This window comes from Homarus americanus, unplaced genomic scaffold, assembly GCF_018991925.1.
Source record: "Homarus americanus isolate GMGI-L3 unplaced genomic scaffold, GMGI_Hamer_2.0 scaffold55640, whole genome shotgun sequence".
NCBI classification, from domain to species: Eukaryota; Metazoa; Arthropoda; class Malacostraca; order Decapoda; family Nephropidae; genus Homarus; species Homarus americanus.
Genome location: NW_024713650.1, coordinates 3,075,626 through 3,147,714, shown reverse-complemented (window position 1 = coordinate 3,147,714; position 72,089 = coordinate 3,075,626). Strand labels below are relative to the sequence as shown.

The 72,089-nt window shown below is 39.2% G+C and overlaps 2 protein-coding genes across 4 annotated transcripts; one reads left to right on the top strand and one right to left on the bottom strand.

Moving 5' to 3' along the window:
* Positions 1-13,550: 13,550 nt before the first annotated feature.
* LOC121873585 (14 kDa phosphohistidine phosphatase-like) lies at positions 13,551-17,486 on the bottom strand. Its single transcript, XM_042377226.1, has 3 exons — positions 17,331-17,486; positions 14,810-14,956; positions 13,551-14,147 (listed from the first exon to the last, which is right to left on the bottom strand). The coding sequence occupies exons 1-3, from the start codon at positions 17,393-17,395 to the stop codon at positions 13,904-13,906; spliced, it is 456 nt and encodes a 151-aa protein (XP_042233160.1). The 5' UTR covers positions 17,396-17,486; the 3' UTR covers positions 13,551-13,903.
* Positions 17,487-27,192: 9,706 nt separating this feature from the next.
* On the top strand, positions 27,193-40,280 carry LOC121873559 (centrosomal protein of 41 kDa-like). Of its 3 annotated transcripts, none has more exons than XM_042377215.1 (4): positions 27,193-27,266; positions 34,107-34,307; positions 34,514-34,705; positions 38,707-40,280. In XM_042377215.1, exons 2-4 carry the CDS (start codon positions 34,110-34,112, stop codon positions 39,262-39,264), a joined length of 948 nt encoding a protein of 315 aa, XP_042233149.1. In that variant the 5' UTR covers positions 27,193-27,266; positions 34,107-34,109; the 3' UTR covers positions 39,265-40,280. The 3 variants fall into 3 exon arrangements, with proteins under 3 accessions (XP_042233149.1, XP_042233152.1, XP_042233141.1); XM_042377218.1 differs by lacking the exon at positions 27,193-27,266 and adding an exon at positions 27,332-27,484; XM_042377207.1 differs by lacking the exon at positions 27,193-27,266 and adding an exon at positions 27,332-27,563.
* Positions 40,281-72,089: the final 31,809 nt, after the last annotated feature.

Genomic DNA, 72,089 nt, shown 5'->3' with positions numbered 1-72,089 from the left:
ATTAATATTTAAGAGAAATACAGTCGCCAGGTTAATGTCCATTCAAATAATGGACTCAAATCCCCCCCCCTCACCCCAGCTCACTAGCTCCTACCTCTCTGAGAAATGTTTGGGTGAAAACACTAGATTTTAACTTTTAGTAATAAATAATACCTCAGACTAAAGTTAGGATAATATAATTGACATTTCTGGATTCCTTGCAGGTCAGGGAATATTTTGAATGTAAACTTCATATATTTTGCACAAAAGATAAAATATTTGCTTTGTGTAAACCAAATTATTACATTAGATCTCAAATTTGTATGTCTAATGCAAAATCCATGATGTTTATATTCAAAATGATCATCATATTGTAAGAATTCCAGCAATGTAAATTATATTCTGGCCGGGTAATTTGTATGAATTTTATGAGCTAAATAAAAAATAAAAATAAAAAAAAATTATATTTCACCGCGTATATGAGTAGATGCACCGCGGAAAGTGAAAGTCCGGTTCTGGCAAGGTACCACGTAAATGAGAAATCACGGAAAGTGAAACCGTGTAAAGCGGGGTAATACTGTACATAGAAAATCTAAAATGGGTGCCTCTTTTTCTTCTCAGCACCACAAAACTCACTTTTATACTTGCCAGCCATTTTAAAGGGAAATACAAACAAAAAATTTGTCAGTACACAGAGCAATCACTAACGTCAGGACTCGCAAATACGTAATTTGAAAAAAATTTGGTACAACGGGTGGTCGTATGTCGAGGAGTAGCCGTATCTCTATATTACTGTGCAGTACAGGTACCCATCTATCTGTGATGTCCCTATTTACAGTACAGGGTATTTGGCATTAACAACACTGATACATTAGACCACTCCCCTATTTGCAATGAAAACAAACCCGCATTAACGATATTCATCATTCCCCCGACTCAGAATATGGAACGTATCACTCGCTTCATTTGTCGGTTGGGGCATTATCTACCCAAACGCTGCAATGTGACTGCCGTTGTTTCTTCATGTGTGTGAGAGGACGTCAATAAAGTTCACATTGCAATAATATCTCCGTTAGCCAGAACTGAAATTGGCTTGGAAATTTTCTGGAAAAAATCTCTCAATTCCGGGTCTGTGAACGAGTTTCCAAGGCTGAAAATCGGGTACATTTTCCGAGAAAATTCCAAATAATTTCGTCAAGATTTTTTTCCGGGTCTGGGAGCAAATTCCAAGGATGAAATAATGCGCAATTTCTGGAAAATTCTGAAAATTTTTCGGGATTTTTTATTTTTCCGGGTTTGACACAGTTATCTTATTACCTGGAAATCTCTAATTCCCAAAAGAGCTCTGCACCAATTATTCCAGGTAATGGGGATATCATATGTACTCTGTTTTAGTGACTGAAGTGCTTTTGCTCTTGTTCCCCAACCCGACAGTGGGTGACCTGACATTGCATCAGAAGGTCAGTAATTTGAGATCACTAATCCCCCTCCCCACCTCCACCTGACATTGTATCAGGTCAGGTCAGCCACTAATCCCCTCCACACCTCCATCACAACATTTCTAACATTTGTTCATAAAAGAATTGAGTTCCCATCCTTATTATTGTGTTTTTGTGACTGTGAAGTCAGCAATGTGACTTTGAAAATGTCTGGTAAGCATCTTGATCGCCATCTTCTAAGGCCAGGATGAAGGCTACACCTCCAGTCCCCACTCTTCAGACTCCCCAGAGTCTGAGTGGGACTCGGGTTGATGTCTCCATTAAGAGGCCCCTTAGCCTCGACGGGGACATGCGATGACCAGACTTGCTCTTAATGAAGTGGTGAGTGTTGTTGAATTGTTTTATACAGACAGTACTGAAGAAAAAAAGTCCAACAATATGTAGGATTTTATTTTTCGGTTAGACATGTGGGTATCTAACTGGCCAGGAACCTATCCCATTGAACTCCTTGTTGTAATGATCCTGATTTACGATATTTCGACCTGCGTTGATGTTTTCGGGGATCTTAACCCCATTGTAAATAGGGGGATACAGTACCTGTATTTTCTTTAATTATAAGGCACACTAGCACATTGAAATATATTTTCTCTAAATTCTGTGGTTACTTAACACATAACAATGGCATTAGTGTTAGATGGTTTTGAACACTTTATACATCATATTCAGGTATACACAGAATTAGTATAAAACATTGGATGATGCAGACGATGTACAGTATATGTGAAACAATTGACATATAATGAAAAATTCTTCCTATATATGTTAATGACATATGTGAAATGACATACTGTATACCGTAACAACATACAGTATAGTGAAGACCTCCTGTACTCCCTTCATTGTTTTTCTATCAGCAATATTGTATCAGATGATTTCTTGAAATCCGTGAATGCCACAAACAAATTCTTGCCCTTTTCCCAAATAACTTTTCACCCAAATACGTGCTTCAGCCACACATCCTCTTTCCCTTATATATTCTGTCTTTGCAACATTTATCAATAATGTTTTCAGTGCCTATGCCATGTGTTTTCCTTGATATACCTGGCACCTATTTCATTATTTTTTTCCCTCTGCTGCTCGTAGCAAGAGACGTGCATCCATCAACTTAACAATTTACACTTAGGTTACACCGCATCCTCAAAGAATGTACAATGTGTATCCCTTATTAATCATTTCATTCTTCAATCTATAGAAACACGGTCTAACTGTGTTTCATGCTCTCCAGTGACGCACCTCTCTTATACTTACAGAATTCCTTGTTTTTTATTTTTATTTTTCAATACTTACTCCCCATTATCAGTACTCTCTCGGCACACAAATTTGCCTAAAATCTCGGCAACATTCCCGTCAGCTCAACTCATCCAAGCACAACCATCACCCTTCATGTTGAAACGCAGTCATTTTCTTCTCAAAACCACTCTCGTTCATCTTCCTCTCACTCAATGGTTCATACACATTCACAGTTACCCATCTCTTGAACTCCTTTTTCCTGGGACTGGCCTCATATCCCCTCGTACTACCCTAACACTTCATCTTTCATCAGCACCAGTACAGTCTTTTACTCGTAGCCTTTTGGATACACCTGACTTTATGCCCGTCACTTGTCCCCAGCTGATTTCTCATTTGCTCTAACTTTGTTCTACTCAGAGTCCAGAATCCTTTCATTGGTCTATACTTCAGTTGACTTTTTATCCAGAATATCAACTTTAGTAATTTGTAATGGCATGGTTACAGGGTCAACTCTCCATGTTTTATGAATGGAGCTGTGGTGTCAAGTTATGTTCACGTGTACTGGTATATTTGTTAAGTCCTCATCAAACCCCAAGCCAAAAAATGTTGAGCTGGTAGTAATGTATTCCAACATCCAGTCATTTTGTCTTGGGAGTAACATTTGTCAACCATTGGGATTTGGTCAAAAGTCGGCTTTATTACAGTTACAAACCAAGAATAATAATTTTTTTCAGTACTGATGACTTGATTTGTACGTTTATTTTTAATTCTTCTACTCTTAGCATTTTCCAGACATATTTCATTACACTCTCCAAAGGGAAAAGCTTTTAGTCACTTGTGTTTCCTAAGATCATCTTGCATATCACATTTATTCTATGACTTTTGAATATGGAGGTACATAGTATACCAGGTACAGAAAGATTACTGCCAACAAGACAGTGTGTCAAAAACAACTCCCAGTTCCTTATCATGAAATGCAGCCTCACATGGAGTCAAAGACCAAAAGTACTGTTTGCTCATCATCCATTGGTTTTACCCACTGTCTTGTACAGTACTGTATTTTAAGTTTTGTATTGGACAGAATATACAACACAGTATTTACATTTCCATAACATGCTGGTCGTCTACTAGCCGGTCCTATATGTTCTTCAGTGAACCTAGAAATGTTGAGTACTACTGTATAAGGTTTTATGCTGGAAATGCAATGTAATAGTCATGAGGACTTAGAAACTGCCAGATGCTAATTTGCATATACAGTATTGAGCATTTTGCATAATTGACCTAATTAGCATAATAATTAGGCCAAATCACTAAATCATAATATCTTTCTTAGTAAGCTACCTAGAGAATTTGTTTTGGTGTCTAGACCCATGTTTTCAACCCCAAGGAATCTATCTAACATAGTTCCATGATCATACCATGCTTCCGACTGCCTGAAATTTAATATTGCCGAGGTGCATATTGAGTTATGCCGTAAAGTCGCCATAACTCAACAACTGTTGAGGATAGAGACTTCGTTTTGACCTATGTTTTCGACTCGAAAGGTCCCATCTCATATTTTGAAACCATCATCACTCTTCTGAACACATTAAAATCCAATATGGCCACTGCACATAATGTGGCAGCTATACTCATTGATGATTGACAGGGCACAGCTCATGCTGGAAGAGAGCTGACAATATGAAGTTTCATTTCTGTCCAACGACCAGGAGACGGGCGAATGTGGCTTCCAGATCAAGCACTGTTTCGTCTTTCACTTTCACACCCTGCTTCAGTACCTGCATGGTCATTACCTTCTTTTTGATCGGACTGTGGAAGCCATCAGGGAGAGATGCAGCAAAAGTGTTCTCCATTTTCTGACCGATCTCAACCGCAGCCTGTACGTCGACTTCTTTTGCAGATGCCACAGCGGTAGCTCCTTCAGAGTGGCGACAAAGATGTCCTCCATCGAGAAGATCTTTCTTGGCATCCTGCGGTAGGTGCTGCATTTCCCGCAGGTGCCAGCTGATGTACCGTGCATAATGATGCCCAGCCGCAAAGAAATAAGGCAGCATCCGCTCCAGGCAGTGCTGCTGTAGTAACCGGTCACCCTCTCGCTCGGCCCTCAGGAAATGGTGTACAAGTATGGTTGGTGTGATAGAGCAGTCGACCCAAAGCTTGCCTGTGAGATGTTCCCTTGCCTTCTCGAGGTGTGCAACGATATCTTCATGACTTTTCTCTCCGTTCTGCAGGAAATCATGAAGAAGTGCAGCGACAACCATACGAAAGGCTCGCGTTGCCTTTGGCCACGCCTTCCCATTGAAGATATTGGTTATATCACCTTATGCAGCACCGACGAGCTCCTCAACACCAGTACCTTTCATGTTGTATCTGATGGTGCCAATGAAAGACATCAAGGTATGCATCATTCCTGGTCTCAGAACCACACTTTTCCATCTTACAGGATCGCTCCACTTGATGAGACAGGCAATGATGTAGACGTAGAGCATGCCAAGACTCTGAGTGTCCGATCAAGGTAGGCCATGGTAGTCAAGACAGTGTCAGGATGAGATGGAGGGGAGTCAATGAGAGGACCAAAGACACAGAGTGTCTTGGGCTTGTGCAAACCAAGCTGAGCCTGATTCTTGAGAGCATGAAACCCAGACCATTCTACTGGTTTCTCCGAGTGAAGTTGGAAGAAGTACGTTGCAAAATTGCGCTGAGCATTGGTCCAGCTGACTGAAAGTAGTTGACTGTCAGTCTGAGACTGGGGAACCTCTGGGAGATTTGGTGGTTACAACTTCTTAGGTCCGGTGAAATGCTCAATCTGAATTGCTCTTTGAGTTAGGCGTAATTTGGCCGCTTCCGTCTTCTTCAGACGAGGGACCTTCAAGTTTATCACACCGGGTGTAGTACTGCCGGGGTTTATGATGCTCGCCGGATGCTGCGTGAACTCTGTTGCCATAGTGTGAGTGGTGCGATGCCCATTTGGAGTGAAGACAACCAAGTCAAAGTTGTCACTATTGGACCAATGCAGCGACCAAGACCCAGAGCTCTGTTTTGAGATACACACTTAGCAGCTGACTTACGGAATCGTAAGACCTCATCATACGAAGCAACAATACCATGACCGTTTAATGTGCTGACGGGATCTGAGCTTCCGAACTTATGGTGCAGTTTTACTGTGAGTCCTAAACGTGTTTGATTGGTACTTTTGCTGATATGCTGCTGGATACACTGAGATAAAGTGAGTGACGCTTTGGAAGTCTCGCCGGTAGACACTAGACTAGACACAACTCTTAAGAGAGTTGCACTTGTTTCTTGAATCATTTTCTCATGCCGAAAGATATTCAACTGGTAATCCCGAGGCAAGGGAGTGTTTCTGACTTCTGCCTTGACCCTTCTGACCAAGCGGTCAACATCATCATCATCATCTGGATCAAGGGACTGCTTCACCAGTCTCAGAGATTTACCAACAAGTATTTGAAAGCCAACAATGGAAGAACAACCTTCTAAATGCAGAACAACTATTTCTTCACCAAAATATTTAGTCACGTTTACAAGCATCTGCTTTCTCGTTAGATGACCACCATTTTCAATGTAAACACAATACAGTTCAGGTACAGTCCACGTAATGCACAAGTTACTTTTCATATGATTTCAAAGCTTCATTAACACATGGTTTAGAAGATTCAGACTTGGTGGAGTCAATGGGTACCATTCTGAATTTATTGTAACTGAGTGTGATACTGAGCATCTACTGCTGGTAGGTCGGTTGGAGCACCGTTGACTCTAACCTCAACAATTCTGGACCACTCATCTTGGCGTGTATCACATAAGTCAAGTGTCACTTGCTTAAAAGTTGGCTGGCCAGGTCTTTTTTCCATCTCTCACTGATTGACAGGTACCCATCTTCGGGGATTTTGGGGATCTTTTGGCACACAGATCTCACCACAAAACAGACGATCTCTTTTGAATACAAATTCACACACTTTTGAACGACTAACTCTTTCAGGAGGTTCATCACCATGTGGCAAACCTCAAGATTTTCTCTTCCTGCTCCCGGATACATTCCTTGACACCGAGATGTACGAACTATAACATGATTTGTGACATGACACTGCAGCGTTATCACTGTCTGATGCAAGTATAGACTCAAGTTGTACATGGATTGCAATGTCGCTCTCTTGACTCCTGCGTTTGTAATAATAAAATAGTAATAAACGGTTTATTAACCCTTTGACCGCACCGTCCGATTTCAAGGTTGTTCCCGGAAAGTGTCATTAAGTCACGAAAAAATGAAAGTGCTGTTTTGAGCTTTTTTATTGCTTTTCTATAATGAAAAAAACTTGGTCTTTCCATATATGGCATTTATATTCCTTAGAAATGTTGTTCTCTAGTGGAAAATCATGTTTTTATGGAAAAAAGGAAAAAAAAATATATATATCTCAGGTTTTCTTCAGGTAAAGTGGTTTGAGGAACTCAGATGTTGCCAAAATTGCCTCCAGAATGATAGATCATGACCCAAAACTATGGTAATAATTAATGTAAAGTGCTACACTCCTCTCTGACGTTTTGATTTCTTGAGAGAGTACCCATCCAAAATGCCTACAATAACCTCCCTTCTATATTCCTTTTGGGCGAGTTTTTTGGTTGGATTCTGTATGTTATAACTAATATATAAGTTACTGCAAAATCTTAATTTATTTCGCAATTCACAGAAAATGGGAAGCGATAAGAACAGTGAAAAGTTGTCTTATTTCGCAATTTTTGTCTATATACAGGCTATTTCGTTACAAAATAACTACTCAAATATATATAACACGGTCTTTATTCATATTTTAACACTGGACTATACCAAAAATGCCTGGGTTATGCTGAAACAGCGGTAAATGATAATGGAAAGTGACCGACAAACAGCGAAAATTTTTCTTATCACAAACATCGCAATGTTTGTCTATATACTGGCTATTTCATTATAAAATAATTATTCTCAAATATATATAACACGGTCTTTATTCATATTTTAACACTGGACTATGCCAAAAATGCCTGGGTTATGCAGAAACAATATTATAGCAAATCTTTATGCAGCCAAACAGACGGAAAAACCGATCATATTATGAGATATAACCACCACTATTTGCTTATCTATATCAGTCTTTTATATATATTCTCATGCTTGAAACACTTACACTGCCTATCACCATCATAACAGATTAAAAATTACCTTCTTTATGTGGATTATGAACAGATATATGCCGCTGAAACTATTTTCTGGCAAATCTTTATACCGACAAACTGACGAAAAAATTGCGATCATATTTTTACATATTACCACCACTATTTGCTTACCTATATCGGTCTGTTATATATATTCACATGCTTGAAACACTTACACTGCCTATCACCATAATAAAAGAATAAAAAATACATTATTTTTGTGGATGATGAACAAATATATGACGCTACGCTGGATCTGGAAATCTGTGAGTCATGTGGTTGCGTCAGCTAATGCGTCCTTGGGATATGTTTTGCCTAGCGGATACGAGATGGCAGCACAAACGGTGCGTTTTTAACCCCAGGACGTCTAGCAGCGCGCGGGAAATTCAGAATTTTCCCCTGTGGTCGTGGAGTAAAGTCGCTTTGCTCGGTGAAATGTTTCGTTCTGTCAGGCGACTAAAGTCACTTTGCGCAGTCAAAGGGTTAATAGAGTTGCAGCCAGTGGCTGAAAATATACAAACTTGCATGTGATTTAGACATAATGATATGCATTCAATACATTTACAGGGCTGTACAGTACATAAATCAGGAGTTGTTTATTATTTTAACAATAGATGGGATGGTGCTATTCTTATATCTATCAGTGCTGGCTCTTATGGGCTGAATTTTGTTGTAGTGGTGGACTGCGCAAGGTGGGCGGGGGATTGCCGGTGGCAGGAGGTGGCGATGACGAGGATGGTGCGGTAGTCCACTGACAAAACCCTGCTAGTGTGTGGTAGTGGAGGTCACCGAGGGATGGCATTTCCAGGGTGGAGAGAGCGTTGATGTAGCCGGAGTACCAGTAGTCTGCGCCGAGCATGATTCTGCAGGCCCTCTTCTGTACCTTCTCTAGCTGGAGTTGTTGGGTAGAGTTGAGAGAAGATGACCAGGCTGGTGACGCATACTTCAATTTGGGGAGAACAAATGCGTTGTAGATGGGTCTCGGCTCTGGCGTGGGTGTCCCAAGTGACCTGAGTCGTCGTAGCATGTACAGTCGGTACGAGGCTGCCTTGATTGTGTTGTTTACATGGGCCTTCCAGTCTTACATGTGTGTCTGTATTGCCTCAACCCTGCATTTCTTCCATTGCGTTCATTTTCCAAAACAGGGAGCTGGGAGGCACTGACGATGAGCCAATATCTACTATCTGAAACCTAGAAGGGTAAATGACGCTTATAGTACAGTACGACTTACAGACACAACAGGAGTACCGTAATGAAAACAAGAGTGTTATAATCAACATAACAAGGGCTCTGTTTACTTTCTGAGTATGCAAGGTGGCCATATTGGATTTTATGCAGTTTGAAGCATAGTATGAACCTGTAACTATGTTAGATTGATTCCTTGGGGTCAAAAACATGGGCTCGACATCAAAACAAATTCTCTAGGTGGCTTACTAAGAAAGATATTCTTGATTTAGTGATTTGGCTTAATTTTATGCTAATTAGGTCACTTATGCAAAATGCTCAATATATGCAAATTAGCACCTGGTAGTTTCTAAGCCCTCACAACCAGTACATTGTATTTCCAGAATAAAACCTTATAGTACTCAAAATTTCTAGGTTCACCTCCTTGGCTAGCAGACTGTGGAATAAAGATTTGAAGCAACTACCATAAAGAGAACGTATAGAATTTGTATGTTATGTATTGACCTTCATGCTGTGTGACTCCTTAATTGAATGCAACAATTTTCTGGGTGTAGTGTTTCTGCCAGAGACCTTCAGTGTTCCCTATAGGCTTGGATGGACATAAACAGACCAACACTGATTAGGGCATACCCAACTTTTTACACCACAAACATAGCTACTACACGCACAGCCACTACACACACAGCCACTACACACACACACACACTACACACACACACACACACACACACTACACACACACACATATGAGTACACACACACCAAAAAACACAGCCACTATAAATGCTCACAAAGTAAAAAGTGAGAGTCTAGACTGTTGAAATATTCTTGTTTTGATGTCTATGCAAATCAGTGCAGGTCTAGTGGAAATGATACTTGAGTACAGATTAGTTGGCTAAAACAACCCCAAAGGACCCCAAAGCCATGTGGTAACACGGAAAAATGCACCTATAAGCTCCTTACCTGGTTTAAAGGGCCCGGGCAGTCAGACATTGCCATGCACAGAGTGTCGTTCAGAGGTGCCAACATGTCTGCTACCACTAATACTTCCTTATTGAAATTTTCTCAGAATTTCTGGAAAATTCCTGCTTTGGAAATGATGTTTTGAGGGTCACATTTTCTGGAATATTCAGAGAAAATTTTACCAGTACCCGGAAAATTTCGGGGATGGGGGAGTTTTTTGTCTGGGGTTGAGAGATGAAAGTCAGGAGTATTTGCCAGAAATTCTGAAAAAAAAATTCCGGTACAGTGAGTTCTGCTATAACGTGTGTTTTGATAACGCGATTTATGAATAGAGGAACGATATTTGTATAACGCGAACGCTTGTTTGCTGTAACGCGATTTTTGCTTACTATTTCTCCAATTTTGTGGTATTAACTGTGAATATGGTAAAGAAGAATATCTCCAAGAAGCATTCTGGTGATCGAATTCCCGGTGATGATCGTAAAAGAAAGGATATAACACTTGAAGAGAAGCTCGATGTTATCCACCTCAAAATCACCCTTCTCCCCCATCAAGTTATATTCATATTTTTTCAAGGTAAAGTGTTACATTTACTGTATGATTTCATTATTAGATATGAATGTAACATTTATTTAGACTGTGCTATCCTTTGTGTTAGGCTAACTACTAATTTTTTTTCGATTTCGAGTAGTAATCTGCACCCAACCCTATTTTCTCCATAACCCCTGTTATTTCTATTACACAAATTTCTATAACACGATATTTTACAAGAACACAACTATCACGTTATAGCAGAACTGACTGTACCTGGAAAATTCTGGGGATGGGGGATGATATAATGTGCAATTTCTGGAACTTCCAAGAACATTTTTCTGTGACTTGGAAAATCCCGGGATAAGGGATTTTTTGTGGGTTTGAGAAAGTTAACTCGTTACCCAGAAATCGCTCATTCCTGGAAGTGCTCTTCCCCAATTGTTCTGGTTAGTGGAGATATCACTGTAATAAGTTCTTTATATACACTATGTACACTGCCGGCACAAAGTTGTGTCAGGTAGCGCCCTGAAAGTTTTACTGGGAGATGTGGAAGGGGGGAATGTGGTGTTCCTCCCTTCACCACTCACACTCCGCCTTGTCTCTGTTTTTGTGGCCTCCTTCGTTTTGATTTGCTAGCTGTCAACAGCTCAGGTTATTACAGCTGTAGCACTTGTTAGTTTGATGATCGCTTTCTCTTTTTCTCCCTTTGGACGTTCCACCCTTGATCTTGCTCCCAAATTTCTTATTCTAGTTTTTTTCTGTTCATTTTCTTGTTTACCTATGTTCCTCTTGCTTCACAACTTAGCTACCCTACACTCTTCCCTCCACTTGGGACACTCCCGGTCGGAGAAGCTGAATATTTCTTCTTGTTGGTAGGACATGTGGTGTGTCGGTGTCTGGTTGTCCCACATGTGGCGCAGACCTCCGAGCCCGGCACTTCTTGGCTGCATGATATATTTGGTTTAACTGGGACGGTGTCCCATCCCAATGTAACTGTCTCTGGTATCTTGTAAATAAAACCCACCAGAGCAGAGGTGGATTTTCCATTATGGCTTCTTCATATTTCTCTCAACTTGTACAACACTGACCAGGTCTTGGATCTCCCGTGTCCTCGGGTGTTGTAACTCAGTGTGGGAGATCACTCCACATGCCGAGTTATCAAAGAAATTGACCTCCACCTTGATGGGAACATCGTTGATGCACGTAGTACAGTATTCTTGAGTCCTTCGGCCTGCCCCCAGTTGCCGAAGGTAGCCATAAGGCCACCACTCGGCCACATTCATAACCCCTTCTATACCTGAAGAAGTAAAAACCTTCTTCAGGACAAGGAGGTTCACCTTCTCAGAATGGGTTGAAGATGGAGGATACATCCTCATCCTTCACTTGCTCCCACACGACTTTCATGGCCGAGGTCTTGTCCCGGAATGTAGAGCGAGTGTTTTTGTGGCCTTCACACACTCGTCTATTTATAGCCCTGAATTGCCAAATCATATGAAATGTGTTATTCTACAGATCTGGACCCATAGGAGTCCTTAGCAGAGCCTACAGAACCCGAGCTTAATGTGATGTAAACTATGTCGGTGACCAATTAGTGTATGACAAGGGATGACATAATTTATGTTGGTGACCATTAATGGGTTAATACAGCATATTGACTTGAAGTTTTAGATAAAGAAAAACTAATTCCCAAAAGAAAGCTCGGGAATTAGCAATTTGAATGTACACCCAATGAGACATGAATCTGTCCCAAAGTTTTGACGAGGCATTACATTACTGCAGTGTGAACCGAGGTGGCCACCAGTAATATTGGTGTTCTGGGCCAAACTAAACTTATCAGGAAGATGGTAAAAGAAGAAAAGTTATTTTATACTTTCAGCTGTAGATGTGAACATCTCTTTAGGATACATCTGCACATTTACTGTATGATACTTTATAGTTGCTGGTACAGTGTATTAACCACTCGGAAGACCCACAGTCTATTTAGGGCTCTAATTAAAAATATGTTACATGTACAGAGTTTGTCTAAGGCACGCTCTTCCCACCCAAGAGATTTCTACCCAACTTTTTGAAGGGAAGAACTTTTCTGAAGGTAAACAGATTCTCATATTCCATTTAATAGTACATCTTGCTAAAGGACAAAAGTAGGAAAGGACAGTGGATACTGAAGGCACATGTGTGAGGTATTCTGCCACAGTGAAACTATGCTGCAGAATATCCTATATTAGTTATCTTTCATAAGATAGACTAACAAAGATTTTTAATGTAATTGTGATCTAAAACGCTTATATGCAATAGGGTTTTAGAAATTTTATTCGATAAATTATTTAATCTGCCAAGTATTTTGTGTAATTTTTTTTATATACGGTATTTCAAAAACCTGCAGAGGCTTTACTGCAGACAATGGGAGGTATGGGTACTTTATTAGGTTTACAGATTTCTTGTATAAATAAAAAAATATGAATAAAAAAAAAAAAAAAAAAGGATCTGCTGCCACAGGGTTGGAGCAATGTAGCCATTTTTTATTCCTGTGAAGTGTCAAATTCATTTCCAAGTGTTTTGATATGTATATAATATGTATAATGACATTTGTTATCATAAAAATTATTCATGCCATCCATGCAATTATTTTCCTAGTTATTTCCTGTATACTGTTCTGCACATTGTGTCCACTAATCCTTCTCACATTTACTTCATCACTTTCTTCCTAGATACCCTCTGTGGTTTTAATAGTTCCTGTACAGTATACTAGCACGCACTATTAATATCTAGTTAGCTCAAACCCTTCATAGTTTCTTCTCGATTCAGCTGTGGTCTCATCCAGTCTAATTATTCTGGACTGCATTTTTCACTGCCATTGCCCATTATAGTCTGCATTTAAGTTTTCCCACAATATTTTTCAAAAAAAAAATTTGATTATTTTACATATATTATCAGGGTCAGTGATTGACAATTCAAACAAGAGGAATAATCCATTTATTTTTTCTTAACCATTACATGTGAATATAAAAAGGTAAATCATTTATCATAACTGAATCACAAGGAGTGGCACATGAATGCAATACTGTACTGAAAAAAACGGATTGTACCTTCAATAACAGTTGATTGGAAATACCGTACATGTTCGAAAGGAATAAGGAGTTATATACTGGGATATAATTAAAGTATGACCTCCTACAAAACTTATGATACCTAAAAGCTGATCTTTATACCCAGTCTACATCACTGGTATATTTTGCTGAGGACAACTGCCAGCCAATAATAATCCAGATCATAAATCTTGTTACTCCAGTGACATTTATTTGTAAATAAAACTAATATCCGTCATCTGAGAAAGATATTTTATTATAATCTGGATATTTAGCTTTAAGCAGATCCACAGTAATGCCGTGATCTGCTCGACCAAATCCTTGGGAATAGCCATAAACTAAAATGGTCTTTTTATCTGGTTCATGACGGATCCGACCTCCCCCGACACACTCACAGTCCATTCCCTGCTTCTCAATATCTGGTGTAACTTGCTCATACACATCTGAGTGAAAACCAGCGGATGTATATCTGGAAAAAAAAAATTATATACTGTAAATGAAATTTTATGGCTAAGAGGAGACAATTGACCTAAAACTTACCTCACCAAAGAACCCTCTAGTGGAGCCTGTCTTGCCCACAAGTTACAGTACTGTACCTGTCTGTGGTAGATATCTGTCCTGTGGTATTACTCAGTTAACCCAGAGTTTAAGAAAGACCCTAATCTTAGTTTCATTGAAAGCCAGCCAGTCAATAGGTACAGTACTCACTAGGACAAAACCTGGAACTGGTTCACTTTACTTTAATCCTCCCTCATGTCAAACTTTGGGTACAAAATTAATTCCTCATATTTTCAAAGTTATTAGGTAACCAAAAGAGAAACACGGGATTCACGGTTACTGTACAGTACAGTACTTGCCTTCACTTTGACAAGTGAAATTTCATACTTCACATCAACTAGGGAGTACAGTGCAGTAAACATCATAAGAGAAAGCAAGGCTAACCATAGGCACTCCAGCATAACAATCTGAAGAATACATCACAGGATTCCCAGCTTAGCCAGTTTGTCAGACATTGAGACTTATTTCATTTACTGAGCATTCAAAGTTTCCATGATTTCCAAGACCTGGACTTCTGATAAGAATTTCTTTTAACATTTCAGGTATTGTACACATAAACCCTACCTTACTTACCCTCTGGTTATGAACTTTGAGATTTCTGATCCTCCCTCTGGTGAATGGTAAACCTTCATGAGCACATACTTGAATACTCCATTATCAATGTCTACATTTGCCACGTTGTCCAGGGGGGTAGCCATTGTTTGTTGCTCACAATACAATCTAGAAAAATAATGTTACCTTTACACAATAGCCATTTTAATCAATATCTTCACAGCGTGATAGGAAGTTAATAAATGCAGAATTACTGTACTTCTCTCCTACCCTATCAGTTACCAGTTATAGTAGAACTTCTTAATTAATATTGTAGTGAGCTATCAGTGGCATAACAACTATTATGGGTACAGTACTTCTGTTTCAACAATAACTTCAATATCCATTCAAGTAATAGCAACTGGTAATATTTTTTCAGTAAAATTGCAATACAAATTTACAACTGGTTCAGCATGTATACAGACCATGCAGATATATAGTTCAGCACATACTATACAGTATATAGACAATGTAGTTACTGTACTGTATAATATTATACAGTTAAGCATGTACAGTATATAGATAACACAGGTATAGTGTAAATATAGCATACTGTACTATGCAGGTACATATACAATTCCAATGTACCTAAACAGGGGAGCTACAAATTACCCAAAAGTATAGCAAATAAGGGTAAAATCTTAACAAATATCTGTTATACACACACAAAACATGTTTAATAATAATTTAAGTGTAATTTTGTAAAAATAATTTGCAAGATGAAATAATAAACAGCGAAAAAATTTCAGTATTGGCGAACGCTAAATTCCAAAGAGTTCGTGAACAAGGGAGATAACTCAGATCCATCGTGATGCACTTCGCTAACCTAACCTAACGAAAAGCAAATCCTACGGCTATGTTAAATACCCCAAAGTAACAGAAACATCGGTAATTATATCTCCATTTTGGATAGGTGACTCTTTGGAATTTAGCGTTTTTCGCGTTTATTATTTCATTATTTTGACTACATTTCAATGAAAACATTATTAATCAGGTTTTATTGATGTAAAACATATATTCGTTCAGATTTTACCACGATTTAATATACTTTTGGGTAATTCGTTGGGCCGCCTAAACAGTAAGGGTACACAAACAATGTACCTACACAGTGCAAGTATACAATGTACCTACACAGAGCAGATATACAAAAAATGTACCTAAACAGTGCAGGTATACAATGTACCTGACAGTAAGGGTATACAAACAATGTACCTAGACAGTTCAGGTATACAATGTACCTAGACAGTTCAGGTATACAAACAATGGTAAACAGTAAGACAATTTGATCAAGGATAGCCAACAATTTATTTTTATAAATTATTAGAAATACCATACGTGGTGAACCAGTAATTTTATAAAGTCACTCAGTAAAGGGGGTTTGCAAAGTAGTGAGTGAGTAATTAAAGTACAGTAACTAAGTAAATTATCACATGGTAGGCATATGATCAGTCACCTCACCATGGTAAATATCTGTCATCACACACACTCCCCTACCCTCCATTTTCCCTTGAACTATTGGCACTAATAAAAAATTCCTTCATATAACCTAAAGGTAAATAATTTTCTTGGGGGGGATCTGAAGGATTCTCACCTAACCAACTTATTTCTCTTAAAAATTAACCAACCTAACCTAACGTCACCCCTCATAAGTGCCAGGGTGGTTAACCTTTAGGTGAAATAAGCCGAGGTGGAGATTGCTACAGGTGATCCCCCCCCCCAACCAAAAAAAAAAATTTAAAATTACAAAAAATAAAAAAAATTTTGGTCAACTGATATTGAAACAGTTTATTTAGCCAGAAAAATACAGGTAGTCGATAATATTAACAATATCGACATAATTTCAACCAAACCCAACCTAAAACCATAAAATTAGCTGCATGATCGAAACAATAATAATACCATAATTTTCTATTAGTGCCATTTGTGGATTATCTCTCACAGTTATATGCTGTAATTTATCTTACTCAAAATGAGCCAATCTAAACTACCTAACCTAATATAAATAATATAACAACGTTTATGTAACCTTAAGTACGTTAGGTTAGGTACGTTTGTTTGGTTTACTTAAAAAATGATAAATCATATAGTAAAGCAGCTTCGGTTACTTGGGAAAGTTTCCGGTGTGCCAACAAAGGTAGTCATTATTCCACGCCTTTAAATTGAAGATTACCAATATTCCACAGGTCACCTATATTTGCTGCCCCCAGCCACACCCTGTCTTAACATATATGTCACTAAGTCAACCATAATACTGCATATCACAGCTGAAGTATTACCATTATGTCTACAACTATACACAAAAATATATACGAGTTCATACTGGTCTAACGGGTATATAATACACAAAAATTCAAATACAATTAATAGCAAACATGAAGTAAATTCAGCTTTAAATTTCATGAATTCAACATTGTCATGACCTAAGAAGAGGCTCCCAGAGAAGTCTCTGACTCGTTAATTACGTCAGTCCTGAAGAATTGTTCAACATAAAATAACAACTCGCCTGGCTGCCAAGAGTGAAGGTAGAGGACGAGCCAATGTGAGTCTCAGCCCGGCCAGCTGGATCATCAAACTCAAATAACAACACGGAAGAAAGGTGTGAAGAGAAACTCCCTCCAGTGTGTCTGTGATGTGGTCTTGTCGCCAGGCCCTGCTGCTGCCACCTGGCGCTACACGGCCAACATACCTACATACTTTGGTATATACAGTACAGTATATTCACCACTTCATTATACTGTACCGGTTTATACAGTATATTCAGCACTTCATTATACTGTACCGGTTTACTGTACCAATATTCAGTGCAAATACAATGTCGGAAATCATGTCTTGAATATTGAACCTGCTTTTTATATACAATGATACATTAGTTAGGTAAAAAAACTCAATTTATATAAAAAGGCATCTGGATATCTCAAATATGTACACGGGGAAAATATTAAGAACCAATGTTAGTTTTTCTGTAAATATATCAAAATGTCAGAAAAAATAAAGTAAAGTATAAAGATAAAGTATATTACCCAAAGTAATGGATGCTCGAGTCTGTGTAGTTAATGGTAAAAAATTTTCCACCTGGCGGCCTGCGGGGAAGTTATAGTTTGATTATAGAAAACGTTAAATATTTGCTGCGTGAAGACGTGAGAAAAACGTTCCTCTGTCGACGTGGAAATTGATTTTCGTTTGCAATTCATCATGTAACAATATTGAGGGACATACATTTAGTGTATTTGAGTTGCGTAGACTTTATGAATCTTCATGTAGGTTCAAGAACAGATCCAGGAGGGGGTCCTGGGTTCCGGACCCCCCTTTTTATCAGAAAATTCCAATAATTTTTCTTTAATATAGTATTGAACACAGGCGTTTTTGTAAAGTAAAAGTAATTACTATTGACTTCAGAATATCTCCTAATAAGAAGTGCACATGGCTTTAATGTGGCCTCAAAATGCGCATGATATTGGTCAGATTCTCCAAACCCCCAGCTGCATGGGCTCGCTTTGCTCGCCATATTTCCCCACCCAAAGCTTCTTGGACCCCCCCCCCTCTCTTTTTGACATCCCTGGAACCACCCCTGAGGTTCCAAATTAATACATATATATATTTACTCTGGATAACTCTATCTGTCATTATACTACAGTGACGACCATCATCCAGGGTTTCAGTTTTGGTACAGAAGGAATGCTGTACCTGGTCAAAACATGCAAGCTTTGGTAGAACCACATTGGACATCTCTATTCTCACGTTCAACCCAGGCAGTTATCGAACACGGCTTTAATGCAAGTCACACAGTGAGAGGCAAACGTGATCTGGCTGCACTTCTATTCTTAGTGGTAGGGAGGGAGGATTGATATATTATCTAGGTTAGGTTAGGCAAGGTAGTTTAGTTTGGTTCATTTTATGAACGGCAAATTATATATTGGACCGTATAGATATTCTTTTCTTCTATGACGTTTCCTTTGCAAACTATCTAACCTACTCCCCTAGCCGGGACGTGTTACCAAAGCCATCAGGTAACAATGCTATGCTGTGTATGGGTGACTTTAACTCTCGTCACACAGTCCTCGGTGATGTCCAGTGTAACTCTAATGGGAGAGTGTTCGTGAATTACACCAATAATCATAATATCACTATACGACACAGACAAAGTGACACATCTGATGGGGGGCAGACTTGATTATGTGATTAGGTATAACCAAGTAGACAGTAATGACAAGGCTAAGGTCCTCTCAGACCACCTAGTCAGTGATCATTATGCAATACTTACTGAATACACTGTTGTTGATGTCAAGTGTGAACCCCATCCTAAGCTCAGAATTAACAGCCCAGATAATCTTAAACTGCACTTCAAGGCCTACATCCACATATGGTATGCTGGATATACACCTGGGTCAGTGGATGAATTTTGCTGTGATCTTGTAAATGTCATTACCACATATTATACCTCCTGGGTTAAGTCAAGGAGGAAGGGAGGGCAGCACTAAACCACCTCTGTGGACACATGACCCCATCCTCATCAAAGAAGGAGAGAAGGTAGAACAGCTTGCCAACACTTATAAGCAAAATAAAACTAGTGATAACCTCCTGGCATTCCTCAAAGGTAACAGAGAATTTCGTGAACTCAAAGGTCAGGTGAGAAACACCTATTGGGAACAATTCTTACAGGGGATTAATAGAGCAACCACTCTAGCAGAAGTGTGGAACAAAATTAGAGCCATTACCAAGCCACCCACCCGAGTTCAATTTCGTCACAGCCCTGCAGAATATGCTGACATGCTATTAGATGAATGGTCTAGTGTGTCACGAATCACTTCCCTGCCTCCTGACATACAGCAATATCTTAACACCTCACACATTAATAGGGGTTTCAATAGTGAAATAGCCTGTTCCTCACCAAACCTTACCGACCAGGTTCCTATAACGCACCACGAACTAACAACAGCCCAAATAAAAGGTGAATCATCCTCCCCTGGTGAGGATGGCATAACCTATAACACCCTGAAATTGTTAAATGAGGTCCCTAACTATCCACTGCTTGACCTGTATCAAATGAGCCTCACACCGGGTATTCTGCAAAAGACATGGACTCAAGGAAACATAGTACCAATCCCTAAAGCTAACTCTCCAAACTTCAGGCCCATCTCACTCACATCCTGTATGTGGAAAGTCCTTGAAAGAGTTGTTCTCAACCATCTCATGTTTCAAGTCAAATACAAACTGGCCCAGCATAATCTGTATAGGTTCATGCTTGGGCGCAGCACACAGACATGCTTTGCAGAATATCTTGTTCACTCAAAAGATAAGACACAAGCAGCCTTCATGGACCTTAAATCAGCCTTTGATGTAGCTAATAGGGACATTATACTTGAGCAACTAGCTAATTTTGGCATCCAAGGTCACCTCCTGACATGGATAAAGGTTATCTGTCCAACAGGTATGCCAGTGTTCTGTTTAGGGGAGTCAAAAGTAGCAGAATGAGAGCATTTGAGCTTGGCACGCCTCAGGGAGGAGTATTAAGTCCTATGCTCTTTGATATACTGATGCACAAGCTTACTGCTGACATTCCAGTTCAGCCAAACGAGGCTGTAATATGCTATGCTGATGACATCTGCATTATGACACAGACCAAACTCAGGCTCTAAGCCTTGCTGGATGTATTTGCTCGGAGAACTGTTGAATGTGGTCTCATAATACCTGTTGACAAGACGAGGGTCCTCAATCCTCGTCCTGCTCACCCTCTGCCTCTTGACTTTAACATTAACAGTATGCCCTTGGAACTATGTAGCTCTTATAAATATCTTGGAATTTGTGTGAATGATGCAAACTTTGTCGGCAACCTTTGTGCCAAATTAATGCAGCGCATTAAACCCCTCAGAACCCTTGTTGGCAAGGGCTATGGAATTAACATCACCTATGCCTGTACTTTCTATCTTCACTTCATTCCTTCTGTAGTTGACTATCATGCTCTCCATCTTGTGACTATTCCGCCTAAACAACTCAACAGCCTTGAGGTAGTGTAAAATGAAGCCATCATTCTAGGATGCCCCAAAACAATCAGAATTGTAAACATGAGGAAAGAGCTCGGGCTGCCTTCCCTATCTGAGAGGATAGCTCTACCTAATACCATGTTTTGTGTCAAAGTTTTGAAGAATAATGGTCCCCAAACTACAGCTCAAACTGAGTTGATGTTCTGTCTAAATAATCCCGACCATCTCGCTAAACTTCCACAAAAGACTCTCTTTGGGGCGTGGCTTCATAAAAGTGTTGCAGATCTCCTGAAACTGAATGTCCCAATCACCCCAGACGAACCCATTAATGCCATTCCTCCTTGGCTGGATATATCAGTTCCTATTAATTACACTCCTGTTGGTAGTAAGCAAATGTTAAACACCGATGTGATGAGATGTGTCACACTAGAAACTATTAACAGACACATAGAGAGTATTAAATCAAGTTAATGTTATGCTTTTACTGGTGCTTCTGTGCAGACAAACATAGGTAGAACAGGCTGTGCAATTGTAATATTTAAAGAAAAAGAGATGATAGTGTCAAACAAGCAAAGGCTGAACAACTGGGCCAGCACAACACAAACTGAACTAACTGGAATCTACTTAACTACAGACTACCTTAAAGAAAATGGAGGTGGGGTGATATTCTGTGACTCTCAGAGTGCTTTGAAGTCAGTGAACAGCCCGTCAGGTTCTATGTCTAAAGTTATATGTGATATTAAAACAAATGTGATAACTGCCAATGAGAACAACTCTCATATCGAATTTGTGTGGATTCCGTCCCATGTTGGAATTAGGCATCATGAATGTGCTGATAGATTCGCCAATGAGGCATGTAAGAAAGAAAATGTTGACCGTGACCTTGGCCTGTCCAATGCTGTACTTAAAAACATTCAAGTCAGAATTATGAACTCTGATCTAGAAGAACTGAAAAATGCAGAGAGACCTGGCAGTTGTAGCATTAGTAAATGTGACAAGAGATACCGGTATGGCCAGCATAAGGACAAAACTAGACAATGTGATGTAATCGTGGCCAGAATTAGGCTAGGATACAGACACATGTGGCAAGTTAGTAACGCTGTACCCATACCGGAACACTCAGCATGTGCTTTGTGATAAACCTCTAAAGCATACACTTGAACACTATATTATTGAATGTGACACTGTCAAACACTTCAGGCCACCTGGCTTATTGTATCATGTACTTTGTAATTACTACATTGAATCAGGGGTGCTTGAGGACATTCTTGCTGTTTATCCCAAATTTGCTAGCCCACACTGATTAGTCCTAAATTAGAATATGGCATCCAATGTATATGAGCTACTGTCCTGCATGGCAGTGAACAGTGACATCATCCATATGACTCTGACCTACAGTATATATAATGTTAATGAATATGATGTATTTCTTTGTGTATGAACCTCTGTCCTGCATGGCAGTGAGAAGTGATACCACTCTCAGTGTCAAGACCTGACTGAATTACTCAGAATAGGCAAACTGTACTCCAAGCTTTGTCAATAACTTTGTTAAATTAAAAAAATTAAACTAGCTGGGAGGGGATAAGGTGGTGCTCCACTGCCTGGACACACTGTGGGGTATGAGATATTGGTTCACACTCAGGATGGGATGGAGAAAGGAAACTCACAATGTGCTCTCTGTACAGTATACATATTGGATTGGATGTGCAATGCAGCTTGGTGCTGGGAAGTGGCAGCGTGGTTACAAGCGTTGAGTAGAGAGAGCTGGTTAGTGAGGGTGCTCAGAGGAGGACCAGTTTGTGGGTCGCCATGGTCGCCAGGCAGGAGCGGAGGAGAAGGTGTTGCTTGCTGGTGGCTGTAGGTAGAAAGAGATAGGTCACCACGAGGTGAGGTCTTATATAGCGGAGGTAGGTGTGGCTTAATAGTTGACCTCTGTGGTGTAAGGCGGCGCTGGTTGCTGACCTAGACCACGAGGCATACACTGGGGAATTCGAGGGTCGGCTAGTCAGCGACAAACAGCGTTTGTAGGGGAGGAATCCACTACAATACTCCCGCTTCCCTCCAGGCGGTGTAGGAGACTTGTTGTCTGCAGGGTTGCATCCCACATGTGAAACAGAACGGCAAGGGCGTGGATGAGCCGGCCGCTAGGGGAGACAACTTTGTCTAGATACACGAGATCTGTGGGAGAAGAGAGGGAGAAGGAGGGTTGTGAAGGCGATGAATGTTGTGCTTCCCTCGCAACAGGTACAGAGTCCTCAGATGCGCCTGCTGGGGTGTGTGGGTCTGGGTCAGGAGCAGGGGCTGTGCGTCAGGAAGAGGGTTCATGACAGCAGCAGGGTTCATGAAAGCAGCAGGGTCCACGACAGCAGCAGGGTGCTGGACAGTAGCAGGGAGTACCTGAGGGAGAAAAAAAAAGGGTGTGTGGGGCCGCGTCAGGCACATGGGCCGCGTCGGGAGCAGGGGCGGCCAGGCAGGAGAGGAGGAGGGTATGCATCCGGAGGAGGGTCCAGGACAGTGGCAGGGGGTACTGCTGGGCCGGAGGCGGCGTCTGAGGCAGGACGGGTGTGCTGGGGTCGGTAGGACGTGGTGTTTGGGGCAGGAAGAGGAGCGGCTGTCTCCTTAGAGAAGCAGTGCTGCTCTAGGGTGTCTAACCTGCAGTGTAGAGACAGTAGCTGTAGAGCCGATGAGAGCTGCTTCTGGGTGGATAAGCCAGTCTTCCATGTTGCTTGAAGACTGGGAGAGTGATTGGTTTCTCCTCCATCCTGTGTGAGTGGTCACTCCGAGGGTCACCATTTGTGGGGTATGAGATGTTTGGTTCACACTCAGGATGGGATGGAGAAAGAAAACTCACAATGTGCTCTCTGTATACATGTTGTATTGGATGTACAATGCAGCTTGGTGCTGGGAAGGCAGGATGGTTACAAGCGTTGAGTAGGGAGAGCTGGTTGGTGAGGGTGCCCAGAGGAGGACCAGTTTGTGGGTCGCCATGGTCGCCGGCTGGAGCGGGAGCCGCCAGGCAGGAGCGGAGGAGGAGGAGGTGTTGCTTGCTGGTGGCTGTAGGTAGAAAGAGATAGGTCACGGCGGGGTGAGGTCTTATATAGCGGAGGTAGGCCTGGCTTAATAGTTGACCTCAGTCATGTAAGGCGGCGCTGGTTGCTGACCTAGACCACGAGGCATACACTGGGGAATTCTAGGGTCGGCTAGTCAGCGACAAACGGCGTTTGTAGGGGAGGAATCCACTACAACACCGCTCAAGGCCCCTACATATTAGAGGTTGTTTGCGAGAGAAACGTCATAGAAGTGTCTTAGAATTGTCTAAACTATTGATAGCAAAGATAAAACAACCGAAATTTGGTTGGTGGTATCAAATGCAATAATACCAAGATTAATACTGTAGTGACTAATGTAAACACCATAAACTTTGTGTGTGTGAAGGGGCAGCATGGTACCAGCCAGCGTTCCCACTTCTGGGGAATTTGTCCCCAGATTGGGAAATCTGGACGCATCTGAGGAAAAATCTAGGGAAATGGGCTTTTTGGGGAATTTTGAATATTTTGGGTAATAATTAGGGAATTTGAGTGTGTTTGGTTTATATAATATCAATACCAGGTCTCTGAGTCAACATCTTTCCTGAAAACATGAAGAGAGAAAGTATTGTGGGGCTACTACATGGAAAGGAAGGATTGGCATCACTTGGGATACCTGTTGATCAACTGATCATCCAAAACTGCTGAAGCTTGTGCTGAATGTCAAGAGCAATGCTTCCGATCAGAAGCTCATCAAATCATTGTTGATATACTCAAGTCCTAACTCATAAAATATCATAAACTCTAAATAAAATGTTGGAATCAAAATTACTTTTTTTAATTAAGTAGTGAATTTGGCATACATTTATGTTTTGATGGATTCTATACCTTAGATTAAGTATCGGTAAATACTCGAAATGTTAGTGGAGTGTGTATTCTTATCAGAAAAACCAAAACAATAATTTTATTTTGTTTCTGCCACAAATATATTAACCAAATATTAAATAATAATGATAAAACAATAAAACTCTTACCAACAGAGCCTTTAATATATGTTCAAGCTATTTCCACTTGGACATTGAACTAAAATACATAAAGGAACTACTCTTTAACAATGGTTTCCCTAAGAGATTTACAGACACTTATATTGGCAAAACCCTTCATAGGTTTTTTAGTCCCACACAGCCTCAAATCCACACCGTCCCTATATATTCTATCTATTTCACCATCCCGTACACAGGCCCACTCAGTTTCACCCTTAGAAATAAACTTGAGAAGCTTTTCAATGAATTCTATCCACAAATTTCTCTTAGACTAATCTTTAAAACCCAGAGTTCAATTAAAAAATTCTTTAAAATTAAAGACACCATACCCACACACCTGCAATCCTCAGTTGTTTATCAATTTACGTGTGCTAGCTGTAGGGCAGTATATATAGGTAAAACTAAAGACACTTGATAACTCGCATCCATGAACACTTGGGCCATTCCGTTCGAACAGGCCAGTTAATCACACAACCACCACATTCAGCTATTCGTAACCACACCCACCAACATCACCGCCCGTTTTCGCCGTCTGATTTCTCAGTTCTTGGCAGGAGCGACTGTGAGACGGACCTCCTCATTATGGAGGCATTACACCAGTATAAAGCAAAGCCATCCCTTTGTGATATGGCTTCTAGTGAATTGTTATGTTTTTCACACTAAGGCTCGTCTGAATTAAGGTAATAACCCCCTCCCTGTATATTTTATTTCATACTTTTTATTCCTGATTTTAGCTTTGTATGTAGGTCTCTTGTCGGGTACGGGATGTTGGTTCACACTCAGGATGGGATGGAGAAAGGAAACTCACAATGTGCTCACTGTATACATATTGTATTGGATGTACAATGCAGCTTGGTGCTGGGAAGTGGCAGCGTGGTTACATGCGTGATGTAGAGAGAGCTGGTTGGTGAGGGTGCTCAGAGGAGGACCAGCTTGTGGGTCGCCATGGTCGCCGCCGCAGGAGGAGGTGGTGTTGCTTGCTGGTGGGTGTAGGTAGAAAGAGAGGTAGGTGATGATGATGATAATGGAGATAAAATGGCAATGGTTTGCCATGGGAAGGGAGAGAAGAGAAGAGGTAAGGTAGAAGGAAAGCTATGAAACGGGAAGTAAAGTAGTAGAGAATAAGAGCAGGTGGGCTATCTACCGAGCAGAGACGATTTGATGGCTGTGGTGAAGGCCGCACTAAGGGGTCGCCCGAGCTCGAGGGAACAGTGGGGGAGGAGGCTAAGCTAGCTAGCAAGGGGATGTTTGTTATTGTGTTAGTTGGAGAGGACTGCTAGGTCCTTGTGTAACTAGTAGAATACTCTCATCTTTTGTCTACTGTTTAGTGTACAATAGTTCTGGCTCTTGAGGGTTATGGAGAAGGCTTTTTGGCCACCAGTTGTGTGATCTTGTGGTGTCCTCTGTTTTTAGTCATTATATATTTCGTCTTCCATTACTTCTAGTTTGTGCCAAACTGCCTGTGCTTGGCTGGCTGTTCTTATGTTCAGTGGTAAAATGTTGTATTTTTCGTGAAGCTCTTTAATTTTGGTTGTATAGGGGACGTTGTTTGGAGGCTCTGCAGATGCTTTGTTTTGTGTTGCCTGGAGTTTTAATTGGTTGGTAAGGCTGATCGTGTTTAATGGTATTGGCGGGTATTCAAGATGGGGGCGGACAAGTGCTTTAAATGGGTGTAGTTGTATTTTCTCTTTCATTTTGCCGAATCTTCTTAATTTGGTAAGCTGTATTTGGGCTAGTCTATTGCCCTCTGTTATGTGTTTATTTATTCCTGTTCTTGTTATTGTTAGCCCCAGTATTTTTCCTTCGTTTGAGTATTTTATTTCTTCGTTGTTTACTGTGATTGGTGCTGAGTTTATCCTTGAAATGTGTATGATTTTAAATTTGTGTTAGTTTTTATTTTCCATTTCTTCTCGTGTGTGTGTATATATATTTATATATATATATATATATATATATATATATATATATATATATATATATATATATATATATATATATATATATATATATATAAATAATCAAGGAAAGAAGAAACACTCACCCCTGAAGATGAATAGCGCTTGGGAACTTCTGTGTTTTTCTTTCCTTGTGGTTATCAGCATATACCTGGATACTGCACCTACAGTGACTTGTGTATATATATATATATATATATATATATATATATATATATATATATATATATATATATATATATATATTGGGGAATTGTAATCCTATCTAGGGAATTGTTCACCTTAACTGGTGGGAACACTGGTACCAGCAGCCACCTGGCGCCGTGCTGATGAATTATTGATGTAAACAAAAGTCAAGTGTCGGTCCTGCAGGTCACCATCACGTCACGCCTGCAGGTTTTATTGATATTTGGCCGTGTAGCCGCTTTTATGAGGTAATATTGATTAGATGTGAGCTTGAAGGCTTCCTCGAAGAGGTGACTGTGTTGAAATACGTGTGTGGGTTGAGGTGTCTGTGTGTATCAGTCAGGATAGATCGATGGTGTCATTGTGTCAGTGACACTAGGAAGATCAGTAGCACTCCGGCTCTGGTGCTTGAGGGAGGTACACCCTCCACACTTCACCTTATCAGCTTAAAACACGGATATTAAGAGTAACATTTGTTTTAATATTTTACATTTGCAAATATAAGTGGTTGTCAAACATTGCCATATACAGGAAACTTATTTAACGTGAGTGGAAACATAATATTAGTTGGGAAACTTTTTACAATGTCTGTTATTAACCGGCTAATTTTTGCAGCAGACACCACTAAATACAAATTGGAGGTTATTGTTTATAGAAGAGTGGTAAGCTTGTATTTAATGGGCATAAAAATATTAGCACCATTGTTGACATTTGGTGAGACCTGGAACTTTCTGAAGTACTGTACTAGGTACAATATAGTACTTACACAGGGGTCTTCCCACATCGTCACCAAACCGTTTCGTCACCACTATTTTTAACCCGTTTCGTCACCACTGCTTTACCCTTTTCATCACCACGTTCATTCCCATCAATATATACACGAAAATAACTGTTCCTTGGGACATAAAGTAATAAAAAACACTAAGTAGATAGTAGGCAGCTACCAAACAGGGAGGTACTACCGCCTGGGAAGATATTGGAAACATAATGTGTTGTCTAATGGTAGACCCTGCTGCCATATGGCATCACGAAAATTGTGACCAAGTCCTAGGTTGCTGATCTGACTTTCTGCCTCATTTACACACAATTGCAGGGTCTCAATTGTTTCTATTACATGACAAAACATGCATATACAGTATAGCGTTTCTCGCTTGATTTTTTTTCATTCTTGCATTTCTTTGTATTTATTATTATCAGTGTTATTATTATTAATACCATCAATATTTTATTTTAGTTTTTATTATAAATTTTATTTATTATTAATTATTATTATTATTAAATTTTCGCCCCCCGGGCCCTGATGTGGGTCAGTGACCTGTGCCCGGGTGGGCTAATCCCCATAAGAAAAAAGACAATTTATTAAAGACGAAAATAAAAAATAAAAACAATGTTAATACGCCTGCAATCATCTCGATGCTCGTTGATATATGAACTGGCTCGTTGATATATGAACTGGTACCAAATCACCTTCATTTGATCTGTATTTTGTATATTTATCAATGTTTTAATTATTTTCTTTATTAAATAATTAATATTCATATAATAATAACACAATAATTTTCGAGTCTGTATGTGTAATTTCTATTCGTGTAAAATAATAACTTGCAATGTCACTCACACCAGCGACTGTTAGTGACGAAACGGAATTGATATTGGTAAAGAACCGGGTCGATGACGATGTGGATTGTTGACGAAATGGGGTGTATCCCTTACTCATCATAAAATTTGGTGAAGGTTAAGTTTCGGACCATAATCATTCTGGAGATGAAGCCTAGGTTTTTTCCATGTTATTTTGTTTTATTCGATTTTAATATTGATTTTCGTCGGAAATCACTCGTTTTTGAGATACTGTGGCCCCCTCTCCCCCACAGCCAAAACGAGTGATTTGAAAAAACTGAACAACACTTAAGCCATGACGTCACGGTTGACACGTGGATGAAGAGCGACCCGTGTTCAGGGGTAAGATGAAAAATAACTTAAATTTTTTAGGTAAACACGCCCCATATCTCGGTTATTATTCATTTGCGACGGAAATACCATAGAAGAAATGGCATCTACTTTTATGAGTTAGACCTAAAAAAATAAATAAATATGTAGCTAATTATGGTCCGAAACTTTACTAATATCTAAAATTTATCATTCATAAAATTGAACCAAAGATAATCTAACCTAAATTGCCTAATGTTGATTAGGTGAAGCTAAAGCTTATATAGATGAGTCTGTTATACAGTGTGAACCAACCAAACCTTACGCAAAATATTTAGGTTAACCGAGTTAAGATTTATTTACACACTGGATGCAGGTATGGCAGCTGTGTTGATGGACTGTGTAGTTAATGGTACTGTTAGGTTAGGTGATCATTAGGCTGCCTTACCTAATATCTTGTGTGATTTATTTAATACCTTCAGTTGTATAGCTGTTGATATTTAAGTATGCTGTCTTATTTTCTTGCCATTTAATATTATCTGGTAGGAATATCAGAGCCAGTTAAGTAGACTGTACCCGAGTCACGACTGTCCAACTTACGAGCACCCGCACTTACAAACGAGATCCCAGTACTTTCATCGCCAAAATTTGTACTTGCTATCCCATTTTTTACATTTTAATTTTTCTATATTGTTTAATATAATTTTATTTACAGTTTTTGCAGTATTTTGTTTTTGGATGGGATGTTATTGGTTTTGTGTGGGTAAGTTTGTGCTTTAACCTAACCTAACCTCTGGAGTTAACACTGTTCTGACTTGCCAACAAATCGACGTATGACATGGTCCAGGAATGTGTCCTGTCGTAGATCGGGACTGCCTGTAATGTGTTTCTGACATGCAGTAGACATGCATGTCTACTGCATCTGATAAATGCTAATTATTTGTTACTTTCAGGATTTACAATTGCATTAGAATTTAACTTTGATTTTCTTATGTCATTTTTCTCTACTAAATATAAGTATTGAATTGAAACAGAATTGAAACGGTTTATTTAGACAGAAAAACAGATACACAGTGGATAATAATAACTATAACATGGCTGAGCCAGTTGAGAACATGAGCTCTCTTTTAGGAACTTGATATATACAGGTTGTACCTCTCTAGTCCAGCATTCTGTGGTCCGGAAACTCCCGTGGTCCGGAACGATTTTAGTTTGTCCAATAGGTAGATAGGCAGCCATTTTTTTTTTACTTCTCTCAATTATTATCATTATTACAGGAGTATTAAATTTTTGCCCCTCAGGCCCTAATGTGGGTCAGTGACCTATGCCTGGGTGGGCTAATCCCCTTAAAAAAAAAAGCCGTGGGAAATTTAGGTTTGTTTACATACGGCAGTTTGGCTGCACTCTCTCTCTCTCTGCTTGTCTATACAGAGTACAACATTTAACCCTTCAATATATATGAGCAGTAAATAAGTGTTGCTTTCATATTCTTATGTAGAGTAATGATGATATATTTTCACATGTGCGCACTTACATACGAGCAGTCTCACTTTTTTTTTACCATTAATGGTTAGCTACTTATATTGTTCCATTTATTAACATTAAATAACATTACAGGTACTTCAAGCAACCATATTCATTTTTTACATTAATTTTACTGCAGCTAAACTCAGGGTCTTATTTTCTTCAGTTTTATATGTAGAACCAATCAGTCACTGATTTCGTAAGCTTTAACATAAACAATGCCGGCAGCCGTCTCGTCTCCTCTAATATTCCACGTATTATTAATAAATTGTATTGTTAATTTTGCACACACGTACATTAATTCAATAAAAACAAATTCAGAAACATTAATTAAAATATATATGAACAGTAAATAAGTGTTGCTTTCATATTCTTATGTAAAGTAATGATGATATGTTTTCACGTGTGCGCATGCGCACTTACATATGCGATCTCTCCTTTTCTTTACCATTATCGTTAGCTACTTCTATTGTTCCATTTATTAACATTAAATAACATTACTTAAAACAACCATATTAATTTTACTACAGCTACAACCAAGGTCTTATTTTCTTCAGTTTTATATGTAGAACCAGTCAGTCACTGGTTTTGTAATCAACGAAAACAATGCTGTGTCATTTCCTCGTGTGTTTTAATATTCTACGTATTATTAATGAATTTTATTGCTCATTTTGCACACAAACATTAATTCAATAAAAAATACATTCAGTAATAAACAATAATGAATCTTTTGTACATAAGAGAAATGTCGCTGTTTACATGATTATGCACGTCGTCTGCACGTTGGCGGGCCGCTCAAACCCGTCGAAATTCAAGTTTCCGCCGTCAAAATTTTTATTTATTTATTTTTTTGTTCCAATAAAATACGTTAAGAATTAAAAACTCGCGAAATTTGAGAAGCTGCTATACGACATTTAACCCTTCAATATGTCTTCAAAGAGACCATGACGCAGAGAAAGTGGTGCTAGTGCTTCCAGGTATAAGCACAAGTCACTATCTATCCAGGAAAAGGGTGAATTTCCATGGTCCGGCAATTTCCATGGTCCGGCACCGGTCAGGTCCCGAGGTTGCCGGACTAGAGAGGTACAACCTGTACTATATTTATCATCTGGAGTAATACAATAGCATGGTGGTAATAAGAACATCTTATAATGTTACCACAGTTATCACTTCAATAGTTAATTTTTTTTAATACATAAATTACAGTGGAATTGAAAAACAGAAGTATAATGGGAGCAGTACAACATGGGTTGTACAGTAATAAGGGGACAGAGCTGTCAGGATTGTCTAGTTGGCAAGTATGTTTATTGCAATGGTAATTACTTATCTATTTACATGAAAATTTACGATAAAACGGTGGTTGATGGTACAATAAAAACAGGTACTGTAAATATAGTAGGTATTACAAGAAATATTAATACTTAGACAATACATTGATCCCTCGGTTAATGAACGCTTCGGTTAACGAAATTTTGGTTCACGAATTACCTTCCATAAGATTCTTCACTTTGGTTTATGAAAAAATTTCGGTTAACGAATTCCTTACAAATTTTCCCCAACATGTTTTCACTTGCATTCGGCTGCTCACCAGCTGTAGTATTAGTCCGCCAATACAGTAATTGGTTCTAGGGCTTAAATTCGTTACCATTTTAGTAAATAAGAAGGTTGTACTATTCAATCATTTTAAAAGATTTATACTTTTTTAGTCATTTTAACAATTATTGAACATAATTGAAGTACAGGAAACTAGTTTTTTGTGCGCCAAACAGCCACTCAACACACCAAGCTTGGCGTCAGTTTGTTTATCGGTTCAGAGGAAGGAACATCTTGTTTGAGACTTCAACATAAACGCTTTTTTCTGTGTTTCCAGTCAAATTATTGGTCATTTTGAAATTTATTTTACATATTGACAATGTACAGGTATAATGCAGTACAGTGTTGATTTAAAGAAAATAACCTTGAATTACACCAAGTGAAATAAAATTTTTTAGGTGAAATGGCAGCATGGGGTGACTTCTCTTTAACCCTAATGCCTTATCTTCTCCCTTCTCCTCCACCCCCACTTTTTTTCTTCTCCCTTCTCCTCCTCCACCTCCCACTTCAAATTCACATCAGCATCATCAACCAGGAGCCTTCTACATACACACTTCAAAGTAAGTGTACTTGACTGCATTTTTTTTTACTTTAGGTTATTTTTGGTGAGCTGGAACCAATTAACCAAAAACCCATTGAAACAATGGTTTCGGTTAACAAAATTTTTGGTTAACGAACAACCTTCTGGAATGAATTGTGTTCATTAACTGAGGGACCACTGTAGATATTTTTGAGATGATTTAAAGGAAGGGAGCATAGTCTTTGCTCGGATGGGTGGGGGTAAGTTGTTCCACACCTTCACACCGTGATATTTTATGAAGGTCTGGGACTGAGAGAGGAGAGCATGGGGGGTGGTCTTAGTAGATCTGGGTGCCTTAAGTTGTATCTGATTATTCCGGAACTGGAAATAATTATTGTCAAGCGAGTGATTGATAGATTTGTAAACAAAGAGGGCACAGCAGTAGGTGTTAATATCTTTGAATTTTAAAATTTTCAATTCAGTATAGCAGATTCCTCGTTTGTGTTTTTTATTCATGTAGGTCATTGTCCGTACAACTCTTGTGCAGTAACCAGAGATTGTGTTTTTTAAGAGCCAGAAGCCCCTTAGTGTGTGACAGTGTATCAGGTGTTGGTAGACACGATCATGATAGATTTCTTTCATTGCTGTGAGAGTGAGTGACTGTCGAGTGTGATACATGATTCCGCACTGTTTATTGACTTTACTGTGAATGGCTTGTATGTGGTTTCTCCAGTTAAGTTTCTCATCAGCAATAACTCCGAGGAATTTAGTATTTTATTCGCGTTTGAGGACTGTATTACCAAGGTACAGGGGGTCCAAGTCTGGGGGTAAGTTTTTCCTTCTGTGAAAGATCGTGTAGTGGGTTTTCTCAAGGTTTAAGGTCAGCTTATGTGTTACCCAGGTCCTGACTTTAGTCAATTCAGTGTTCATAGTTCTCTTCAAGGAATGGAGGTCTGAGTTGCTGGCATAGAGATTACTATCGTCTGCAAATAAGTTGTATTTTATGAGTGAGCTGGCGTGGACTATGTCATTAATGTACAACAAAAACAGTACTGGACCGAGAATGGAACCTTGGGGGACTCCATATGAGATTGGCGAGGAGTCAGGTTGGTGATTATTATAGCAGACATACTGTGACCTGTTGGACAGGCATGAGGTAAACCAATTGTGGGACAGGCCCCTAATGCCGTAATGTTCAAGTTTTGAAAGGAGGGGGGTATGGTCGACAGTATCGAAGGCTTCAGAGAGGTCCAAGAATATACCGAATGAACTGACTGTCATCAAAGGAATTTAAGATGTCATTAGTAAAGGATAGCAGAGCACTCTCAGTTGACCTTCTAGCTCTAAATCCAAACTGGGAGTCTGTAAAGATGTTATTGGTATTGCAGAAGGAATTTAGTCTATTACATGCTACATTCAACATCTTTCTCAAACATTAAGAATCTTTGGTTTTTAAATATTTATCACTAATTACTGTACACTCTATGCATTAATGTCTTTCTATTGATTGTTGTCCAACTTTCAGAGGATGCATTCAAGAAAATTTATTGTTAAAGGTTGTCAGTCTGTCAACACCCTTAAGAAATACTCCGTAAGTGACAGAGGAATCTTGGATAAACGAGTGAAGAGTAATCCACGTTATACTGGTGTCCGCTCTCGTACAGACACTGGCTTCAACACTCAGCGACGACAAGAACTAGAACACGAGATACGAAAGTATTATAAAGTGAGTGTTAGTTACATGTCCGTACTGACTAGTATTTAGGGCTCTTTGCTTCTCATGAGATACAGTACAGTATTCAGACTTTCATTTATTTTTCTCTATTTATCTGCAATATGTCGACTTAATGTTTAATGAATGAGGAATGTCTTCCTTGAAAATGAGAATTTGTTACTATACAGCTCAGCGCTTACAACCAGTTTTCTGCGCAGGTTAGAAATGACGAAGTTTTCCGGCGCATCTCCCTGGCAGACATGTTGCAACTGATGGTGGCACATGCAGAAGATGTTGAAGCCATTGAATGCATTACTTGTGAAAGTGAAGTTGACAACAATGAGGCAGAAGTTCCTCTCAAGTATAGAGATGAAGTTGATTGTGTGGTTCATAAAATGGATCAACTTGAGGTATGCTAAAACACTGACTTAAGGCGACGTCACACTGGCATTCTTTCGTAAATTTGTTTTTGTTAACTTTCAGAAAATCGTCAAACTTTTTGTTTTGCACCATCACACGTTTGTTTAGAACCAACTCGCCAGTTTCCCTCGTTCGACGACTGTCAACAAACAAGATGGGTCCAACTGATGAAGAAATTCTACACCTTTTTTGGTGTATGAAGAGTCCTGGTGATCCCAGAGACAGCCTTATCTGGTCCACCAAGAACTCCCTGGAGAGATGTGTCCACACTTAGGAAATTATTTTATCTGTTGGCTCCGTCATGTTGTTATTCCCGCGTGGTCAAATGTAAACAACAAATCGCATTTTCTTACCATTTTAAAATTGGAAAATAAAACATAATCATGAATAATGTTGGGAAGAGTAATAATGACTTCATAATAATTTAGCTTTATATTTTAAGTAAAATTTAGTTTACTTTTTATAACTATTTGTAGTATCAATTATAGATCTTGAGTTGACTCCGGTAAGTTGTCGTACGAGTCCTCAGTGCAGACGGTCTGTACCGTTTGACAGAAAGCCAACTACAATGCCAACGATTCATGAAAAAAATCTGAATAATGAAAATGTTGACGATCGAAAGGCTAGTGTGACGCCGCCTTTATAATAGAGATGTAGAGTGTCATCCACAGTAGGTTTTAGATATCATGTTACCAATGCACTTTAACTTGTTTACTTTACCTTTAATGTCAAGAAATACTTCTGGGAATTTTGTATTGGTTTAAGAATAATTTTATTAGATGAATACATTTAATCTTGAATTTGATTGTGTTGTATTATCTTGTAGTTGATATATTGCTGCATGGGACAATATTGGGACTTTAATTTCATAGTGACTCGCCAAGAGTAAGCCGACTACACTGTACTTATACACAAATTGGGATGTTTTGCTTTCACTGGATTTGATTTTTGACGAGGTTTTATCTGAAGAAGAAATGCTGAACTTGATCATTTAACATTTTATTCTTTCCATTGACATCAGATCAAACTCTGAGGTACTAAACACAGTGGAAATAGCTTGTCAGTGTCATGCCACTACTTCATGCAGTGAGCCATGATTACTAAAACACTACAGTGAGCCATGATTACTAAAACACTACAGTGAGCCATGATTATTACTAAAACACTACAGTGAGCCATGATTACTAAAACACTACAGTGAGCCATGCCATAAAACACTACAGTACTAAAACACTACAGTGAGCCATGATTACTAAAACACTACAGTGAGCCATGATTACTAAAACACTACAGTGAGCCATGATTAAAACACTACAGTGAGCCATGATTACTAAAACACTACAGTGAGCCATGATTACTAAAACACTACAGTGAGCCATGATTACTAAAACACTACAGTGAGCCATGATTACTAAAACACTACAGTGAGCCATGATACTAAAACACTACAGTGAGCCATGATTACTAAAACACTACAGTGAGCCTAAAACACTACAGTGAGCCATGATTACTAAAACACTACAGTGAGCCATGATTACTAAAACACTACAGTGAGCCATGATTACTAAAACACTACAGTGAGCCATGATTACTAAAACACTACAGTGAGCCATGATTACTAAAACACTACAGTGAGCCATGATTACTAAAACACTACAGTGAGCCATGATTACTAAAACACTACAGTGAGCCATGATAACTAAAACACTACAGTGAGCCATGATAACTAAAACACTACAGTGAGCCATGATAACTAAAACACTACAGTGAGCCATGATAACTAAAACACTACAGTGAGCCATGATAACTAAAACACTACAGTGAGCCATGATAACTAAAACACTACAGTGAGCCATGATAACTAAAACACTACAGTGAGCCATGATAACTAAAACACTACAGTGAGCCATGATAACTAAAACACTACAGTGAGCCATGATAACTAAAACACTAAAACACTACAGTGAGCCATGATAACTAAAACACTACAGTGAGCCATGATAACTAAAACACTACAGCCATGAGCCATGTACAGAGCCATGATAACTAAAACACTACAGTGAGTGACTAAAACACTACAGTGAGCCATGATAACTAAAACACTACAGTGAGCCATGATAACTAAAACACTACAGTGAGCCATGATAACTAAAACACTACAGTGAGCCATGATAACTAAAACACTACAGTGAGCCATGATAACTAAAACACTACAGTGAGCCATGATAACTAAAACACTACAGTGAGCCATGATAACTAAAACACTACAGTGAGCCATGATTACTAAAACACTACAGTGAGCCATGATAACTAAAACACTACAGTGAGCCATGATAACTAAAACACTACAGTGAGCCATGATTACTAAAACACTACAGTGAGCCATGATAACTAAAACACTACAGTGAGCCATGATAACTAAAACACTACAGTGAGCCATGATAACTAAAACACTACAGTATTTGTTTTTTATTTTTAGCTTAGTACTGTTTGTTGTTTTTAGCTTGTCTTCATAAACTGACCAGTTACTGTACAGAAAGTGAAGCCCTGATATGCTTGTGCCTGCACCTCGCCATCTTCCAGTGCTGTGAAAAAGCAAGAAAAAAAGTTAGTAACATCGGATTTTTTATTTGTAAATGAGAACATGGAAATTTTTTTTTGTAACTTCAGATTTTCTTAAACCATATCTTAGTGGGCATGATGTCAGGTTCAGCAAGATATATTGGTGGGCGAGGAGATATCACCTTTATAAATACAGTCTCTCCTCGACTTAAGACATGTGCGACTTACGACAACCCGGACTTAATACAGTCATTGTCGTTATATTACATTAAAATATTTTACATTATTTTCGAGTACTGACATTTGGTCGTAATGTCTAACGATGCCGTACGTAAACTTCGGCTGGCACGCTGCCCCGTGTGTACAGCATCCACGTTGTATCCCGCTCATTTTGTGTATTAAAAAGGTAAAAGTTTTACAATTATTACCTGTACTATGTATTATTTTCCTCGGTTCAACTTAGACTCGACCAACTTACGACCTGGTCTTCAGAACGGAACCCCGTCGTAAGTGGAGGAGAGACTGAACTGTATTGTCTGTACTGAGGCATTTATGGCAGAATAATTAGCGATTTAGTATTACCTGTATTCAATTTTGTTCATCAATTTAGTCTCGGCTGAAACTAATAATCCTGTGATGAGGAGGAGTCCATCATCGTCAAGAAATCCCTGAGTCAGTCATTGTCTGTGTTGATCTCTGTGTAGACACATCTTTTTAGCATCATAGTTCTGTTGTAAATTATTTTTGGATGAACCTTGGTAAAAATATTCTCATTGTAATATCAGCGTCGATTTCACATGAATAATCTGAACTTTTATGGCCTCGTAGAGTGACTTGAAGATGTCGGTCGTCTTGAGACATGACAGAATGGTTTTAGTGCTCATTTCTTGTATCAAGACATTATTCATGGTTATTATAATACTGTACAGCAAATAGTTGAGGAGTGATATGGTAGGTCATACCAGGGTGAAACTATGAGAAAGTTTCTTTATGCCATTTGCCTCTTGTCTACCCAGCAGAAATTGGAAACCTGGATGTTAACTGATTTGCTGATTGTATTCCGGATTAATGGTTAGCAAGTGCAGTTGGCGAGTTGTCTGGTCATTTTGGATTATTCCTTGACATTGGGTCATGCAGCTCGTTAACTCGGGGTGCGGTTGTTTTGTTGGTGACAGCTTCTACACCTTAAACAAATTCACAGCTAGGTGGCCCAAGGGCCGGCTAGCCTTGTTACACGAGGGGCAACTATTATTATTATTATTATTAGTAATAGTAGTACTGTAGTACCAATGATAGTAGTACACACACACACACACACACACACATATATATATATACATATGAACACACTGTAGTATATACTGTATATAAATAAAAAATACCTTTGAAATCTTGGCCAGGTTATTAATAAAAAAAATTTTGTACTCAGGTGGACAGCAAAACAAACATCCCACAGTGTCCCTATGTCATGATTGATGTCCGTCCACAAGGTGAATTCAAAACATGTCATCTCGCTACTGCTGTGTCCCACCCACACTCTCGCTTATCCAGAGCTGTAGGCTGGGAATGTCCAGAACTTCTAATATACAAGAACCATCCAGAGTTCATCATCATTGTTTATGATGAAGGAGAGGACCTGGCCCCTGAGGTTGCAGCTACTCTACAGCACCGTGGGTACGGTAACGTCTTCATGCTCAGTGGTGGTCTCCGCCTCGCTAAAGATAAGTTTGGCTTTCCATTAGTCACTGAAAATACTGCAGGTAGCCTCAGTTTTCAGGTTGTTGATGCGATATCTCAACAATTGTCAAATACTGTGTTGCCGCCCCTGAGCATGGCAGATGCATCAGAGTGGTGGGCAGCTGCCTCCAAGTTACCTAACTCTGCTACGGACTCTGGCATCACCCACACAACTCCCTCCACTGGTCGCCAAACAACCAGATCACAGATTAAAGACAAAGATGGTCAACCAGCCAGACCCTGGCGATAATTTTCCTTTGTTATGAGGAATCCCACTCTGTGAAATAATTGTTCATTGTTTTTTACAGATTTAAATGAAGGTAATGTTAAAATTTATTTTTGAACTTTGTTAGTTTATGGGTTTAGATGATTTACCATTATGAACTATTTATTATGGGATGTTATTTATGGAGTACATTTTTTTGTTTTGTCTTGGCTTTTATCCACAAAATTTTTATAATTGGTTTTATTATGGTTGATAATTTTTTTTATTGTTTGACTTGAACTATTTTAGGGTAGTTATTGTCTTTTTTGTAAACAAAGTAATCACAAAATTGTTTTTGCAAGGTTTTGTGGATTCTTATTTTGAAATGAAAAAGAAATGGCCTCTCTCTCCAGTGTAAAAGTTAGGTCTCTGTAACATGGGTGAAGGAACAAGTCATTATTTCACCGTTTGTTTAATTAGCTCAGTAACTTCTTGGTTAAATGTCTAAAAACTGTTGCACACACACACATATTGCTGAAAAAATAATGTTGCTGTGCATGTTGCACAATAATATAATTGCTGGTACAAGCTAAAAAATTATGCTCAAATTTAGGTACCGGATGCCATGGTGTGTGCGTGCGTGAGTGCGTGCGTGCGTGCGTGCGTGCGTGCAAGAAGTTAGGAGTTCACTTTGGTGTTCATGGTTCAATGCTTCCAGTCATTACAGTCTCAGGTGGTAGTCACTATTACCAGTGAGTGTCCAGCCCAAGGTGCCAGAAGAGGTCCAGTTACAACATAAGTACAGTACAGTACAGGATTAACTTTATTGTATAACTTAACTTTAGTTCCTGTACTGTACTGTATTCCAACAATATTTATAGACTAAATTATACTTTATATTTATGACATGGCTAAACCTCTCGGTGAGGAAGCTCCAAGAGGTGTTCATTTGGCTTATTATAAACCAGTATCCTATGAAGGAAGCTCCAAATCTCAATCGTTACAAAGTTATCGCGTCACTATTTAACACATCTACTACCCCAGTCTTTGCTGATGGACTCGGGGGGCCCAACCGGTCATTTTGTCGCCATTTGTCATTTTTTGTTTCCTGTGGAAACAAACATTTGGAACATTACAGTACAGGTATCTTTAGTTATACGAATGGGTTAGGTTCCTCAAAGACCATTCATTAAGTAAAATTTTGGTAAGTGAACAAAAGAACATATGGGAAAAATAGGGTATGGTTGCTAATGACAATAAAACCTCAATGTCGTACCTCAAAAACATGCAATCAGTTCACTAACAACAAAAAACCTACCTGAGTACAGTAAAAACTTGATTAACTGACTTTCTGATTAACCGACTTTTTGATTAACCGCCGATCCCGGACCCCCCCACCCCCTTTTTTTTTTTACAAGGATTAGCCCACCTGGGCACAGGTCACTGACCTACATCAGGGCCTGGAGGGCCTCTCCTTCACCCCATAAATCGACTTAGTCCACATTCATAAAACAAATTTCAGTTAACGCATAACTTGACTACAGTCCTTTGGGGTTTGAATTATGGGCTGGCCCAATAGATGCTGCCACGTCGCGGCGACTGGAGCTAGCTGTAGCTCCCGCCATCAAAACGTGCAAACATTTCTATAACTTTGGGGGCCCACTGATGAGTTTGACCTGGGGCCCACAAGTAGGTAAATCTGGCCCTGATGATGCTCGTTTTGGAGCGTAACCTCATTAAGTTCACTATAATGTCACCTCTCATTTATTTAATCAAAATGAAGAAAGTAAATGTTACCTTCCTCTTTCTTAATGGCGGATTCTTTAAAAGTTTTTATAGACTTCTCTGAGAGGCCGTGACGTCGGTAAGAGTGGATGCGAGGTTGAATCCTTTTTAAGAATCTCTCCCTCATCCCCTGCTTGGTACGATCTACAATAAAAAAATATTTTTTTAATATTTAATGAACAGGACAGAAAATGATGAGTGAGTAAGTTTGACTACCCAACATTAAGAGAATGGGTTATAAACCGTTTTTCAGACCACATCAACATTGCCCCCTGTAATAAAGTTGTGCTACACTTGAACCCTTATCTTCTACCTTGTTATGTGTCTGTACATATGTGATGTTTCTTATCATTGGGTTTTGTTTTGTTTGGGGTTATATTATATTAATAATTTTCTTTAATCCCTTCACTTACGAGAACTTTTTTTATCCTCTTCGCCACTGATCGGCTCGTTAGCCGCTTGGGCGATCTGTCACATCTCTGTCACGCACTGTTGGCAAATACTGGGCATGCACTGGCTTCTGAATGTACCTGAACCCGCTCCAGTGTTGGTCAAGTCTTGTCTTGAAAGAGCTCACACTCGGTACCATCACAACACTCTCGGGTAGATTGTTCCAAGAGTTTACAACCCTCACTCTGAGAAAGTTTGCCCTCACAGTTTTGTGGACTTGCGGCTTCTTCAATCTTGAGCTGTGACCCCTTGTGGGGTGAGCGTCCGCCAGCTCCAAGTAAGGACACGCGACAGAGTAGTGCCCCCCTGAGATGCTTATACTCCTCGATTAGGTCCCCCCTTGTCCGTCTGTAATATAAGCAAGGCAAGTTCAGGCGCTCCAATCTCTCAGGGTAGCTGAGGTGCCGAAGTGCAGGCACCAGTCTGGTAGCCCTCCCTTGATCATTTTCAACCAAATGACAGTCCTTAGCATATCTCGGGGACCAGATGGGGTGACAGCACTCCAGATGGGGAAGCACATCACTCTTGAAGATCGCTACGAGGGACGGACCGTCTAGATATCTGAACGACCTTCTTATAAGACCCAATAATTTATTTGCCTGGTTTACCTTCTTCTCGCAATGGCCCGAGAACTTTAGCTCGTTGTCAACATACACACCTAGGCCCTTCTCACGGTATCTGGTAAATTTCTCGAAATCAATTGCGCGAAAAATAATATTTCGAACGATCAATTGCTTGAAAGGCAGATTGCTCGAAAATAGTGGTTTAATGAAGAATACCCAAAAATACGATAAAAAAATACAACTTTATTATTGTTAATTGAACAGTTAAATTAAGAACGGGTACATTTCTATTATACAACTGTTCTTAAATATTCTTCTACATTGTTTGTTTCGTCATAGTTTAAAATAAGAACGGGTACATTTTTATTATTTTTGTTGTTCTTCATACTTAAAAAAAATAAAATAAAAATGTATTATTGCCAATATTTACTCTTATTAGTATGAAATATTGTATGCAACGCTTAAATATTCTTCTACTTTGTTTATTTCGTCATAGTTTGATACAATATTCTTTAACCGCATTGCGCAGTCACGGTACTTTTTTCTGCCCCCAGCTGTACTGACTCCTCCCACATGTTGTTCTATTTGCAATTCTTGTAATCTTTGTTCTCTCTTTAGTACATCTATAAACTTATAAATAGACGGATGACGAGCACTTATTTGATGTTCAAAACTGTTGTGCCACCCTTCAATTGCATTGTTTGTTTTTGACATTCCTTCTACAATATTATCAAACAGTTCCACATATCATGTTTAAACAAAGGAGCACGTCTATGGCTGCCTCTATACGGCCGCCCAATCCACGTGTCTTCAAAATAATCCACTACTTGAAGTTCATCTGGAAAAATTTCATTTTCAACTAGAAATTCAAATGTTTCCACAACATTGGGTACAGGTATAAATGCCAACGCAGATAAGAGACAAACATTAAGAGCATATTCAGCATTGGTGTCGTACATTACCTTAAGGCCACTTGCTTGAATTTTTCGATAATGGCTTTGACTGAAATGAAAAAAACACCCACTACATTTAGACATTGGAAATTCTTGTTCTATGGCCTTAACCATGGCAAGTTCAAAATCAATCATTATTGTCAATGGCTGGAATATAGGGATTTTTTCTTTAAGAGCCTTCAGGAACCTCTTGTAGGTTTCTTCGGTTTTGTTAGGTAACAGTGCATATACGAGGGGTGTAATATTACCTGACTTCACACCATGTATTGTATACAGTTGACCAAAAATCAAAGGCACAGTTTTAAAAGTTACATCAGCGTACCAGTGCTCAGAACGTGCTAAGATAGCGAGATTGCTTTGGGTTGCAAAAATTAATATACGTTCATTTGTGGGACCAGTCATAAATAAGGAATAAATCTCCTTTGATGGTTTTGGTAAACTCTTCTGGGATGTTAAGATCGAGGTAGCTATTAGGCAAAGCAGGTCCAGTATTTTTCCTTGCGCGTATATTACGTATGGTTCTTTTCATATTTGATACTGAAGGGAGCTTCACCGCTGCAGCACCATTTACTTCCATTGAAGCACATGATACAATATAATGTGGTGTATCTTGACTATTTATAGCATGTTCTTTCACTTTCTCCATGGCTTTAGCGGCATCAATTTCAGCAGCGTCTCCTGCATGGTTGTGATTCCCACTTCGTTTCTGGATACTATCGTTGACAGTGATAACATGTGCTGAACATTTCATTTTTTTGCACATTTTACATTTCCAGTAAATCTTATTGTTCACTGTTTTGTCCTTAATATATAGATATCTATCCAAACATAATTTCTTCTTTCCTTTTTCGCTCTCAACAAAAATTATATCCATCTCTAGGGTTCGAGATTTCCAAAATTACTGAAATAGAAATGGAAAACAAATAAAAGAAAAAAATTGAGTATTTAACAATCAGGAAAAATGAACAGTAGTATTGTAGGTTAATGGTTGGTTGATGGAAACAATTGAAGTTTTTTTGATGTTATATTAATGTTAAATCCAGAAAATGTACAATATCAACAATAGACAATCCAGTGACGAGTATTAACAATTAAGGGAAGACTGTAAGGCAAGTCAAATGACAATGAATATGGTTGCTATGGGAAGAAAGGACTCGCCACATGCCACCGTGTGGTGAGTCAGCCCAGAGAGAAAGCCCTAGAAGACTGACTGCTAAGGTGTGTGTTGAGGCTCCTTATATAACCCGCTACGTTGACGTGTCGTTAGACGGCGCAGTGCTCAACTGACGAGGTGCTTTGAACTGCTACAGTATTCAACCGTTAAATAATTGATTTCGAGCAATTTACTGTCGAGCAATTGATTTCGAGAAATTTACCTAGATTCGTCCAGCAGGCGTCACGGAAGCGTTGTGTGTGGGGACATCTTCGGAGGTAGTGGATAAGGGTGCTGCTGTCGGGTCTTCTGCATAATGCACAAGAGCGTTGCTCGGGATGCGGGGATACCAATCTCTCAAGCAAAGTCATACCCAATGATGATACGGGCTGTATTTCATTTTAGAATTTTTTATTTTCGCATTTTCGACTTAAGACCAAATCGACTTATGACCCGGTCGTTGGGACAGAACCTACGTTTCTTCTAGGCAGGACACCACATACTATCGGGATCCCTCCCCTATCTCTAACCTTCCCTAGCGCCTCCCTATACTTCTTGAAAAGTTTCTCGCTCCTAACCTTTCCTATGTCGTTACCTCCTACACTTAGACACACTACTGGCTTGGTACCCTCTCCTGATAAAACCATATCTATCCTCTGAGCTACATGCCCTATCCCAGCCCCAGGAGAACACACCCTAGTCCTATGTTTCCTATCTCTTGTACAAAAAGTCCCATCTAAAAACCTCACCTGGCTGTCCCCAACTACCACGACCTTACCACTGGGCAGGGTCTGAACAACTGCCCTTTTCTCTCCTGGCACCACACCGTCCTGCCTCTTATCTTCCTCGCCAGCTTCTTTCAAGACTTGGTAGGAGTTACTGCACGCCACACCCTGGTAAGCTTTCCTGAGTCTGACCCTAGTCCCCTTGGGGACAACCACTCTCCACCCCTGCTCCTCCTTTGCAGGTGTCCTGCTAGGCAGGACACCAACCTGAAGGAGTTCAGTCTTGAGGGCTTCGCTCTCCCCTTTGAGCGTGTATCTTGCTCCTCAACTGCTCCAGCTGACTTAAGAGTGGCCAGGGGGTCGTCTTCCCTCGCACACCGTCCCTCTTCCCCCACAACGATCCACGGCGGCCATTTCCTCTGGTCACTAACACGAGCACTTAGGTCCTTCTCCAAGCTAGGTTAGGTAGCATCTCGAGTCCATCAAGCTTCCCGTGTATCACTTTCTCAGTTCACACCAGCACTACTTTTCCTGTTCTCTCATTTGCATTGTGTTTTTATCACGTACCTTTTTAGTGAGCATGTCTGGAAACGTCCATCTGCCTCTTCTGGGGCGCCTAAAGCTAAAAAGGCACAAAACAATCACAATGGATGTGAAATTAAATGTGATCACCGTCCTTCAGAGAGGAGAGCCTGTGTCGAATGTTGGCCGCATGCTTGGTTTAAGTGAGAGCACTGTTCGTACCCTGTGCGGTAGGTATAAGGCAGCTACCAAACAGGGAGGTACTACCGCCTGGGAAGATATTGGAAGCATAATGTGGAATATGGTAGACCCTACTGCTATATGGCATCACGAAAATTTTGACCAGGTTGCTGATCTGACTTTCTGCCTCATTTACATACAATTGCAAGGTCTCATTTGTTTCTCTTACTGTTGACAACACAACATACCGTATATACCTGTGTATAGCACGAGTTTTTAAGAACAAATTTTTTGGCAAAATGTTGGGGGTCGACCCCTATACGGGTAATAGTTTCGTTAGGTTGAAAAATATTTACCAGTAAACAATGGAAACGACGCACCAACGCGCCACCCGCTACGAGTGTCGGTACAGTTGCCAGGGCAGTTCTCTTGCGTCATCATGGCAAGCCCAAAGTAGCCAAATGCATGGTATGGTATGCACAGGAGTATGTAAAACAAAGTATTCATTTTTAAAAGTTTATTTATAGATACATAAATTTTTGTTAATTAAATTTCAAACAAAAGAAAAATACGATACCTTATTTCTAAATATTTTCATTAAATATTACATCACAAGTATATTTTACCTTAACTGTGCCTGAATGAATGTATTCTCAGAAATAAATATGGAAATGTAATATTTTTGCTGAAATGACGTACGTATTACAGTGGAAAGTGGGATAAAATTGTGACGAAAACAATGACTTTCACTTTCTTTCGTTGTTCAAAAGATGTTACCATAATCGCTTTTCGAATGGTTTTCAGTTAAAAAAACTGTTGTATTACAATAATATTCTATCCTAATTGACTTGAACAAATACTACGATACCATATTTCTGAATATTTTCATTAAAATCCATCAAAATCATTTTCCTTGTCATCATCTGCAGCACCAAACAGCTCCTCCCAGTCCTCTCCTTGAACAGCATCGTCATATGGATCAACACCATCGTCAGCCATAGGATCATCAATATCTTCATCCTCATTCACGCTCTCATTAGCCTCATAATCCCACAACAAGTCGTCTTCTGTTCCATCAAGAGCATTCGAAATCCCACATTTTTTAAAAGATTTCACCACAATTTCTGGTCTGATTGCATCCCAGGCCTCTACAATCCATTCACATAATGTTGCTAGTGATGGAGCTTGGATGTTGCCTCCCTTTGTGTATGTCTTATCGCCTTCCATCATCCAGTTGTTCCACTTCACTCTTACCGCATCTTTAAATGGTTTGTTTATGGAAACATCCAGTGGTTGGACAAGACTTGTTAATCCACCAGGAATCACAGCTGTATCAGTGTTTTTCTTCCTAATCCCAACAGTAACACTGTCAACAAGATGTGACCGAAACGTATCCCACACAAGATGACTTTTTTCTTTGCGCAGTCCCCCTGGTCTAAAGTTCCAGAATTTTTTAAGCCATACTTGTATGCCGCCTTCATCCATCCATCCTTTCTCGTGCACATGGATGATTATACCTTTTGGAATATTTTGCTTTGGAATTGTTTTCCTTTTAAATATTACCATAGGCGTCAGCTTTGTGCCGTCAGCCATACATGATAGCACAACTGTGAAGCTTGATTTTTCATGTCCAGTAGTTTTAACTAAAACTGTTTTTTCACGAACTTTATTCACTGTTTGACTGACTGGCATATCAAAATTCATGGGCGTTTCGTCCATGTTTTCAATACACGAAAGTCTATACGAGTTCTTCTTCCGGTGTTTGATTATGAACCTATGAAATTCAATAACCTTGTCATCAAGTTCTTGTGGAAGACGCTGTGATATTTTCGTTCTCCGTCTCGGTACAAAATCATTTCTTTTCATAAATCTTGTGCACCAACCATGACTCGCCTTAAAATCTGTGATGCCTAATTTCCTTGCGAGTTTCAAGGCAAAGATTCGAATTGATCCTCGGGAAACACCACATCCATTCTGTCGGTTTTCACTGACATACTTTGCCACTTCAACTTCCAACTGTGGCCACTTGTTACACTTTCCTCTGTTAGCACATTTGTTTTTTGGCATATGCTTAAGTTGTGCAGAGAGCTTTCTCCAATCTCTAATACTTTTTTCGGAAACCTTAAATTCCCTTGCTGCTGCACAGTTTAGTCTGTTCTGCATATTCAATCACTCTCAGCTTGAACATTGCTGTGAACTTTCTTCTTGAATCCATGCTGAAGAGAATATGGGTCAAGCACATCTACACTATAACAAGACCCAATTTGAAATATACACGTGGGCTAATCTTGATGACATAATATGATGAGTCAGGTCATCTACACAGTTGCTAGTTTCAAAATTTTCCTTTTAAAATTTTAAGTTACCGAGTATTTCTTTTCCAAAATCGTTTTACAATACTGTAGGTAAAACAGTTTACTATTGTGCAAACCCCACAGAAAAAAAAATTAACAAATGGAGACACCAAAAATGTAAAAAAAAAAATGCTGTCTGACTTGCAACACTGTTGGTAGGGTCAGGTGGTTTGTAAAGGCCTAGGACTTAGGGATAGAAATCCCTTACCAGGCTAATCAGGATCTTAATAAAGGAAAGTCAAGGACCATGGTTTTCCGAGGAATAACAAACAACCGTTAGAGATTGGCATCTCTTTACTATAAAAATATAACACAAAACTCTGACACCACTCAACAAACATCAAATAATTACGGGAGTCAAACAATTAAAGGAATCAAACAAATAATGGGAGTCAGCAATTAATGGAATCAAACAATGAACAAATATTTCCTACGGCAGTGGCCCTGGGGGAAGGTTCTGGAACACGGTGATCCACACTCAGGATAGGGAAGCGTCCACTTCAATTCCACACTCAGCGACGTGGTATGCGGTAGTGGTAGATGACCAGAGTTGGCAGTTGATAGGTGAAGGTCTGGGAACACAGCCCACGAGTCCAGGACCTATGATGAGATCACAGCCAGAATTTGACGGACAGCAGGGTAGCTAGATACTGACGGTATGGCGGCTGAGTTGAATCTGCCGGCGGCGGAGATAGTTGCTGCCGTTATCACCTCCGTCCAACCACCCCAAGTGTCGTCTGCACCAGCAAACGAGCGAGTTGGCAGCGGTAACTAGCCGGAGGATCGTTTCCGCTCTTACATGGTTCTAATGGCACCTGCCAGTACCCGGTAATCAAATTTATAACAGTGTCTAACCTCAATTACTGTAGTTTATCTGATGTAAGCAATATGAAGTAAAAAATGCCAGTTAAAGTGAGAAATTGGAAGAGAATAAACAAGAAAGATGTCGTTGGGCTATTTTTGGTAGGGCTGAGGGAGAGAGTACCAGTTATTTGGTCTTTTTTGGTGGGAGAGTCACGCAAATGTCCGTACTGGTATTTGTTTGGTGTCTTCTGTATTTTTAAAAATGAATACTTGTAAATTAAAAGTACCGTAACATTGTATTATATACAAACTTGTCATACTTCTGGAAAATAAGAAGCAAGAAAATAAGAATATACCAGTAAACACAATTTCAACGTACGCTAAAATTAAAAGCTGCTTAAGAAGGGCTGATGCAAAAACAAAGCCTCCGCGACCAGGGCTCTGCCGTATCAGCTAGACCAGTGTTTTTCAAACTTTTTTTACTGCGACCCACAGCCAGAACAACAATTTGAATTGCGACCCATTAAACCTAAGTGTAATGAGTAAATCAAAGACAAACACTGTTCACAATTTTCCTTTATTTAGCATCGACAATATTCATGTAAATTTCTCCTGATCCATTTATATTTGAATTATATGTATCCAATTGTATGAAAATAAAAATATTATTTTAAGAAAATCAAACCTAAAGACGACACCAACACAAGTAAAGTAAATAACAGTTAAGATCTATGTGCCTGATTTAATGTGATCTATGTGCTTGTTTGTTCATAAGAAGCCGTTTCCTATTAGGGACACAGGAAGACAGTGCTACACGCATATCAGGGGCAGTGTTGAGCCTGTTTCTGTCTTTAGTCTTTAATTGAGTTCAAGTGGAAAATCCCACTTCGCACAAGTAAGTAGTAGTGAAAGGTAATAGTGCTAGAACAGCCTTTTTACCGAGTAGTGGAAATTCATCTTTGTTTTTAACCCAAAATGAGCTTAAATTTGACTTCCCAAACTCATTCATAAGTGTGAAGGAACAACTGAGATGCATCAATTCACCTTCCTCTTCAGGCAGCAAGTTTAATTAAATTATTGACTCAGGACTTTTGAAGGCAAATGGATTTTTTATCCAAAGGCTTTTCTTCATTGGTTCAAATTTCTCCTCAGGGAAATACCGTATATACCTGTGTATAGCACGAGTTCTTAAGACCAAATTTTTTGGCAAAAAGTTGGGGGTCGACCTCTATATGGGTAATAGTTTCGTTAGAATGAAAAATATTTACCAGTAACTACCAGTAAACAATGGAAACGACGCACCAACGCACCGCCTGCTGTGAGTGTCGGTACAGTTGCCAGGGCAGATCTCTTGCGTCATCATAGCAAGCCCAAAGTAGCCAAATGCATGGTATGGTATGCACAGGAGTATGTAAAACATAAAGTATTCTTTTTTAAAATTTTATTTATAGATACATAAATTTTTGTTAATTGAATTTGAAACAAAAGAAAAATACGATACCTTATTTCTAAATATTTTCATTAAAATATTACATCACAGTATATTTTACCTTAACTGTGCCTGAATGAATATATTCTCAGAAATAAATATGGAAATGTAATATTTTTGCTGAAATGACGTATGTATTACAGTGGAAAGTGGGATAAAATTGTGACGAAAACAATGACTCACTTTCTTTCATCGTTCAAAAGATTTTACCGTAATCGCTTTTCGAATGGTTTTCAGTTAAAAAACGGTTGTATTACAATAATATTCTATCCTAATTGACTTGAATAAATACTACGATACCATATTTCTGAATATTTTCATTAAAATCCATCAAAATCATTTTCCTTGTCATCATCTGCAGCACCAAACAGCTCCTCCCAGTCCTCTCCTTGAACAGCATCGTCATATGGATCAACACCATCATCAGCCATAGGATCATCAATATCTTCATCCTCATTCACGCTCTCATTAGCCTCATAATCCCACAACAAGTCTTCTTCTGTTCCATCAAGAGCATTCGAAATTCCACATTTCTTAAAAGATTTCACCACAATTTCTGGTCTGATTGCATCCCAGGCCTCTACAATCCATTCACATAATGTTGCTAGTGATGGAGCTTGGATGTTGCCTCCCTTTGTGTATGTCTTATCGCCTTCTATCATCCAGTTGTTCCACTTCACTCTTACCGCATCTTTAAATGGTTTGTTTATGGAAACATCCAGTGGTTGGACAAGACTTGCTAATCCACCAGGAATCACAGCTGTATCAGTGTTTTCCTTCCTAATCCCAGCAGTAACAGTCAACAAGATGTGACCGAAACATATCCCACACAAAAACACTTTTTTCTTTGCGCAGTCCCCCTGGTCTAAAGTTCCAGACTTTTTTAAGCCATATTTGTATGCCGCCTTCATCCATCCATCCTTTCTCGTGCACATGGATGATTAAAAAAATGCTGTCTGACCTGCAACACTGTTGGTAGGGTCAGGTGGTTCTAACGGCACCTGCCAGGACCCGGTACCGTATATCACGGCCTATAAGGCGGCGGGGTGCATAAGACGCCCCCCCAAATTTCCATTTAAAAGTAGCTTTTGAGCTCTATTTGCTGTATAAGACCAGTACCCCAAATGTGACACTTACCCACTGACTCAATAGTCCTTTACCAACCATCCTTGATTTTTTAAAATGAGGCCAATTCACTTCAAGTAATGTCATCAAATTATACCCGCTGGTGTAGTGTAAACACTAGTGACGTCACTGAAGCGTCTGCTATTTACCGATAACTGGAACTAATGTCGGTATCGAGTAAAATTTTTCCATTTACTTGAAATGGATTTACCGATTTATTTGTTTACTTATTTATTTATTTATAATATACTGTAACATATTAAACACACCAAGTATTTTCTTTCATTTATACGCTTGCTTCACACGAGACGATCGGTGGTGGGAGTGTTCCCTCGTCTCGGTGGTGTGGCTGTGTTCCGACTATTTATACAACATGTGGTTCAACAGCAACCACCGTATTCTAATTGTGGTGTTTCATTAGGATTTGAGTGAAAAAGGTTACCAGTATGTACTTACTACATACATTTATTACACATATATATATATATATATATATATATATATATATATATATATATATATATATATATATATATATATATATATATATATATATATATATATATATATACAAAAAATGAATGTTCAATGAATTATTTATGGTGCATTAGGGTACTGGCCACTTCAGATGGGCTATAAATAGCCTTGTTATCTCCCCTCCATCTCACCCTGAGCCAGACGGAAGCGTCTTGGTAAATAACATGTTTGCTTATTTTCCATTTACTTTAAATAGATTTACCGAATTATTTGTTTTATTTATTTATTTATAATATACTGTAATATATTAAACACACTGTAATTATTTTCTTTAATTTATAAACTGTTTTGCGACAAAGGAATGTTCTCCAGTAGTGTTTCATAAGGATTTGAGTGAAAAAATATTACGTACTTACTACATACATTTATTACACAAACATATTTATATATACTGTATGTATACATACATACACATGCACACATTTAATTTACTAAGTCACAATATTTTAAAAGCAAATTACCGTCAAGTTAAAAATGTTATTAGCACATGATTATTACTGACGTCATCATGTATTAAAAACCTTCAAAATCCACATCATCAACATCTGACATCATAAGTTCTTCAAGTACATCCTGAGATACATTTATGGCTGCTTCATCATAAGGATCAAATTCCAAATCAGATGACGTGGCTTCGGCTTCTGTTTCATCCTCGTCCTCCCACAACATATCATCCTCCATACCATCCATTGAATTAGATATTCCGCACTTTTTAAAAGACTTGATAACTGTCTCCACATTAATATCATTCCATGCCTTGATAACAAAATCACACAGTACATCCAGTTCGGGAGCACGCATATTCCCACCTTTCGTGTAAGACTTTTTGCCGCTGTTCATCCATTTGTTCCATTGTTCACGAACGCGGTCCTTGAATGGTTTGTTTAGACAAACATCAAGTGGTTGTAAAACTGAAGTTAATCCACCAGGAATAACTGCAATGTCACTGTTGTTCCTCGCCATGTTGGTTTTTGTTCCCTCTGTTAAATGACTCGCGAACATATCCCATACTAAGAGGCTACGCTGTTTTCGAAAGCCACCAGGTCGCCTACACCATATATGATCAATCCATAACTTTATTCCTTGTTCGTCCATCCACCCTTTCTCGTTGACGTGAACAAAAACTCCAGCCGGGAACTTGATTTTGGGCATTGTTTTCCTCTTGAGAATTAGCATTGGGTTCAACTTGGTTCCGTCTGCCATGCATGAAAGTACTACTGTAAACCGTGTCTTTTCGTGTCCTGTTGTTTTCACTAACACTGTTTTTGCACCCTTTGTATCGACAGTATGATTACCGACCATGTCGAAGTTCATAGGTGTTTCATCCATGTTCCCGATGTTGCTTAATGGATAACAATGTTTCTTACGTTGTTGTATTATGTAGCGATGGAAATTAACAATTTTACAGTTAAGATCTGCTGGTAATTTTTGTGCTATTTTTGTCTTCTGCCTCAGTACCAGATTGCTTCTTTCCATAAAACGGCTACACCATGAAGTCGTGGCTTTGAAGTCTTTGCTGTGCTCTTGATTTTGTTTAGCCCACTTAAGTGCCCACATACGTATCATGTTTCTTGATACAATATACCCATTTTGACGCTGCTCATGGACCATGTCTACTGCGTGCTTCTCTAGAATCGGCCAGTGTGCAGTGCCTCTTCTCATTGCACATTTATTCCTGGGCATACTTCGTAGTAAGTGTTCCTTTGATCTCCAATCCCGCACCATCTTCTCAGTTACACCGTATTCTCTTGAAGCAGCACAATTGTTGTGTGACTGGGCATATGCTATCACTTTCAGCTTAAAACAAGCTTCATATCTCATGCGTTTAACAATTGGAGCCATGGTGAGGTTTTGTGGTAGCTGGATACAGTATTAATATACCGTAGTGTTCACACTGAGAGAGTGCTATTGCTTATGGAGTGATAACTCAACAACTGGACAAGGCAAATGAGAGAAGGGGTCACCTTACACATGACCTGACGTGGTCACCTTACACATATATGGTAATCATTAAGAATCAAACTCCGAATCAGATGACCTGACTTCTTCTTCATCATTGTCATGCTAAATTTACCACTGTCGGTAGTTAAAAGAATTAAAAGTCATTTATTGAATATTCTATGTAAAAAAATAAATGTTAAATTAATTATTTATAGGAGAAACGTATTATGATCAATAAATATATGGTATTACTGGCCACTTCAGACACAAAGACGGGATAAAAATAGCCCATCTCCCCCTCTTACAGCTGCCAATGGGAAGCGTGTTGGTAATTAAATTTGATGTTTATTTTCAGTTTGTCTAATTTATCATGTATCAAATTAATATTACTAGAAATTGTGTAGGTAGTAGGCAGCTACCAAACAGGGAGGTACTACTGCCTGGGAAGATATTGGAAGCATAATGTGTTGTCTAATGGTAGACCCTGCTGCCATATGGCATCACGAAAATTGTGACCAAGTCCCAGGTTGCTGACCTGACTTTCTGCCTCATTTACACAATTACAGTTTCAATTGTTCCTCTTACTTTGACAACACAACATACATACAGTATATTATTTCTCAGTTTTGATCTTTTTTTTTAATTTTTGTATTTATTTATAGTTAGTTACTTAAAATAAGGCCAATTCACTTCAAGTAATGGCATCAAATATTACCAGCTGGTGTAGTGTAAACACTAGTGACGTCACTTGAGCGTCTGTAATTAACCGTCGATAGTTTCAAGAATTAATGCACTCATTTACTGAATATTCTTTGTAAAAAAATAAAATTTAAATCAATTATTTATAGGAGATAAATATTATTATGAGTAAATATACCGATACCGGTATGCATTACTGACCACCTCCACGGCTAAAAATAGCCCAATCTCGCGGTCACTTTTCCTTTCTTGTCTCCTCACTGGCAAATGGGGGGGGGGCGTGGGGAGGGGTGTGTGATGATAGCTGTGTTTATTACAGGGGTATAAATCTCTTTTACGGTATGTTAGACAGGTTTATAATACATTTTTATTATTTTAATATACCGGTAATCTTAATTTGAATCCAGCTTGCCAAACGTAAGTTTCAGTATAAAATAATTAGTGGTAAGACCTTGTGAGTGGCTTACGATGTTTTCATCACCACTCTTGACACACTAAACCACAATATTTAAGAGGTAAGAATTTTAAACTTGGTGGTTTAGACGACCCCCTAACTTTGGGCAGATTTTTTTAATGTTCAAATTTCGTCTTATAGGCCGTGATATACGGTAATCAAATTTATAAGTGTCTAACCTCAATTACTGTAGTTTATCTGATGTAGGCAATATGAAGTAAAAAATACCAGTTAAAGTGAGAAATTGGAAGAGAATAAACAAGAAAGATGTCGTTGGGCTATTTTTGGTAGGGCTGAGGGAGAGAGTACCTGCTGTTTGGTCTTTTTTGGCGGGAGAGTCACGCAAATAACCGTAGTACTGGTATTTGTTTGGTGTCTTCTGTATTTTTAAAAATGAATACTTGTAAATTAAAAGTACCGTAACATTGTATTATATACAAACTTGTCATATTTCTGGAAAATAAGAAGCAAGAAAATAAGAATATACCGGTAAACACAATTTCAACGTACGCTAAAATTAAAAGCTGCTTAAGAAGGGCCGATGCAAACAAAGCCTCCGCGACCAGGGCTCTGCCGTATCAGCTAGACGGTACACGTGTTTTTCGAATCGTTTTCAGTTAAAAAACCGTTACATCCCAAGTGAATTAGGATAGAATATTATTGTAATACAACAGTTTTTAACTGAAAACCATTCGAAAAGCGATTACGGTAACATCTTTTCAACGAAAGAAAGCGAAAGTAATTGTTTTTGTCATGATTTTATCCCACTTTCCACTATAATACGTACGTCATTTCAGCAAAAATATTACATTTTCATATTCTCAGAAATAAATAGTAGTTTTGCCGAAACATGATGTATTTCAATGTAAATTAGGATAAACTACATGATGAAAACAAAAGACTACCAAACCTTCCGATGTTCAAGATATGTTACTCGTTTTTTTAATAATTTTCAGTTAAAATACTGTTATATTAGTGATATTCTATTTATACTGTGGTTGATATAATACATTCACGGAAATGTAAAATTTTTTGCTGAAATGACGTACGTATTACAGTGGAAAGTGGGATAAAATTGTGACGAAAACAATGACTTTTGCTTTCTTTCATTCAAAATATGTTACCGTAATCGCTTTTCGAATGGTTTTCAGTTAAAAAACTATTGTATTACAATAATATTCCCTCCTAATTGACTTGAATGGAAATATACAATATTTTTGTTGAAACTACCCGCGTTTCAGTGTAAAGTGTCGTAATAATAAATGGTAAACAAGTTTATAGGATGTAGTGTTTTTCTGAAGGTTTTGTTGTTCCTTTACCCTCAAAAACTTGGGTCGACCTATAAACGAGGAATATCATAAATTAACAATTTCTTGGTCAAAAACCAGGGTCGACCTATATACGAAGGGGGGTTATAGACGAGTATATACGGTAGTTATTAAAGTTTTGAGATAGTGACAAGATATGACAAGATCTCTGGTTTTAATACTGTTAGGATGTCGTCGGCATTGGTCTCGGTTGTGTGTTGCATCAATGTTGGGAACATATAATAGGAAGGATGGTCACTTTCAATTTTTTTTTGCCAAACTCTCAACATTTTCTGGAAACTCTATATATTCAATATGTTGAAAAACATTTCCATTTTTTCCTTGAAGCTTCAGGTTTAAATCATTAATATGGCCAAAAACATCAGTCAAGTAAGCCAGTTTGGTAATCCAAATATTATCTTCGAAAAGAAGTGCCAAGGGATTATTTCTTTCTACCAAAAACATATGAAGCTCAGTTCTAAGATCATACACCCTGCTAAGTATCTTGCCTCTTGACAACCAACGAACTTCTGTGTGATACAGTAAGTGTGTGTGTATTGTGCTCCAATATCTGAACAAAATATTTCAAATATTCTACTATTTAGTGAGCTTCCTTTGATGAAATTTATAATCTTAACTGCGCTTTTCAATACCTCCTTGAGATTCTCTGAAAGGCCCATTGATACCAGAGCTTGCCGGTGTATAAAACAGTGATTCCAAGTGGCATTATTATTAGCTGCATCCAAAAATCTTTTAATAACACTATGTTTTCCAGTCATATTCGCTGCACCATCACTTGTAATCCCTTTGCAGTTTTTCAAGTTTAATTTGTACCTCCCAACAAGACACTCTTCTACTGCGGCAAATACATCTGCACCAGTTGTGTATGTCAAATTTAGACAGCATAACAAGTCTTCCAACATATCATTTTGCCACACGTATCTGACATAAACTAAAAGTGTAGCACAATTTGCAATATCAGTGCTTTTGTCTAGCTGTATTGCAAAATCTATACCAGATTGCAGTCTTGCAATAAGCATTTCTTCTAAATGCTCTGCAATTGAACAGATTCTGCGTGATATTGTATTGTCACTGACAGGTACTATTGCTAATTTTTTGGCAATTTCTCATCAAGCATAGTACGCACAACATCCAAACATGAAGGAAGAATAACCTTTTCAGCTAATGTGTGCGGCAGTTTCTCTTTCGCCACACGATATGCAATATGATATGATGCCAATAAGGCTCTCTCATTAACAGTTGTAAAGTGAGAAATGGCTTTTACCGATGACTGTAGATCTTTCTTCTTTCTTTCAAAATATTCCAAAGGCTTTTTTGAAAGTTCAATGTGCTGTTTTTCCATATGTCTTTTTAGTTTTGAAGGTTTCAAACTCTCATTAGCAAGAACATCATTACAGATTAAACACTGAGGCCTGTCGTTTCCATTAGAATCCACCCATTTGATAAAACCATATTGCAAGTATGTCTCACTGTAAAGTCTCGTTATTACTTTCATCTTATTTGGTGTCTCAGAATCGGAAGCCAACGTTTGCGTACTGAGGTTATCACCTTCAGGAACGTTTGCGGAAGATGCATTTTCAATTGTATTTGCTGATGTTGATGGTTCTGTTCCTTCGTTGTTCTTCTTTTTCGAATGATGTAACGATCCATGATTAGGGTTGTTTCTGAAATTAAAGTAGCTAAAGTGCTAAACTGTTTACCTTCACGTAATGTCTAAAAGTGCAGAGAGTAAGTTTAAATGCAGTAAAATATTAGTAAAGCCTGAGAACTAGAATAGTCAAGTTTCATGAATTTAGTAAAGAAAGGGACAAATCTGGTATGTTCAGAACTGTCAACAACCAACCGTCACTTAGCAACTCAATAAGATTTGCTAAGTGACAGTTGGTTGCTAAGGACGGCAACACTGTGTAGCTACTGTGGCGGCAAGCAGCTCTGTTTCTTACCCTGCTTTAAATTTAAAGGGATAAAATCTTATTTCAAATTGTAACCCAACAGTTGGGAATATTGTCAATTTTTTACAGATTATGACGTGGAAATAATTGGAGAGTATTTTTATATATAATATGAAGTGATTAAATTAAAAATAAAATTTAATCATTTTAATTCATTCAGTGGTACACCATTCGACGCTGCTAACTTTTCCACATCATAATCTGCAAAAAAATTCAACGAAATTCCCACCCGTTAGGCTGCAATTTGAAATAAAAGATTTTATCCCATTAATTTTTAAGCACGGTTAAAACCAGCGCTGCTTGCTGCCCTGAGCGATTGGCACTAGCAACCGTATCCATAGCAACCCTTGTGTACTCTATTTGAACAACATTGTCTGATTAACAAATTAAAACGAGACAAAGAGAAGTGTACATTTTAGACTTAACGTATTTATGAGAGAAAAACGGAAAGAGCTCGTACCTGTTCGGCTGTTACTTGAACACTGAGAGGCGGGAGGCGGTAAGAGCGTGTATCACAGTCATAGACTGTGGGGTGGTGATGCAAGGAGAGCATTTCCTGATTCTTTCTTTACCTCTCATGTCATCCTTTTTGCGCAGAAAAACTCGTAATCGTAGTTTTTTCCCTCGTCTAACCTAATTTAACCTAACCTATAACCTAACAATTATAATCCTAATAATGATAATAACACTAATAATTCATCTCGTGCATTTGGCGCTGCCAGGCGTACGATATGAATACTTTTATCATTATTATTATTAATGTTATGATTATTCTTGTTAGGTTAGGATAAGTTAGGTTAAGTTAGGTTAGATTACGGGGGAAAAACTACGATTACGAGTTTTTCTGTGCAAAACGGATGACACGAGAGGTAAAGAAAGAATCCGGAAATGCTCTCCTTGCAGTCGCTTCCTAGACTGTGGAGTGTACATTACAATAACCAAACCTAAATTATGGTGCATTTATTTTTATTTTCTTTATTTTTGCGACCCATTTTATTTATTTTTCTTATTTATTTTCGCGACCCATTTTTATTTTGCGACCCAATTTATTTATTTTGCGACCCACTGAAGGGTCGGGACTCATAGTTTGAAAACCCCTGTATGTAGAGTATGCAGCTTTCACATTACAAATAAATTCTTGATCCATGGGCTGGATTAGTGACAGTGTTGGGAGGAAGGAAGACCACTTTTACGTTGGGGTGACGATCCAACAGTTGGGGCGAGTGTCCTGGCGCGTTGTCAAGGAGCAACAAAATGTTGAATGGAACATTCTGTTGCTCGCAGAATTTCTTCACGTCGGGAACGAAACAGTCATCAAACCAGGAGAGGGACAGAACAGAGAACATCCACGCCTTACGTGCGGTTAGCCAGTGGACATTTAGCTTGGTCGTGCCCATGTTCTTGTAGGCGTGTGGCTTGCAGGCTGTGTGGATCACCGATAACTTGAGTTTACAGGAACCGGAGGCATTGGTGGTAAAGAGGACGGTGATGCGCTCCTTCTGCAACTTCCGGCCCCGACACTTGCTGGCAGACTGGACAGCGAAGGTCTTGGAAGATAGCTTTTTCCAAAACAGACTGGATTCATCCATGTTGAACACCTGGTCTTCGGTGTACTGTCCTTCCTCCATAACGTCACATAAGAACGGAGGAAAATCACTAGCCACAACACGGTCAGCACTAGCTCCTACACCACCAATGTTAATGTTGGTGATCTTGTTCCTCTTCTTTTAAACCTTTGCAACCACCCAGAGGAAGCAATGAAGGGTTTGGGCTCTGCAATTCCCATCGTACGTGCCACTGCTACGTACAGTTCACATGCGTACTCTTGAACCGCCCGCGTGTTCACTGCAATGTTCCGTGTTGCCTGACGAATCAAGTAACAAAGTAAATTTTCTGTCTTGAGAAGCACCTTGTTCTGGCAGTACTTGACCATTTTTTTTTTAGTGGCCTCCAGCCTCCCCCAATAGCCACACCTTCGCCACCATTTAATTACCTTAATATTACGTATCCTAATACATAAGTAGCTATCCTATCTGTGTTAAATTAGTTGAGCCGCAGATCTATGCGGCATTCAGTGACTGTTGCCTCATAGTCGATATCTGCAGCAGTTGTCGGAATTGGGGCAGAAGCTCTCGTTCCCGAGGCAGAGCAAAGCCGACCGAAGGAGAGAGAAAGACAGTCGACATCTCATCCAAGCTGTAACGAAACTTCTGGGCTGCTGCTTCTGTTCGGAGATCACCTCTGCGAGTCTGGCGTAGAAACATCTTGCACTTGGTCCCATCCCACCAGAGGTTGTGAACACTAGAGGAGTGAAGCTGCCTTGATCAACGTTTTGGATTCTCTCCCCATATGCCCTTATCTTGTCGTTCTCGTTCCTCCTATGTCCAGCATCGAGAGCTAGGTTACGGTGACATGCGACCATGGGATAAAAAATCCTGATGTCGAAGAAAGCTCGCTGTCCTCGCGTCCAGAATCCTCGAGCACCGACGTCAACACGGGCTTCGTTAGATGTGTTTGAAGTCCTATGTTGGAAGGTTTCACCATCCAATGGAAGGAGGGTCGGTTCTACCATGACATCCCGGCAGATTTCCTTCAACATATTTGCTGTAAGGTCCCTTACTTCGTCATGCCTCATGCATATGAAGCCCCCTTTCTGCACACCATGGCGTGATTGCCGTCATAGGAAGAGCCACACACGCATTGGGAGGGCAAACCTTCTACTGGCCGACCGTACCTTAGAGCAATGTCATCTGTAAATTCTTGTTTAAGACTGAAACCATTTGCCCTTATCGGTAACGTAGTTAACCAGTTCGAGGCACCCACCTCCTGCGCTATAGCTACTTTTTTTTTCAAGTTTTCTGGAACCTGCAGCAACAGTTGCTGCAACTTATCATTTTGGCAGTGCTGTTGATCTGTCGTAATGGACCTACGAATCTCGTTTACTTCACTGGTCTCGACCTCTCCTGTTGCGTTCTGGGCTATTGTGTGGTCCGTGAGGGCTGCCGTGAGCTTAAGTGAATTTTGATGTTCGGTGGCTGCAATCTCCTCTGGATTGGTTAGTCCCATACCTCCCAGTCTTGATGGAAGTGCAAGAAGTGCTCTTTCTGCTGGGGTTAAGTGTGTTTCACTAATTTAGGGATGAACTTGACACTGATAGCTTCTTCCAGAGGGTGGAGGGGTCCGATACTAGGGATAGTACGCATCAGGTAGTTCCAATGATGCTTGACTCCATGGGTGAATGCAGCGAAAGCCGCATGTGGCTCTGTGTTAGCAATCTCAGACAGAGCTTGGATTTCACTAACCCACTCATTCACCTTTCTCGCTACGTACTCGGTCTTGAAGTCCATAGTGCCAATTACTGCGCCTAGATGTCTTTGGCCGTCCTTAGTTATTTTGACCTCACTTCCGCCAAAAACCTCCTTTTCCCGTTCATAATGTTCTAGCTTCACGATGAGGAAGGACTTGCTGGCGTTTGGGTGGTACCCTATTTGTGGACCTCGCGATGTTACCAAGTCCCACCACTTTTTGATGCCCTCCACTTTTCCTGCTCCTGTAAGGTCGTCAGCATACGCATACCTCAGATTAAAGTTAGGATAATATAATTGACATTGCTGGATTCCTTGTAAGACCAGGAATATTTTGAATACAAATGTCATATATTTTGCACAAAAAATAACATTTACTCAGAGTAAACATTATATCTAAAATTTGTATGTCTAATGCAAAATCTATGATGTTTATATTCAAAATGATCATCATATTGTAAGAATTCCAGCAATGTAAATTATATTCTGGCTTGGTAATTTGTATGAATTTTATGAGCTAAAACAGGCAGTCAGGCAGGGTGGCGGGTGGGACAAATCTAAAAATAGCGTCTCGAGCCGGACACTCACCGCGTATATGTGGAAAAAACCCGCGTTAAGTGAAAGTTCAGCTCTGGCGAGGCACCACGTATACGGTAAAACGCGCTAAGTGAAACCGCGTTAGGCGGGATAATACTGTACATAAAAAAATGTCTGAATATTGTGAAATTCACTACAGGAACTGAAGGAATGATTGAGAAAATTATTTCATCTTCAAGGTCACACATAATGACATACGATCATCTTTTACCTAATGTTTCAGGAAAATTTTGTACTGCTCTTTACAGTAATCTTTCGAAAATCAATGACTTCTTATTTCAGATACAGTTAAAGTCCAACAATCTGGATGCCAGAAATCCGGACCACCCGAGAATCTGGACTTTTCAAAAACTTTTTTTTTTTTTTTTTAGCGGGCTATTGTGTCTATGTGCGCATGCGTGAGCGCCACAGCTGCACAGCGACAACAAGCGACCATGTGGTCGCCACTTTAAAACGAGCAATCAAACTGTGACAACATACCGTATATACTTGTCTATAACCCCCCCTCGTTTATAGGTCGACCCTGATTTTTTGACCAAGAAATCGTTAATTTATGATATTCCTCGTTTATAGTTCGACCCATGTTTTTGAGGGTAATGGAACAACAAAACCTTCAGTAAAAACGCTCTACGTCTTATAAACTGAGGCTCGCCGTGCCTGAAACACGAGTGCCGAAGGCAAATTGTTTACCATTTATTATTACGACACAACAATGAAACGCGGGTAGTTTCAACAAAAATATTGTATATCTCCATTCAAGTATTTATTCAAGTCAATTAGGAGGGAATATTATTGTAATACAACAGTTTTTTAACTAAACCATTCGAAAAGCGATTACGGTAACATCTTTTGAACGAAAGAAAGCGAAAGTCAGTTTTCGTCACGATTTTATCCCACTTTCCATTGTAATACGTACGTAATTTCAGCAAAAATATTACATTTCCGTGAATGTATTATATCAAGCACAATATGAATAGAATATCATTGTAATATAAGAGAATTTTAACCGAAAACTACTAAAAAAACGAGTAACATATCAAGAACATCGGAAGGTTAGGTAAAGTCTTGTTTTCGTCATGTATTTTATCCTATTTTACATTGAAATACATCACGTTTCAGCAAAACTACTATTTATTTCCGAGAATATATTCATTCGGGCGCAGTTTAGGTAAAATATACGTGTGATGTAATAGTTTTTTAACTGAAAAAGATTCGAAAAACACGTACCCTCTAGCCCTGTTCAAGGAGAGGACTGGGAGAAGCTGTTTGGTGCTGCAGATGATAAGGAAAATGATTTTGATGGATTTTAATGAAAATATTAAGAAATATGATATCGTAGTATTTATTCAAGTCAATCAGGATAGAATATTATTGTAATACAACAGTTTTTGAACTGAAAACCATTTGAAAAGCGATTACGGCAACCTCTTTTGAACGAAAGAAAGCGAAAGTCATTGTTTACGTCACGATTTTATCCCACTTTCCACTGTAATACGTACGTTCATAAAAATATTACCTCTCCTTGAATGCATTATATCAAGCACAGTATGAATAGAATACCATTGTAACAGTGGCGTAGCTAGGTGTGTGCGCCGGCGCCTTGAGTTTGCCCCCCCCCCTTCCCCACAAAAATACATAGTGCACAGTGACTCACTCATATATATATATATATATATATATATATATATATATATATATATATATATATATATATATATATATATATATATATATATATATATATATATATATATATATATATATATTAAATAGTTTGTGTACCATTATAATATTACTGTACTTTCACATACTCAAATATAGTATGCTTTAAATACACACCAAACATACTTAAACTTTATAAGTAACAGTTAAACAAAAAGCAAAAACGACATATAGGATAGGGAAAAAAGTAAAAAAGTGTAAAAAATTAGGACCATCTTTATTTCTGAAATGAAAACTACAACTTTCTACAAAGTAACTTTTCTTGTTTTTTTGTTGGCAAATTCTTCAATGACATTGTCAAAAACTATTTCATCTGTCAATTGTCGCTCTATAGACAGTATGGCAAGATTTCTCAACCGCAAGGTGCTCATAGTAGATCTTAAGTAATTCTTGATCAGTTTTAGTTTCGAAAAACTCCTCTCACAGGTAGCAACACTAACAGCAATTGTGAGGAAAATCCTCAGCATTATTACTATATTTGGAACCGAGTTCCCAAGGTTATACTTTTGAATAAACTGCAAAAGTTCAAGGGGGCCTTCTTTCCACGTCTGTATTCTGTCTTTAATAGTTATAGCAGCAACAGCAACAAAATGCTGAAGTCTTTTTCTCTCAACGAGGAACTCCTCTTTATCAATGTCGTCGTGATCGTGATCTATTTGACACTCATATTTATCATCCAAAAGATTCAATGGGGTAAGGAAGGCATATTTCTCAGCAAGTTCATGAAGCTGTTGAAATCTCAAAGTTATTTCTTGGATCACTCTGTCCAGCGAAGAAAACATTTCTCTCCTCAATTCAATGTCGTATGGCAATTCAGCATCTCGTGATCCTTCACCAAACATTTGTTTCTTCTTTTTGGGTCGACGCTGACGCTCCATGACTATCCCCAGATCATTGCAAATTTCTTTGGCATAGTTAACTCCATTACTCACTAGCTTGTCCCTGTTTTCAACTAGAAATGTTTCTAATGCCCTGAGTTTTATATCACATTGTTGTATGTTCAAGCCCTTGGTTTGGAGGTAAGTCTGTGTGTCGTTAATTTCTAGAAGGACGGGTCCCCACAGGCCAAGAAAGCACAAAAAGGAAAATGATTGCAACGCACCAAGTAGAACACCAGCATCTGCCCTGGTAGCTGTATTTTCTTCTTCACCAGTTAACTTTTCTAGGGCACTTAAGATTTTTGAGAAATGTTTCTTTACAACACTTACAGCTTCTCCCCTCGCACTCCACCGAGTTTCTATTATGCGCTTGACACTTTGACCAGTGACTGAAGTTAGAACATCCCAGCGATGGGTTGATGAAGAAAAAAATACAAACAAACGTTCCACACATCCAAAAAAGGTAACAGAATTCACAGCAACAGAAGCTGCATGAACACCCGCCAAATTCAGCGAGTGATTTGTACAAGCGACAAATTCTGCTTTTTTATTAATTTCCTTGATACGTTTCTGAACACCAGTATGAACACCAGCCATCACCGCAGCATTATCATATGCTTGCCCTCTACAATTTTGAATATCAATTCCGTCTTTCTCTAATTTTTCCAAAATCATCATTGAAATATTCTCGGCGGTTTTACCTTTTGTTTCAATGGAATCGACAAATGATTCCACAACCTTCACCTTATCTCCATCGATCATAACATAGCATAAAACTTGGCTCGTTTGATCCTTATGTGAAATATCAGGAGTGCTGTCGAATATCATGGAAAAGTACTTTGCTTCTTTTACTTGCTTGATGACTTTGCTTCTTACGTTTTCTCCCAAAATTTCTATAAACTCGTTCTGAATAGTAGGAGACAGATGTGGGTCAGGTGTTAGGTCAGATACGACAAGGATTAACTTGCCGCCGATACAAAGGGATGGATTAACGTCTCCAGTAGCTGCAGATATGGGTGATGAGCAGACCCAAAAGTGCCGCCCCCCAAAAAGTGCCGCCCGGGGCGGACCGCCGCCCCCCCCCGCCCCCCCCTAGCTACGCTAATGCATTGTAATATAACAATATTTTGAGTCCTACTCTTTCCATTTACAGAGTACTGTACAAGCCCATAATAATGGCTCTTAAAGTAGATAAGCTTCGTTGTGTGAAGAGAAAGAAGAACACGTTGAAATTGAGTGACAAACTTGAAATAATTAAGAAACTAGAATGTGTTGTGAGCAATGCGGTTCTAATGGAAACATATGACATTGGAAAGTCTACAATTTGTGATATAAAAAAGGCAAAGAATAAAATTCTAGAATTCACAGCTTTTTCATTAAAAATGCTCGTTTTGATAAATGAAGCATGCTATATTTGCTAATGAATAAACTATCAAAATGTACCTGTTCTTCTCTTTATTCCTCCTTAAATTTGAATTTTAAAAGTACTGCCTGAGAATCCCGAAAATCCGGACCGACCCAATCCCCAAGCAGTCCGGATTTTTGGACTTCTACTGTACATGGTTTTACATCTTGTTCGCTAAAACTTCGGTTCATCCCGGAAATAAGCAGTTTTTCAGAAATCAACACAAATCAACTACTAGAGTAGGATCCAGTCAGATGTGTTTACACTCGACGGAAGGGTAACTTACAATTACACCACGAGATAGAAACAAACGTGATATCTGACGACCTCTAGAAACTTTAGTGACGTCACTCACCATGCCAAAGAAAACGTTTTTTAACAATGCGGAGTAAACTGAGGCTCTTATGGAACTGTCTCTCATACCGCATGCATTACCCCCGACCTCTGTGTTAGAGTATAGCATCACATGTTATATTATAGCACCACATCTCGGGTACACTCCATACCTACAAGTATGGAACTCCTCGGTATTCTTAGGTACACATACCAGGTACCTCGTTCTCACACTACTCTTGCTGAGTAGATGGGATACTTCCCAGGTAATCATTCCAGTACTGGTTCCACGCCTGGTATTCTTAGGTCGCTCCACGTGGCGACCGCGAAACTTCTCAAACATACAATTATTTTCTCCTATCCTGGGTGGTGATATGTAGGGTATCCACAGATTCACAGTGGAGGTGCATAATGGCCATAAGCAGACACACCACACCCGGCGAGTTCCTCACCGTGGTGGTTGGTGGTGTCTTGGCCGACTCTCTGGACGCTCTTATACCAGTTTTGGCGAGACATGACGTCACGTCACTGAGGGCAGTGTCTCTCACTGACCTAGGCTTACAGTTTCCAATCTTTAGTTTTTACTTTGATATTATTCTGGTTCTCACATATACACTTTCCTATCTATTGTGACCTTATGTCTTATAATTATACATCTTAATCCTAAGTTACATACTAAAGTAAGGGTCTGATTTCCTAGTTCCTGGGGAAATTCATTGGGTTATAATATCAACGCTATACATTAGTCCGGGGTGGCCTAGGCGCCAACCCGAACAAAAGCCCATCGTCTTATTTTCGTGGCGTGGGTATACAAGATATTCTCTGAAGTATAGGTTGTGGATCACTTCCAACACTTCACATAGGTCTGGTATATTTACCCTTTTAATAGACGAATGTTCTCGTGTATTTTCATCTGATAACTGCAGTAGCTATGTTCACTTATCGTTCACAGATGTAAACAGTATGACCTTCAAACACGATCTGCACTTATCCCTTATAGTACACTTGTCCATATCAATTGGACCTTCCCAATCATCCTATAGATACCTTGAGTTCTCCTAATATTATCAGTACATACACTCAATATTATATGCCCGTACCTTGGTACAATTCGTCTAAAACAACATACAGTAGGCGAGTTATCCCTTACCAAAGTTTCCCGTTTTCTACCGTTTTCTGTGACACAAGCGCGGTGGATTTGAATGTTATGTAGCGTAATATGAATAAGAGATATGAAGGATGACAATGATGTGCGCAGTACACTGCCGCCGTCTCCAATGAACGGGGCTTTTAACGGCGGGCATAGGGCACGTTGGCAATACCGCAGTCAGGTGGAGTGGTAAAGACGTCACTGCTACGTCACACTTCACAAACTTGAAAATCTTCGACCAGAGGGACCAGGTGGTAGGACCAGATGTTTTTATCAAACAAAAATGACAAAATCCAAAACTTAAAAAAAAAAAAGTAGATGCCACTGTGCTGATAACTGGGTCTTACTATAGTTCTCTGCACAGACTGGGATTAGTAGACTCGCTGAATTTGTCAGAAATATGACTTGAGGAGCAGTCTCTTACAGCCTTTGTTGACACCCATGGCACGCATGGGACACTGGTGGTGTCTTGCAATTTTGTTATTGCAGCATAAGTTTTTTGTTCAGGACTATTTCTATTTTCTTATTTACCTTATCTTTTTCTTTCATTATCTTAATGATCTCTTTTCTTGTGGGGCAACGTGCTGTCACTGTTCTGTGGTCCTCATTGCAGTCCAGGCACTTGGGGTTGTCTTTGCTACTACATTCTCAATGTGTGGCCCTCTGCTGCCCATTCAGAACAGAACTTCTTATTCTTTTGGTAACAGTTCCAGCATGGTGTTATTGGGGAGAATTCTTCCTGTTCAATTTGTTGTGTTGTTAGGTGGTAGTGGGAGGCCTTTTGGGCCATGGAGATCTCTCTAATCCTGACTTATATCATGGAAGGAGCCCTGGGCATTAACAACACTTTCTCGACTCTTGCCCATTGGTTCTTGTCTTCTATGTTCTTGGCTATGTCACCTGGAGTTTCCTTAACTGTAGTATGTTCCTGTCTACCCTTTTATGACTAAGGATTTCTTGTCACAGAGTTGTGGTGGAATTACTATTTCAATTATTTCAAAGTCTTGTTCTTTCAGTTTCCTTATTGAATCAGTGGAGAGCATGTTGTCCACGTCCTTTTCTTCAAGGTAAAGGATTATGAATGAGTCCTTTGCTTCAATCAAGGCAGCGAATTTGATGTTTAACTGGGCACATAATAGTATGCCCGGTTCTTCCTTGCATTTTTTGGACCCCCCGAGGGAGCGTGCCCGGATCCTGTTTCCGGTAGTCCTAGTCATTTTGTTATGGTCGTTATCCACGGCATCCGTCTTATTGAAGGTTGGTAAAAGTAACAAAGTAAGTCATCCTACCTATCCCAGGCTAGTCACCTAACAGAGTAATTACAACACTCCCCAGCGCCACTTGCTGGTCGAGTGGTCGTAGAATGGTTCCCATGCATCTCCGAAAGCCTCGTCAGGGGAGCCTGCTTCCCTAGTGTTAATGAGTGCTCACTTATAGACGTGAGCTAGTGTACCTATTCAGGGGTGGGGTGGAGGATTCAGGATTGCGACCCCCTTCTTAGGTGGACCCGCACGATCACAGTTACCCAGGAAGGCTCGGCGGAGGGATAGGTTCTGCTGCTACTACCTTTCGTGTTCACAAACTCCTGGAGGGAGGTGAACTGTTACAGGGGGGACCCAAGGACGAATACACCTCTAGGGTGCAGGTCCCCAGGCCAGAGCAAAAAAGGAAGAACAGAGGAAGAGCAGCCACCAGTGCAGGTAACACTGGTGGGATTGCGGCCCAGGTCCGCTGCAGGAAGCCATTAGAGCACCCAATCTGGGCTGCCTCTGATCAGGAGACACCCCTGTTCAGTGGGGAGACACAGAAAGGGTGTTGTCTGGAGCAAGCTTCCCGAGTATTAAAGTGGTGGTGAGTGGTGTCAGGTGACGGTTAGTGAGTCGGCAATTTGAGACAAAGGCAGGCTGGCTGGCTTTAGCAGTGAAGGGTCTGGAGAGATGTCCTACCACCGTGAAGGCTGGCTGGCGAGTGAGTGTGTTGAATAGCGATGTAATAACTTTGCAACGATTGAGATTTGGAGCTTTCTTCATAGAATATTTGTTGCTTATAATAGGTCAAATAAACACCTTAAAACAGTTGCTGAAATTTTTGGATGTTACCCTTAAGGTAAACAGATCCTTAAATCCAAGGTGACTTATTAGCAGGCTTTGTTCCCAGACATTGGTCCTCTACATTGTCAGCCAGAGTTAATCTGTTTATTCTTCTAGATATGCTAATCACTCTGGGGACATTGGCTTGATAATATGACCAGGCAGGGTTGGGAGTGTGTTCATTACCTGTGGTTTTGTCACTCAGTAGTGTCAAACTCTGGAACTACAGTAAAGTTAACTTTATCTCTGTCAGTTGTCATAATATGGGAGTGTGGGAGTCGGTGTATAGAAGGACATCTGTCACCTAATTACTCTACTCTTGCAGTGTCAGTACAGCACTGGGTAGAGTAAAGGGTGTATGAGCATTCCTCTAAATTAAAAATCCTTGTGCTACCCAGGTTAAGGAACTGATAATTATTGTACACAAGACTGTATTGTACTGTACTACCTGTACCCCACTCTTTAAATGATTGCCTTGACTATTTTCTAAAATAGTTGCTTCTTCAACCTTAAGTTGTGACCTCTAATGGGGAGGGCATCCGTCAGCTCCAGGCATGAACACTCGTCTGAGTAATGACCTCTGAGGAGTTTATAAACTTCAATTAGGTTGTCCCGTGCCCATCTATGGTAAACCTAGACAATTGTAGGCATTCTAATCTCTCTGGGTAACTTAGGTGCCATAGTACAGGCAACAGTCTGGTGGCCCTCCTTTGGAAGTTTTTATTTAACTGACAGTCTCTAGCATATCTTGGGGACTAGACAGGGTGACAGTACTCCACTTCTGAAGAGCATTACAAGGGACGGACCATCAAGGTATCTGAATGCTCTTTTTAAAAGACCCACTGGTTTAGTTGCTTGATTCACCTTCTCACAATGGTCCAAGAACTTCAGTTAGGGTCCACATGTATTATGGAAACTGAGGCAAAATTAAAATCTGGGAAAGTTTGTTTTTCACTGCTGGTAAATATGATTACTGACACCTTGACTGTTAAAATAGTGATTTGATAAAGTTTAGGGAATAGAGTGTATTTATAATGTTAAACATTGAAGCAGGTTCTTCTTAAAGCTAGTCAAGCTATGTTAGAGGTATTTAAATATATTTTATTTTGTAATGCTTGATGCACCATAACTTGTGGAAGTTAGTGCACATGCACAACTTTGTTTACACCTCTGTTATTTATTAACTCCACAAATTTTGGCCGAGGCTAATAATATGGACAACCCCATTACAATATCTCTGGCAATGGCTGAGAATTACAAAATTCTCAAACCTAACCTAACCTAATAATGAGCAATAGATAATGTAACGAGCTCAGCCTCTCGGCTATCATGAAAAACAACGTGACGGGAGTTGTCCGTACGATGTGTAAACTAAAGTAAACCATCTGCTTGAATAAATAACATTCCACATTAAAGTCGACAGTGACATTAACATGTAGTAGATCTGATTGTCTTCATGTATACAAAGTCTGGAGAGAGTTTACCAAAAGACTCGTGTAATCTAGACAATAAGGTGACTGTCTTAGTTCATGGAAGGTAAAGGAACTTCATAACAAAAGTCTATTGAGTTTTAGTTTTTGCTGTACTGTATGTTGACACTTTATAAGGTGACCTTTTATTAGTGCCGTCCACAACACAAAATTGTGTGGATTTATTCTACACGTAAATCTCCGCTTGAGAATATTTTGTCTTTTCTTTAAACTAAGTACAGTACTGTACATTCATTAATGAATAAATATCAGTTGTTTTAAGATTGATCTTCATATAGACCATAATACTATACTGTACTGTACTTGTATTTACCTAGAAAAGCTTTAATACAGTATACAGTACAGTGGGGTATGCTATAATGAATCTAATTGGTTCTAGAACCTTGTTCATTATAGCATTCGTTCGTTATAGGATTAATCCGTTCCAGGCCCCCAAATACAACCACTTAACACTGAAAAATATAATATAAAATTGTAAAAAAATGCATAAATATGCATCTAAACCCCTGAAATAAAGAATATCATTAATACTTGTAATAAAAAAACAATAAATTAGTAAAAAAAAAAAAATAATAATAATGTTCGTTGTAGGAGTTTCGTTCGTTATAGGAATATTCGTAGTAGAATCCGTTCGTTATAGCATACCCCACTGTATGTGAATGGACCATAAATATTGTACTGATATTGTTACGCTGGTTAATTCCCCAGTTAACCAGGTTGGTCCACATATAATATAATTGGGCTTTTGGTCACGAAACCCAATTGAAGTTTCTTGTTTTATTATAAAAGTATTATGTTCATAATTCCTGAGTGCATATCAGCCGTAAGTTCCACTATTTATGAGTGAATGAGAAAGAACGGCGTTTATGTAATATAAACGTGGATC

Coding starts and splice junctions, on each gene's coding strand:
- LOC121873559 (XM_042377215.1), top strand. CDS start 34,110: ATGCATTCAAGAAAATTTATTGTTAAAGGTTGTCAGTCTGTCAACACC. Junction 34,308..34,513: donor AGATACGAAAGTATTATAAA/GTGAGTGTTAGT, acceptor TTTTCTGCGCAG/GTTAGAAATGACGAAGTTTT. Junction 34,706..38,706: donor ATAAAATGGATCAACTTGAG/GTATGCTAAAAC, acceptor TTTTGTACTCAG/GTGGACAGCAAAACAAACAT.
- LOC121873585 (XM_042377226.1), bottom strand. CDS start 17,395: ATGATCCAGCTGGCCGGGCTGAGACTCACATTGGCTCGTCCTCTACCT. Junction 14,957..17,330: donor CCTTCACTCTTGGCAGCCAG/GCGAGTTGTTAT, acceptor TTATTTTTCTAG/ATTGTATTGTGAGCAACAAA. Junction 14,148..14,809: donor TCAAAGTTCATAACCAGAGG/GTAAGTAAGGTA, acceptor TTTTTTTTCCAG/ATATACATCCGCTGGTTTTC.